This window comes from Physella acuta, unplaced genomic scaffold, assembly GCF_028476545.2.
Source record: "Physella acuta isolate Inbredline_101_S28 unplaced genomic scaffold, ASM2847654v3 ptg000245l, whole genome shotgun sequence".
Classification (NCBI taxonomy): Eukaryota; Metazoa; Mollusca; class Gastropoda; family Physidae; genus Physella; species Physella acuta.
In genome coordinates this window covers 9,815-81,903 of record NW_026731764.1, presented here as the reverse complement: position 1 = coordinate 81,903, position 72,089 = coordinate 9,815, and the positions used below count along the sequence as shown (strand labels likewise).

Sequence of the window (72,089 nt, the reverse complement as noted above, 5' to 3'; positions counted from 1 at the left end):
TTTTTGGAACAAGTACAATCCAACAACTTACGCACTCTCAGTAGTGCAAGGTCTTTAGGCTGAAGCAACCACTGAGTTCTCTACGTCATTTGCATACGAGATCATCAAAGACTTCAAGCTGCAGTTTCAGTAGCGGTTTTTTGACTTGGATTCAAAGGCAGAAAAAAGTGAAACTGTTTCAGAACCCATTTGAAGCAAATGTGGCCAGTTGCAAAGGTGAACTGCAGCTGGAGGTCATTAGAGACACTTTCAAAGAAGGGCGGGTGGGTTTTAATTAGTTTTTACAAAAGGAAGATTTTCCTAATATTAAAACTTTTGCATCAAAGTACCTTTCAAATTTTGGAACAAGATACATGTGTGAACAAATATTTTCAAGATCGAAATACGTGAAGAACATTTTGAGAGCAAACTTGGACCTCGAGTGTGATTTTGGCCACCGACAGTGTTTCTTTCAGACTTTTTCCTCCGGGGGAGGGGGAGACGATACTTGAAATTTGTATATATTCCTATATAAATTATATTTTGTTGAGGGGGGGGGAACGGTACACGTTCTAAAGGGAGGGGGGGGGGCGCTGCCACCCCGAAGAGATGTCTTGAAGAAACTCTGGCCCCCGAACTGATATTTGATTGTTAATGCGGCCCTCGGGCTGAAAAGTTTGGAGACCCCTGCTTTAATTCATATTTGTTATAGAATGTTTTTTTTTCTTTAAATGTATAACGTATCTTATAAATTTATGATCATAAGTTTCACAGTAACTGCAATATTTAATGAAATAAACATTGCAGTAAAAATAACTTCTAACACATTCTTTCTCTGTGACGAATTCATGTTTTTTTCAAATGTCAGTTAAAGTAGGATCACTTAAACTTGAGTCACACTTTAGTGACTCGAGCATTCGACTAAATCCAGGTCATAAAAATATTTGTCCACAAACACCCGTCGTCATTTCAGCTGTTGGCACGTGAAAGCCTTAACCGCCTAAAATTTACCTGCTAGCTACTTTTATTGCTGCACTACAAAACTTTTTAAAGTGCTCATGAATATTTAATTCATGAAGTCGATTACACAATTATATCATTGGGAGTATCGGGTAATGTTCTGGTAATCGAATATTGAACGGTCATATTTCTGTCGAGGAATTGATCAGAAATTTCAATACAAAATTTCTCTAATTCTACGCTATTGATTTCTGTGACGTCACGGGCACTCAAGTGTCATGTGACGTCACGCCATTCATAGATTTCACTCTGCCCACATTTTACAAGTGAATGGTTTTCTAAAAAGTCACACAAAGCAGGCATAGTGGGCGACGTGATGAGGGGGCGGGGTGGGGTGGGGTGGGGACTTTCTTGTCTGTCTTTCATCTTTCTGTGCTTTTGTCTGTCTTAGACCACTTCAAGCATGTTTTTCTCAGACGGTTTTCATGTTTTTGACAGCTTCAAGTTGTCTTTCTTGCATACCTCAAAGTTCGTGAAGTTTTTAAAATCGAACAGTTCGGTACAAAAGTGTGACATTTATCTTGTGTAGGTTTGAATGTCATTCCCTGAAATGATATATAACAAGGAAACTCTGGAATAGGCTACATTGTAATTTAATCTTACCATAAACTGGCTTACAACTACCAGTTTATTTAAAACATATCTAAACCATGACTCACACCATACACAATTGAATGTCAAATAAATACTTTAGTTTCTTAAATATTAGTTCCTGGCTAAGTGGCTTAGTTATATAAACAGGCATATATTTTCATATTTGTCATTACATTTTTATAAATAAAACGAAACATGCTATTAATTCGTCTTTAAATAGTTAAACTCTCTACTCCAATTACATTATTCAACCATCTCCTATCAAACACTCTTCTCTTGTTGAAGACACTCACTCCAGCATCTACGCTTCACCAAACATCTCTACTCCATCATCCTCTTTTGTTCACTCCATCATCTCTACCTCGACATTTCTACTCTAACATTTTCACTCCAACATTCCTCTTCCATACACTCTAACATCTTCAACCCAACATCTCTATGTAGATCACTCTATCACCTCCATACCCCACACCCCAACTGTCACACACCACCTTTCTGTTCACCCCTCTATTATACCCTCACATCCCCACACAATAGCCTATGTTGACCACTATCACCCCCACCTTCACACACCACCCTTATATTGACCACTCCATAACCCCCACACGCCCAACCAGCCCACTCACCTACTGACGTTTGTCTCTCCAGATTTTTTATAAGTCCACACAAAAAAACCCCACAACACTTAACATCCATACAAGCCTCAGACACATATCGGAAACCTCAACCACAACAAACAAACAAACAAACAAACAAACACACACACCCGCTCCTGAGATGACAGTAAGAGCCCAACATTAGCCAATTTTTTGCCCGACTTGCAAACACCACGTTTCGCCCACTTTGTTGAACTCCGGAACAATTTCCTGTCTCGTTTGGGCTTTTCCGTCTGACAATTCTCGCAGATAATGCCCCGTGTAACAAATGCCAGAGCGACGCAATTATAATTTAAAGCTGAGCAGTCCCCGCTGCACATTCTCCGGGCATCACGTGATCAAGTTGTTTGAAAAATTTGGATTATCGTGAACTCAGCAAGAGCATGAACGGAATAAAAAGTGTGTTTGTTTGTCTGTCGGTTCGCGTGTGGTTAAAACTCTAATTTGGTGAGTACAATGCGGTGTAGCCATGTGTTGGTAGTTCACGTGGTGTGAGATCGATTCGTGTGTGCATATGTTGCACCAGTTTACCATACATTATACGACTTTAAATAAAGTTGTTTACATACAATTAAAAAATATAGAACTTTACTAAGGTAGGGATCGTTAATATAGTGTCAAAAATCTTTAAGGGAGATATAGATCTATAATGTACTTATAAGATACAGAACTTTTAAGTGATTTTTTTATTAACATATTTTTTAAACGAAGACATATACAAGCATTCCCAAAAGGATGGAAAAGCTAGAAAACATCATAAAGAAAATATTTTTAAAAAAATGACAGTTTTTTTTAAATAATCCAAGTACCACAAATCTCCCCCATCCCAGAAAGACACGTCAGATAGAGAACATCCCCGTAAGGACGACGTTTAAATATTGACAGTTTATTTCATATCTCCAGTACCATAAATCTCTCCCCCCCTCCCCGGGGAGTGGACGCTGTATTATTGATGACGTAATGGCAGGGCACGTGGTGTAGTGGAGAAACCACAAAGCACCTTTAGTGACGTTAAACCTACAGGAATCGTCTGCTGGTGCAGCTTTTAAAAGCTGTTGACAAGAGATCCTGCTCACTAGGGGATGGCTTGCTTAGACCCAGATCTAACCATCGACGTGTGGACTATAATATTGTGGCACCATTATTTGTAGTAATACAGTTCTGTTAATTACTATTCTTACAATTACTAACAGAGATGTAATTACACATCGAATAGCCTTAGGCGACTTACATACTAGCTAAATGTATAAATATAAAGTTACAATTATAGAAAAAACTCAATGTCTCCGAGCTTATCTGTATTTATATAATGAAAATAATGGATGCTTAGAGAATTTAGCCCCATGCCTCCCAAGGTAGCTCATTACATTATATTACGTTATAAATTTTTCCCGTTACATTTTACACAGTAGTCTACACGTTATAAGGTAACCCAGTCCATTTTACTAGACAGTATATTACATTGTATAAGGTAGCCCAGTCCATTTTACTAGACAGTATATTACATTGTATAAGGTAGCTCAGTCCATTTTACTAGACAGTACATTACATTGTATAAGGTAGCCCAGTCCATTTTACTAGACAGTACATTACATTGTATAAGGTAGCTCAGTCCATTTTACTAGACAGTACATTACATTGTATAAGGTAGCTCAGTCCATTTTACTAGACAGTATATTACATTGTATAAGGTAGCTCAGTCCATTTTACTAGATAGCACAATACATCGTATAAGGTAGCCCAACCCATTACAGTACGGTACATTGTATAAGGTAGCTCAGTCCATTTTACTAGACAGTACATTACATTGTATAAGGTAGCCCAGTCCATTTTACTAGACAGTACATTACATTGTATAAGGTAGCCCAGTCCATTTTACTAGACAGTACATTACATTGTATAAGGTAGCTCAGTCCATTTTACTAGACAGTATATTACATTGTATAAGGTAGCTCAGTCCATTTTACTAGACAGTACATTACATTGTATAAGGTAGCCCAGTCCATTTTACTAGACAGTACATTACATTGTATAAGGTAGCCCAGTCCATTTTACTAGACAGTACGGTAGGCCTACATTGTATAAGGTAGCCCAGTACATGACAGTACATTGTATAAGGTAGCCAAGTCCAATACAGTACGGTACATTGTATAATGTAGCCCAGTACATGTTTTGTCCATCCACCTACCCACCAGCCTGACCCCTTGATGTACGCATCCGTCTCCGGCCAGGAATCTCGCACTACGAGATGAACACGAGAGATCCTGAGACCCCGCGAGTTTAGTAAGTGTCCAATCACAGCATCTAGTAACGAGACTGTCAGAGTAATTGATTACACTCTGCCCCGGGCTCCCCCCACGACTAAGATCTTTAGTACCCTTACACCATCCGGGTAACGATACACATCCCCCCCACCTCCTCTCTTTCTCCCACCCATAGACGCGTTAAAGAAAAAAAAATTGCAGCATCTTTCTCCATTTGTTGATTGGCCCAACCCCACTTATCTTTGTCAGTTCAAACAAATCACCCACGTGATGAAACCAATGGCGTCGTTGTCTCGACCACGCGAGATCACAACGAGAATATACCCCAGTAGCACCGATGTTATTGTCGCCATTTATATTCCAACTTTCTGTTTGAATCTACCCAATAATTTGATCTTGTGAGTAGATCTCTTTGGACTCGACTCGACTAGATTTATCTGAATAACATGTAATTAATTCTAGGTTAAGGTTTTTTTAAAGAAATCTAGGTCAATATTTCAAGGGAAGTAGGGCACGCAATCGAGCCCTATCTTTTGAAAAGCACAAAACCCAAGGTCTATTCATAAACCATTTGTAACGATCATGTTCAATATATCATTCTATAGTTCCGTATCATCCCATAGTTGCAGAGCTAGCTGATCGTCAGAACGAGACGAAAGAGATGGGATTGGAGATTACACATCAATTACATCCCATCCGAGTTTTTTAGATTTCTCGCCGATGCATTGAAGTGATGCTGGGACTTTTGGATTTGATAGTGATAATAAATCCTGCAATCTTGTCTATGAATCTATGAGTCGATAATGCTACAAGATTTTTATTCAGAATTATCATCATAAAAGCCTGTTTAATAATCATTTGCTATATAAACTTTGCAAATCTATTTCATTATAAAAGAAATAATCTAGATTTTTTTTTTGTATCAATGAAAACTATAAACTATCTCATATTACTAATTTAAAGTGGAATGTTGTGATAGAATTTCAATTTTTCAAAATTGAAATTATTATCTCAAAGAGTAAACATTTTGTCAGAAAAACAAAACAGGCAATTTCCGCTTCCGCTGTAGGTGCTCTGGAACTTATCAAACGGTTTTAGGAATTTAACGACTAGGTGGTATGGAAGTTGTCATAAAATAGTGTGAGTACTCAAGGAAATGAAAACTGACAAACTGTGAAGAACACATCAACTGACACGCCCCCATTGTGCGCGTGCTGATAGCACCTCCGTCAGTGACGCGGCAGGAATCCCGCGGGCAGATAACGGGTCCCGCTGCCGGCGGTACCCACTCCTTGACCCGCTGACGTACGGTAACTACAAGATAAATCCAGACAGTCTGCGGTACTTCAGACTACACCAGCTATCGCGTTACCAAACTTCACCACCTTCTCCCTTTAATCTCATCCACACTCTCAGCATGGTTTCGAACCTACAACCTACGACTTGTCTGTTTCACGTAAAGTTGTTTACTTACCCAGATAAGGACTGGGGTTTTGAAATAATTTATTATCCGTGTAGAACTTTAATGGATGGAATGCCGACAGATAGAGAGACAGTATCATGTTACTAATAGAACGCCGCTATTTCAAGTCTAGCTCGTAACATGACCACTGCGGATTACAATTCATAATTTCTTTTTGATCTGGTTTTAATCTTTATTGACTTCCGTGTTCAGTGTCTGGAGTCCAGTGAAGGCCAGTATCTTGTTTGGTAAAAGTACGCTTACTGTTGTTTGAAGATTTGAAGGGTATTTCCTTGTGTCCATTGGGCGATTGTCGCATTTGGGCAAGTGTTTATTTGGGCGTCTGTCGCATTAGGGAAAATGTCCATTTGGGAGTTTGTGGCATTCGGGTTAGTGTCCATTCGGGAAAATGACCTTCGGTGAAACGGCCTTTCGGGACTTTGTCTTAGATGACTACAACTTGCACTGCTGTAGTATATGATCTCATATGCATAATATTGTTGGATAACATATTTTATCTGTTTATTATCATCATGAAAACTATGAGCTGGGATATTATTTTTTGTTATATTCTATCCTTGTTACGCTGTACAACTGAGTAATTATTTATTATCCAATCCTGTATAATACTGTATATAATTAAAAGTAAGACTGAGATAGGTCTTTCTTCTATCAATATTATCGAAATAAACTTGCATAATCAATATTTTGTCTTACGTGTTTATTTTTAATTACTGTTGTGACATTATCGCGTATCACTAAACAATTAATATAAATACCGTACATTACATAATAAAACACTGACTTCTACATTCGTATTTTCATCTGTCACAGATCTTCTATCTAGTGGACTAGAACTTTAAAAAAAATTTATGCTATAGCGGTGTTACGCAATTACATCTAAGGAGTACGATTGTACTGATTTTTGATGTTTTAATTTTTTAGTATTTATATCGTAAAGATAACAATATTTTCTGTATTACAAAAAAAAAAAAAGAAAAAAAAAACTTTATTTATTTTTATATACCAGAGAGACGAAACGGAAAAGTTTTGTTTAGTTTATATATTGTTATTCCTTTGATGGCGACTATATATAATTTTTTAACTTAACCACTGAACCGTAACCCTCCAGTGGCCAATATTGTGTAGATGCCCACTGAACCTTAACCCTCCACTAGCCAATATGGTGTAGATGTCCACTGAACCTTAACTCTCCACTTGCCAATATTGTGTAGATGCCCACTGAACCTTAACCCTCCACTAGCCAATACTGTGCAGATGCCCACTGAACCCTAACCTTCCGCTAGCCAATACTGTGCAGATGCCCACTGAACCTTAACCCTCCACTTGCCAATATTGTGTAGATGCCCACTGAACCTTAACCCTCTACTTGCCAATATTGTGTAGATGCCCACTGAACCTTAACCCTCCACTAGCCAATATGGTGTAGATGTCCACTGAACCTTAACCCTCCACTTGCCAATATTGTGTAGATGCCCACTGAACCTTAACCCTCTACTTGCCAATATGGTGTAGATGTCCACTGAACCTTAACCCTCCACTAGCCAATATGGTGTAGATGCCCACTGAACCTTAACCCTTCCGCTGGCCAATTTTGTCTCGACACCCTCCCTGTAATAGCTACAGGCCAACATGGCGGCAGAAGATCAAACGCTTCATTACCCCAATCACCGGCTCGCCATCAACCGGAACTGCCCTACCCGCCCTTTTGATTTCCCCGCCATGGCCGGCTACCCGGCATGCCGTCTAATATCCTGTGATCACGTGTCCCTTGCCAGAAATGTACGAGAGCCCGGATGTCGCGGCAAGATGGCTGACACCACACTGACACGACTGGGTCATTAATTTGTAATTATCATTTAACTAGATAAATGGCCCGTTGAGGAAGGGTACAACGGGCGCTAGGCTGATAGTGCTGTCTCTTTTCTCTAAACTAAAACCAACCCACCCCCCACACACCACCCCCACCCCACCCCCCACCCCCACACACCACCCCCACCCCCCACCACACACCACCCCCACCCCAACCCCTCACCCCCACACACCACCCCCTCCACACACCGCCCCCCCACCCCCCACCCCCCCACCCCCCCAAAAAAACATGTCTACCGTCCCATTCAACGAAATATAATTATATACTTTTTCCAGTGTCCGCCCCCTCCCAGAATATTCTACCCCCGCCCCCGAAAATTTCAAGTACCCCCACCCCTCTCCGGGGAGGAAAAAGTCTGAAAGAAACACTGAAACCAACCCACCCCCCCCACACACCACCCCCCACCCCTACACACCACCCCCCCCCACCCCTCCACCCCTCCCCCCCCCAACCCCCCCCAAAAAAAACATGTCTACCTTCCCATTGCAAGAAAACCACTTTTTAGATTAGACACATTAATTAGGCTGTAATTTTATTATAGAGTATCGATGAGGAAATTTCTTTTGAGTTGGGGAGGGGGGGGGGGCTCAGACGTTCTTACGCGGGGGGTGGGGCTTCGCCCCTACCCGAAGAATTGTATGCAAGAAACTCTTCACGCAAACCATTTAGATTAGACAACATTTCCTTTTTTTCAATGTTTACGCGATAATCAATGACGTCATATTACTGTGTGCACTCTCTGGTTTGAGATTATGTTCTACTCTACGCTAAATGTGTCGACGTCATATTTCGTTTTTCGAATTACTGTGCATGTTTTTATTTTGCTTGTGTTTTCTCTAGAGCGTTCTTGTCAGACAGAGCGTTCTTGACAGACAGCGAAACTATTATTATAGACGAGAAAAATGGCCCGTTGAGGAAGGATACACCGGGCGCTAGCTTGATAGTGCTGTCTCTTTTCTCTAAACTAAAACCAACCCACCCCCCCCCACACACACCACCCCCACCCCACCCCACCCCACACACCACCCCCCACCCCCACCCCCCACCCCCCACACACACCACCCCCTCCACACACCGCCCCCCCCCCACACACACCACCCCCCCACCCCTCCACCCCCCCCCCCCCCCCAAAAAAAAACATGCCTACCGTCCCATTCAACGAAATATAATTATATACTTTTTCCAGTGTCCGCCCCTTCCCCGAAAATTCTACCCCCGCCCCCGAAAATTTCAAGTACCCCCACCCCTCTCTGGGGAGGAAAAAGTCTAAACTAAAACCACCCCACCCCCCACACACACCACCCCCCACCCCCACACACACCACCCCCCCACCCCCCCCCACCCCCCCCCCCCAAAAAAACATGTCTACCGTCCCATTCAACGAAATATAATTATATACTTTTTCCAGTGTCCGCCCCCTCCCCGAGGGGGGGGGGGCTCAGACGTTCTTACGCGGGGGGTGGGGCTTCGCCCCTACCCGAAGAATTGTATGCAAGAAACTCTTCACGCAAACCATTAAGATTAGACAACATTTCCTTTTTATTCAATGTTAACGCGAAAATCAATGACGTCATATAACTTTGAGCACTCTCTGGGTTTGAGATTATTTTCTACTCTGTGCGCTAAATGTGTCGACGTCATATTTCGTTTTTCGAATTACTGTGCATGTTTTTAAATTGCTTGTGTTTTCTCTAGAGCGTTCTTGTCAGACAGAGCGTTCTTGTCAGATAGACAGACAGCGAAACTATTATTATAGATTAAGCGGTTAGTTGATTGGCAAGGCGTTAGCGATGTTTTAAACCAAAGGGCGATCACTGATAAAATTTTCTCCACAACACAAAACGGCTTTTGTACCAACTTTTGAATTGGCCAATCAACAAAAATACACATGGCGTCTTGATGTTGGCCAGGGGTGGACGTGCTGCGTCCAAGAGACCCAGGAAATTATAAAAGCCCCCCCCCCCCCCCAATCCCATCTTGATTGAAATTTACGCGATAAATTATTTTTTAAATATCCCAGCAGTAATGATCCTTTAACAGTACCGTTCCTCACTGCCCACCGTGATTTTTATTACTCTGGAGCCCACCTGGATTTTTTACCTGGAGCCCACCTGGATTTTTTACCTGTAGCCCACCGGGATTTTTTTACCTGTAGCCCATCTGGATTTTTTACCTGTAGCCCACCTGGATTTTTTACCTGTAGCCCACCTGGATTTTTTACCTGGAGCCCACCTGGATTTTTTACCTGTAGCCCACCTGGATTTTTTACCTGTAGCCCACCTGGATTTTTTACCTGTAGCCCACCTGGATTTTTTACCTGGAGCCCACCTGTATTTTTTACCTGTAACTAAACCGGGATTTTTTACCTGGAGCCCACCGAGATTTTTCCCGGTACACCGGCGGGTCTGTCCACCCCTGATGTTGGCTGTTCAACAGAACCAAAGCTACTAGTGCAAATTAACTTTACAAAATATTTTAGCATGGTAGTGATAGGCCTATTTATAAATTTAAAGTTATACAAAATTACAACAACAAAAAAAAGTCCAGAAAATTTAGCTTCCATGTGTAGTCCTACATAGGCAATGTTAATTTTGTTCAAATTTTTGATAAGCTATCTTGAATATACGATTAAAATTTGACATACAATTCCATACAAATCTTGCACTGTAATCCTGCACCGTAAAACGAAAACGTCATAGCCTTTTGATGTCTCCCCTAAGAGCGCCATTTAATCGCAATTAATTAACGCTTCATCTTCTTAATTAAGTACCAGCTCTACAGCCGTAAAGTAAAATAACATAAGAAAAATAAACACATTTACATCAGGTAAAGTGAAGTAGTCTGCTTTAATACACATATTTGCTGGAGTGCCAGAAATTAATTAAAGTACATTTTACAAGTATTAATTATTTTGTTTTTATTTTACATCGTCATCAAACTATAAAAAATGGCCTTAAGAAAAATCAGTTTTTTTTATCAAGAATATTTTAATGAGCATAGAGTGAATTTAATTTTCGCTGTGTACTTGCATAAAAAATATAGCCGATATCAAAGAATCCAGTAATTAAAGATTGTTACATAATTATGATATTTAAAACGCAGTTTAAAGAGTACACAAGATGGAGTCTTTGATTCTCATAGCCACTTGCAGACTTCTTCACTTCCTTTGAACTTCGCTTAACGCATGCGTAGTAGGCCGCTTCCATTTCCCAGAACTCCAGAGCATATTTTCATCCAGCACTAGTCGAGAACTCTGGCTGACCCCATTCGTTATTTTGGTCCAAAGTTTCATCACTCACCAGTATCGGAATTTATTGGCCCTCGTTGAAAGGCCACGAGATAAAGGGTCAATACTTCTTTTTTTTAACCCCCCCCCCATCCCACCTTACTGTAAGGTGTTTGTGTGAATAGTCTCCCATTTGTCTCTGTATTAAAAGAAAACCGTTGTGTGAGGCATATGTTAAGCCGTGTTGTAAGAAAGTAGTGTGGGTCATATTTAATCAAACTGTCTAGTAAAGCAAGGCTAAGAATAAGAATTTAGGGATTAAAGTAGAAGTCATTTAATTCTACGACTACCAATCTAATTTTTCAGTACAACATTGCTCGCTTTCTCTCTTCCCCGTCATCACATTCTCTTTTCTACATGTCCAATGTCTTTCTTCAAGGTCACCAATCTCTCCTTCTTACGTCATCAATCTCTCCTTCTTACGTCATCAATCTCTCCTTCCTACGTCATCAATCTCTCCTTCATACGTACCGTATGCATCTGGTCCAGCGCAATGCCTCTTTAGCTTAACAAAATTCTAATAACACCTTACTAAATTCAACCCATATGTGCCTATATATATATATATATATATCTATATATCTATATATATATATATATATATATCTATCTATATATATATATATATATATATATATATATATATATATATATATATATATATATCTGTATATAGATCTATCTATCTATATCTATCTATCTATATATATATATATCTGTCTGTCTGTCTGTCTGTCTCTCTCTCTCTCCTTATATATATATATATATATATATATATATATATATATATATATATATATATATATATATATATATAAATATACACACATTCATATAAGCTTATACTTATGCTGCGCTGCACAATTCTGAGAAATTCGGAAATGTTGAAAATAAAAATAAATGACACAACTCTATCAAACTCTGTTTTTATCATGTTGCCTATGCGGTCAGTTTTTTTGGTTGTGTATAAACATCTCCCTCCAATGATGATGTTGTTCTTGCTGTTTCTTATAATTTTATCTACGGCTGACGGGGTTAAAACACCCGGCTATTTCTATGTTAAACAGCATGCCAAGATCCAACTCCCTCGGAAGACAAAAACGGTTTTGTTTTTGGATTTTGTTTTCAACTCTTGCGTTTCTAATTCCTAGCCCAATGCTGAAATAAAAACAGCTGGATGGCATACATCGTGCATAATACGAGCCATAACAATACTGGCAATTACCATACTAGCCATTACAATACTGGGCATATCAAAAATAGCCATCAGGAGACGAATCTAGATCTTCAGCATTAGTTTCAGTGCAGGCTGAATAATTCATTCACTCACCGGGAAATCACGTGATAAGTTCTGCCGAGACTTGTCAACGTAACACCTGTCAGTCACGTGACTACCGTACACTTGACAAAACTGGCCGTTAGACAAGTTTGCCGTCATGTCTGTACAGGTACTAAGGTAAATGTGTACAGGTGCTAAGGTAAATGTGTACAGGTACTAAGGTAAATGTGTACAGGTACTAAGGTAAATGTGTACAGGTACTAAGGTAAATGTGTACAGGTACTAAGGTAAATGTGTACAGGTGCTAAGGTAAATGTGTACAGGTACTAAGGTAAATGTGTACAGGTACTAAGGTAAATGTGTACAGGTACTAAATTAAATGTATACATGTACTAAGGTAAATGTGTACAGGTACTGAGGTAAATGTGTACGGGTACTAAAGTAAATGTGTGCAGGTACTAGGGTAAATGTGTACAGTTACTAAGGTAAATGTGTACATGTACTAGGGTAAATGTGTACAAGTACTAAGGTAAATCTGCACAGGCACTAGCATTAATCTGTACAGGTACTAAGGTAAAATAACTCTTGTAATTTAAAATGCATCATACATTCCAACTAGACAATCTACTATCAATGTTCTCAGCCCACATCATCACAACAATTCCAATGAATTAGGAAGAAATCAGAACAGCAGTCTTTAATCTCCACGACAACCTTAATAGCATCCATTTGCTTGCTATGCTGAAACCTCCACCCTTATCGAACGTCAAGTTCTTTCAAGTCTTCCACGAAATATCGGAAGACATTAGCAGAATAAACATTCAACTGATATTTAAAGTCAGCGATTGTTGGGGGTACTGATTTTTAACATCCTCGCCAACTTTTCGATGTTATAGAAATAAATAATCCCTATTACGATTTTTATCGACGCTATTAAATAAAGTTTAATATGTTGTTCTAAAAATAGGTTTTAATTTTTAAATGATAACAAAATGTGAAAGTTGTCTACATTTTATTTTCTCTTTAAATGCAATCAACTTACACAAGGGCAATAAATCTGATAACCAAATCAGATGTTCCCGTGATTTAAGTGCCTTTTATGAACCGTAACTCGTATACAATGATAGCTAAGGGAGGTAATCGTTTGTTTTATTAATGTTGTTGCGCTGGTTATTCGAATAAATTGTAAAAATCACTAAAATAAATAAATAAATAAATAAAACATAATATAGCATTACAAGTTATTTTACAACAGATTTTATACGTGAAAGGGTAATAACTCTCTCATAATAGACTAGAAACGATCGGCTTAAAATACAACATACAACTTGTCCTCATGTTGCAACTGTTTATGTAAAAGTACACCAGCCAACAACATACGATTAAAACTGTTTGGATACGTGTATTGAAGTGAACAAAGCAATAGTACACATGTTTTTCGTGTAAGTGATTGGATACTAATTGTGTTACATTGATGATACTGTGGATAGAGTGATTGGATACTAATTTTGTTACATTGATGATACTGTGGATAGAGGGATGTTAACAACTGCAAGACACTGACGTGTATCCACTTTTCACAACAGCAAGGCTACGTCACGCTAGCCACTGTTCAAAACAGCAAGCCGGCACCGTGTTATCGAATCTCTGTTGATTCCAATTGTTTTCTGTTATCGAGGGCCGACACATAACGGCTGGCCTTACCGGCAGGTCAATAAAAACCTGGCATAGCCCCGGTGACTGCGATACAGCTTCAATCCAGAGTTGTCCTCCTTAGTCTAGACTTGGCCCACAATTATGATATTTATAAAGCGATTGGGGATCGATTTTGGCAGGTTACCTGATTGAGGGGGGGTTCAAAGTGTGATGTTATCCCACCCTCCCCTACCCACCTCGATCTTTGAGTGTTGCACTGTTTTTACCAACATCTACAAAGGCCTGATCGAGATGGTGTGTTGTTCAATCCCACCCCACCCCAACATTGACCCCCCCTACCTCTATAAGGTATCAATCGTGCCATTTTGCCTTCACGCTTGAACGATCGACCTGATTCTCTCTCATTAGATCGTTGCGAGAAGCAGACGTCAACTAATAGCACCGTGGTGTGAAAAAAAAAGTAGCAGACGTAACGTTTCGTTTTGCCAACACGTTTGGTAAACCTCAAAATTCGTTTTGTCGGCCCTATTGACTAACTTCACATTTCGTTTATGTCAACGAGATTGCCAATCTTCACATTTTGCATTGTCCCCGTGATTGCAAATCTTCACATTTAGGATTGTCCCCTGATTGCCAATCTTCACATTTTGGATTGTCCCCCTGATTGTCAATCTTCACATTTTGGATTGTCCCTGTGATTGTCAATCTTCACATTTTGGATTGTCCCCGTGATTGCCAATCTTCACATTTTGGATTGTCTCGTGATTGCCAATCTGCACATTTAGGATTGTCCCTGTGATTGCCAATCTTCACATTTAGGATTGTCCCCTGATTGCCAATCTTCACATTTTGGATTGTCCCGTGATTGCCAATCTTCACCTTTTGGATTGTCTCGTGATTGCCAATCTTCACATTTTGCATTGTCCCCGTGATTGCAAATCTTCACATTTTGGATTGTCCCTGTGATTGCCAATCTTCACATTTTGGATTGTCCCCGTGATTGCCAATCTTCACATTTTGGATTGTCTCGTGATTGCCAATCTGCACATTTAGGATTGTCCCTGTGATTGCCAATCTTCACATTTTGGATTGTCCCCTGATTGCCAATCTTCACATTTAGGATTGTCCCCCCTGATTGCCAATCTTCACATTTTGGATTGTCCCCGTGATTGCCAATCTTCACATTTTGCATTGTCCCCCTGATTGCCAATCTTCACATTTTGGATTGCCCCCCCGTGATTGCCAATCTTCACATTTTGGATTGTCCCCGTGATGGATTGGCAAACCTAAAATTTCGTACCGTCAACGGCCTTGACATTCGTCATATTTCCTGTTTTGTCCAAAATTATCAGCCGTCCATTTTTCTGAAGTTATTTTGAGGAGCAGACGTCCCTGGCGTCACATAGCCAACGTGACCAGTTAAAGTAGGCGTCAACTTTAGTACCAGCCAATAGATTTTAGGGGTACGACATGGTCAAGCGGTAGCGCGCTAACTGTTAACACGAAGTTCAGTAGAACGTCTCTGAGTCCACCCAACGTTGATAGGGATCTAACTCACGTTAAGGAAAGTAAAGACAAAGAGTATAGTGCTGACCACACTGTCCCTTCATATGCCAAGGTCAAACAAACATGTGAACTCTACTTCATTTATCCCATGGCCCGTCAGGTTCTAAAAGGTAACCTTATAAATATTGAGCTTTCACCAACCGACTATCATGAACACAATATCAGGTGGCCTTTATGAAAAACCCGTATTACCATATAAGTAGCACACCCTGACAAGGCTTCACACCTAATTAAGATACTGAATTCGATTGTGGGCAATCAGACTTTCAGGTGATTGGCCTTTTATACTCCCAGACCGGGTCTCCTCAGGTGAGCTGTGATCCCAGGATTCTGTCGGCCATTTCTCTCTCAGGCTGCACCGGAAGTAACAAGTCGCCGCCATTTTGTCGCGAGAGTACGTTTTTTTGTTGCGGGGCGACAGAGCGACCGGCCCGGAGTAAATAAAATAATCAAAACCGTTTTTTAGTTCATTAAGTAACAATACGGTCGCACTAAGTGCATTGATTAATTATACATCAATAGGCTTGTTCGATTTTTTTCAGGAGAGGTTGCTTAGAGAGGCTTCAAAGAAGGCGCTTGAGAGAGGCGTCGGAGAGGCTTAGTGGGATAATTGAATAGAGTCAAACGTTTCTGGTTAATTAATTATCCTAGGTTATTCTAGCACTAAGACTCGAGGTTAATACGAAGAAATAAGTCTACAGTTAAAAACATAACCTCGAAACACATATTTAAAAAACAAGTGCTGAAAAATCGAGCTATCAATGAGAGATAGTGGTAGTCAATAGAACATCATGCAAACCGCAAGGAGATTAAAAGAGATTAGATTGAGGGGGGGGGGGGGCAAATTGAGAATTCAGGTGGTTCGATATTAAATAAAGATACTGAAAAAACGAAAAGCCCAAAAAATATTGAAAGCGGCACAAAAACGTAGAGATAGAAATAATTGAAATTTGTTTTACGACTAAAGCCTCGATTGATCGTAAATTACATCAAAGAAGGTGTGCATATTTTTACCTTGAAAACATGCTTTAGTTTTATTTTGTAAGTGTGCTGAGAAACTAATTAGCTGAGAAAGTAATTAGCGTGTGGACCACATAAATATTGAGCCGGGGAGATCCGGTTTCTGATCCTACAAACACGCATCGACCGGCATTCTGACCGGTTCCATTAAATCCCCGGCTAATTCCCTGTGACCGGTGGTGGACTTCTCATTGACCGGCAGAAAACTTGGTCTCATTGACCGGCTGGGAGCGTTTACCGGCTGTGTTCTTTACTTTGACCGGTTAAACACGTTGTGTTGACCAGCTCTATGTGTCTTGCTGCCGGTAGTCATATCCTTTAACCGGCTTAGTGCATTTCAATGATCGGTGAATGATATTTTATGTCATTGACTAAACTATTGTATTGACCGGCTTAGTGGTCGACTAGACCGGCTTAGTGGTCTACTTGACCGGCTTTGCAGCGTCCTACATGACTATTTCAGTAACCGGCAGTGCCGGCATCTTGTCCAGCAGTATATTTTAAGTATCGTTTATTTAAGGTTGTTATACTACTCTTGTACAACCAAAACTTCTATGCTAGCTACGAACTGGGCATTCGTATGTCTGTACAATTAAATTGTGTCAGCTAGCTAGAGAAATAGGCTAACTCTGCTTTACCTGCCATATAGCACGTCTGAGCCGAAAGTGTAAGCAAAAATATTAAAATATGGAATAAATTTTAAATGCTGAATAAAAACTCTCTTGCTATTTCTGTTGCTATTTCTTTTACGCTCTCTCTCTCTCTCTCTCTCTCTCTCTCTCGTACAGACATTACCTAACAAGCAATGACACAACACCAGGCAGCTTGCGCCAAGATGTCAAATCAAGCATTGCTCTCACCCGGTACCGATCACGTGACTTGCTAGTTAGCAACTTTCTTCAATCCCCCCCCCCTGTCTGTCTCTCCTTTTGTTGACGACGCCGTCCGACATGATGTAGACGGCCAAACTTGAGCTTCCTGTTTCATACCTCTCAGCTGTAAGATTATATATTCTCGTATACCAGCTATACATCCAAGCTATAAGCTCGCTTTCAGCTATAAGACTAAGCCATAATCTCCCAATCAGCCCTAAGACTTAGCCATGAGCGCCCTATACAACTAAGCCATGAGCGCCCTATCATCCACAAGACTAAGCCAAGAGCCCCCTATACAACTAAGCCATGAGCGCCCTATACAACTAAGCCATGAGCGCCCTATACAACTAAGCCATGAGCTGCCAATCAGCTATAAGACTATGCCAAGAGCGCCCTATCATCCACAAGACTAAGCCAAGAGCCCCCTATACAACTAAGCCATGAGCGCCCTATACAACTAAGCCATGAGCGCCCTATACAACTAAGCCATGAGCGCCCTATACAACTAAGCCATGAGCTCTCTAAGACAATGCCCCCCGCTACTATCGAGTACACGAGTAATGTTTACATACTGACCGTTGATTGATTGAAAACCCAACCTGTACCCCAACAAACACCCCCCCCCCGGCAGGCTCCGGACGACGGAAATCAATGACAGCCCGACTATTCATTACTAGTCAACCGTCTGCTCCGTCGTCATATTGACATACGCTGTGTAGGACCCTCTCCTGATGGACGCAAATGTCTTCAACAGCTCTGGAGAAGGTCTGGCACTGATGGACACTGGCTAGTTAGTATTGACCAGAAAGGGGGGGGGGGGAGGACAATACTGAGGAAGGTGGGGTGCGGCAAGTTCAAGGACTTGCTTTGGGATTTTTATCTAAGGAAGCTAACCTAGGTATTAAAAAAAAAGATCAATAAGGACAATGATGATTATAGCGATATCTTTTAAACTTGAATCTTCAATAAAACACCACGCAACTATTGCACTTACAAGGCTTACACATAGGCTGGCACTATACCAACAAGCAAGAAACGCAAATTCAAACAATTACGTGCGCATGCGTAGACAACATATTCCCACACAAGCGCACGCGAAAAAAAAAGCTTTATTTTTTATTGTTTTTCTTTTTTTATCAGTTTTAGGAAGAAAACCACACAAGAACATCGATAAAAATAAAAATAAATGTTCACTGTCCGCAGCAACTAGAAAGAACACAAAAATCTTTAAATAAAACAATAATAAAGATGGATTGGAACAATTTTCACACGATCTCTGCCTTCAAGGGGCACGCTCCGGAAACACAGGACAAGACACATTTTACACTTGATACAATAGATGCAATAAAACATGGGGGATTCCCCCCTCCCCACCCTCCCCCCCCCCCCCCCTCTTGGCCCAAGCGCGGGTCTTGGTTTCCCGATCGTGACGTCACCCACAACCCCCCCCCCATCCCCCTCGCCACCTCACAAAAAAAAATCAAACATAAAAATCAAACTACAACAGCTCCCTCGCCCCAGCAGGTGGGGTAAGATCAAAGCGTTTTCACAACTGTTTCAGCCAGCAGACACAGAAAAACAACTTTGTCTTATCGTACCTTGCGATCTGTTCCCCTCGCCTACGTCTGGAAATTATACAGCACCACAACATAAGGCCTGCACAGCTACCAGCTGCAAGTTGCAATTGTTTTTAATGGAGGAAAGAAAAAAAAAATTGGCGTAAATTTCGGGAGCTGAAGGTTTTGTGGTTTTTCTGTTTTTAAATAGACTGTGTAGGTTTGGTGTAGGTGGTATGGTGTTGGGATAAACGGTAAGGAATGCGATTATTAACCCGGCTGTAGTTGGAACAACACCGTATAGTAATGGCGAGGTTTTGTTGTAGGTAGTTTATATGGTTTTAAGTAGACTGGTAAATAATGCGAGTGATATCAGAAAGGTGTCTGTGTGAATCCCAGTAAAAAATGTGTTACATAATGGCGGTGTAATTGTGTAGTGGGATGGATGTTTACTATGGTTCGTGGTTGTGATGTGTAGTGTTGACTATGGTTCGTGGTTGTGTATTGGTATGTATGGTGTTTACTATAATTCGCCTACCTCTTGTGAGAGAAGCTGTAATGAGTTGTTTTTTTAAACCGAGGTTCGACACCCAGTCAGAAGCATATACTGTTTTTAAATATCTATCTGTAGCAAATACCTTGATGTGTTTGGAATTTCTAAACGATGACATCAATCGTCATATTTAGTACCCCCTTAACATGACATCGTTTCACAGAACTCCATTTACCCGAACTGATCAGCATGATGTTCATTATTATATTGAACGCATGTTATCTTGTGTACCGTATCCACACGTCTTCTACCGTGGTCAAACTCCCTATGGTCAAAGCACCTGCGGTTAAAGCACCTAGGACCCTAACTTTGAAATAATCCACAGGACGGCAGCTTCTAAAGTAACTTAACAATGACGTCCATTACTGTAAAGCTCTGCCAGGACGTCAGTAATGGCGCCGAGCATGCGCAGAAAAGTCTGTAACCACACAGCGCATGCGTCATGATAATAACTCCACTTCCAAAGGGCAGCTACATGTATTATTAATTGCCTCTATGGCGTCTATTACCGAACTTAGTTATTTCTAGATAACGAATATTTCCCTGAGGCCGTAGCCTGGCCCAGTTGTTATAAGCCACCATTGTCACCCATCGTTTTATTTATAGAACTTATGCTATATCCAGTTACCAGTAATCTCTCCAACAATATTATTGAGTCATTAGTATGCATTGACCCGCCATTAAGCCAGTACCTGATAGTGGTGGATTTATAATCCTTTCGATCCCGTGAGAATTGGGCGTGGTTCGAAGGGAAATATGGAAACTGGTTGTATTTCAAATAAACGGGTGATCCCCTGGGCTAATGGGTGGTGTTTCGGTGTAAATGGTGGGTTTTAAGTGAAAATAGTGGGCTCTATTGTAAATGATGGGCTCTAGTGTAAATGTTGGGTTTGTTTGTAAATGTTGGGCTTATGTGTAAGTGGTGGCCAGGACCTAAATGCTTCTCTTATCATCTCCTATGATCTTAGCACTTAAAGGATTATAGATAATCTCATACGATACCGGATGTCTACTCAATTACGTCTGTGGTTTCCCGACATTAAGCATTATTTGGAGGGTTTAATTTGGAGGGTTTCTCAGTTCAAATGATTGCATCTCTGTATGAACTAATACCCCCACGTAAAATACCTACCTCCCCACGTAAAATACCTACCACTCCACGTAAAATACCTACCGCCACACGTAAAACACCTACCTTCCCTTGTAAAAATTGTATTTTCCCACATAAAATGCAACATAAACTAACATCCACATAAATTCAATACTTAACCTCCATAATTCGCGATTTACCTACTCAAATCAATACGACCATCTTCTGATTAGTTTAGCGAGATTGACATCTTTATGTTCTTCCCACGATAAAAAAATTATTTTGGTCTCAGATTATCGACCTACCATCTCTACCTCATGACCTTTAATCTACATTTACTGAGATGGTCTTTTCGTGAATTACATGACTGTTAGTATATCTTTTACCGTACTAATAACCAAATCATTATACTCTATAATCTTGTTTATACCAAGTTTAGAACTGCAATGATACAACCTTCAACTAATTGCATTCAAACCACAAACAAGGTCACCGTATGTTGAGTACCTGCACGATACCACACTAAACTCCGCTGACAGTAAATGAAACCAGTGTGTCTCTTATCAACAGCCCGTCGGCTCCAACCCCCCTCTCCAGCTATAAACTGTGTACGCTAGTCCTAATACAAGACATAATGGTACCGTTATTCCAGCCTTGTGCCAAATTTACGATCCCATTTAGCCAGAATTAGGGGTAAGTTCCACACAACGGGGTACTCATCCCGCTGAGGACAATGCTCTAATTAAATGGAAACAATTATCTTAAGTTCCGGCAATCTCCAACGCGAAGGATTAACGCGGTATTTTAAAGCTAGGTTTTACTGTGGAGAAACTTTTTTTTTGGCAATTTGATAATGCATCTATTTTGAAATGAAGCAGTTTGTTTACTGTTTAAGAATGAAGGTCGTTTATTCATAAAAAAATTAAAGTTTTTCATTTTATTTAAGTAAAAGATTCCCACAATGCACTTTAAGTTTTTAAGATAACCTTTTGCGTGAGTTCATTATCCTTGCAGAACATCTAGTTATCCAGAAGCATTGCGTGGTTGAAATGTTGTAAGAATCTCAAATACAAAAAAAGAACTAAAGATGACCTTGAGATACCAGCAACATCAATTTTTAAAACTCAGATAATTACTTTTTTTTCAAAAACGTTTAAAAAAATAATTACCCTATTAACATATGTATAAGTAACCTGGTGAACTTGAACTTGGTTTTCTAATTTCATCTACTAGGCAGTGTGGTAAAATTAGATCCTAATGTATTTACGATTATACCCATCTTTCCTCGACGACCCCTCCCTACCCCCCCCCACCTACCGTAGACCTGATTTACGTTCTCCCAAATAGAAAAATTGCCGGGGTCAAGAAACCTTCCAAAGGTCATCGCAACATTTCTAAGACGTCCTCCCACAAATCCCACCCTCCGCCTCTCATGATTTAGATACTCCGATATCTCGTGTCGCCCTCCCCCACCCCCTGACGATAATGTACTCACCCCCTCGGGCTACATGCACCTCGCGAAATCTCCGGGGCGCAAACATTATGACAGCCTCCCAACTTGCGCGCGCCCAGGGGCCTGTACTCGCTGTAGCATTGATCGCAGCGTTTACCCATCGCCTCCCTTGCTGACCCGGAAGTCGCTGAGATAAAACCTGTTTCCCCGGGCCAATTCGGCCTGGATATAGATGGACCTATTAAACAGGTTTTACAGTAAATTCACATAATACATTGGATTATACTATAAAAAAAGTACAACACTAAAAAATAAGTCCATAGCTATTAAAATAAAAGTGAAACAACAGTAACGCAAACGGCGCTTTGTTATCGTGGCTATACCATCGTATAAATACAGCATTTTAGATGATCTCTTCAAATTAAGGATCGCCATTGTCTTAACGATTAACTGAACGGTACAATTTAAAGCAATGACTTGGAAAATTAAAATCTTATTATAGTATTGGTCGCTACAATACCCCTAGTCCTCAGAGTTTCTTCCAGGCATCTCTTCGGGGAGGCGAAGCCCCCTCCCACTGAAAAAATTCTACCGCCACGCCCCCCCCCCCCCGAACGAAATGAAATTTATATATATATTTATATATAGAAAATATATACTTTTAACAGTGTCCGCCCCCCCCCCCCCGCCCGAAGAAAGTCTACCGCCCCCCTGAAAATTTCAAGTGCCCCCCCCCGGAGAAAAAAGTCTGGAAGAAACACTGCTAGTCCTGGCATTTGTTTTAATCTTAAGCTTAAAACTAAACCAAAAGTGATACCGACAAAAATTATTATGAGACGATACTATATCACAATGCCGGTGAATTTATATGGGTCTGTCTGACTTACTGGTATACACATACAATCTGGCGTATATGTTCTTCCCAATTCCTGCAATATGTATACAACGCATATGTCAGTTAGCTAAAAATTTGGTTGTTATGTATCTAGTAATCCAGTACTGCTCATTCGTCTTAATAAACACGTAGTCTTTAAGATATATCTTTAAGACAGGCACCATAGCTACAAAAGACTTGATCTGTAATATTTATCTTCAAGTCTAGCACCATAACCCAAAGATATAAACCCAATTAATTTAATCCCCCGCCTTTGTGTTTACTGTGGCTTGTTGCTGAAGTTTATGGGAGAGGATAACTCACCCCTGTTGATGCGTGTTGTGCTCATACAATGTGAAATGACAGGAGTGAGCAATGTTTTGTTCATGAGGTAGACACATCTATAACTCTATCTGACGGCTGAGTTCTCTCAGCGTTCGTGTGTAGCCAAGGTTTTGTTGTGCTGTCCTGTTTTGTGATGTCTTGACTAGTCGGAGTTTTTTTTCCCACAATGCTAATCAGAGTCACTCAGTTGTAGAGGAAACATCAATACGTACAGGCTTCGGGTCTAGAGAATTGACAGCAAGCTATTAGGAAGTCTTTTCCGATGAGTAGCACTTTTGAAATGAATCTGGGTCTTATGAGAAATAATTAGTTAAACCTCAGACGTGTTTTTTGTTTTCATTTCATTGTCTCTCTAAATATTTCCAAGATAGACTCTAAAACGTTGTCTAATCGCCCATGACCTTATCTCACTGAGCTAAAATAATACGTGCATTTGGCAATGATTTTTTTTTGTAAGTATAAAAAGTTGAATGAAATTAAATTAGCTTGCCTAAAATATATCCCAGCTGCGTTGTATATTTAAACTAGACCGCATTGATTTTTGGAACGCTGCTTCATTTTGCTTTGGAATCCCAACCCCTGTTTCCTAGGTTTTCAATGCGCCTCACATTATCAATATTTCTTACCAATGTTCAATACTCCTCTGATTTTCTTCCCTCTGGTCTTATAGTATTGATATTCTACAACATACCAGACCTATCGTTAACCCTCAGATTTCATAAAAGCATGTACCTGGCATGAAGTAGCTAAAACATTAGACTGCTACTTATTCTAGTGTTGTATGGTCCCTCTAACAAAATTTCGTATTACGTGTCAACTTTTGATGCGCCGTTGACTCCGATTTCAGACTGCTTTCTTGTTGGATTTGCTTCCATAGCCTTTGTACAGCCAAGAACAAACTACAAGGCAGCAGTTGTTTGATTTTGGAGTTGTCTCTCGTAGAAGAGTGGCTGTCCCCAGATATCGAGCCTCATCTGCCCAGTGGTTCAACTGGGACTTTTTATGTTCATCAACCATGAGCTTCACCCACGCTGACCTCCATAAAAAATAGACTATATCTAATCTATGGGTAATCACGTGACTAAAATACACATTTAACCCCCACATTAGCAGCCATCCGTATAATTTATAATGTCCGAATTAATGACATCCACAATTATCTTAACTACACTAGCTATTACAACCATAAAATCTATGTCCTAAGTATCATTTAAAGTGTTTAATAATCATTATAGTTAAGCGACTGTTGACTTTAGCATTAATATCTTTGTTTGAACAACAGGCTAGCAGTTAATGTACTACAATGGCAATGTAACTGTTTATGCATGGCTAAGAAACATTGTCTATCAATGGCCAAGAAATATTGTTAGTCAGTGGCTGAGGAACATTATCTGTCAGTGGTCAAGGAACATTGCCAGTGGCCAAGGAACATTGTCTCTCTGTGGCCAAGAAATATTGTCTGTCAGTGGCCAAGGAACATTGCCAGTGGCCAAGGAACATTGTCTCTCTGTGGCCAAGAAATATTGTCTGTCAGCGGCCAAGACACAGTTTACTGGAATACGCTTCGAATAACACTGTCTGATGTTTTACAAACAATACTGACATTGACACCAAGCAGTACTGACTATTGCTTAAAAATAATAATACAAATGCCAACACAGCACATCAATTGCTGAACACACAGTGTCCAACAATCATGACACACCAACCTTGACCCTCGTCAACATATCTTCAATGTCCAACAACCAATACACACAGTTCAACATTGGTCAACAACATCCCCCCCCCCCACACCCAGCCTCCCCCTCCCCCATAACCGCTTGTCCCCAGACGACACTTATCGTCTGATCACCCACTGATTCCTCATTTTCTTTCAACTCTCCTGGCAATATTCACCCCCAGCCCCGGGGCCTGTCCCACTTTAGGTCCCCCAACTCGCCCGACCCTATCTGATTTTAGATGGTAGGGGTGGGGGGGGGGAGGGAAACGTGATTATTATTTTCACTCGTCTAGGTATTATTTTGTGGACTCTGGAAATCTTATGCTAATATCGAAAGGTTGGAGATTTTCTGGCATCCACTTAAGACTGAAGTCGGCGGTAATGAAGACTAAAAATAGCTCGGCCTTGAACTTTTCTAATTTCGTGGTGGCGATGAAAAGCGTAATGTTCGTTTTTGTTTTTGTACGGGAAGTTTTTGTTGTTACTACTGACGCCTTGTTTTACTTTACAGTTTTCCCTTATTCCGTCTCTCTCTCTCTCTCTCTCGCTCTCTATTTCTTAATAATATTATGTGATATTTCGATCACTCGCGCAGCTAGGGGGGGGGGGGGGGGGGGTTAGGATTCAATGTTAGTATATTGAATTAGTAATGTATATACACTTTTAGAAAATGTATTTTTCGTGTCTGGTTGTGTTATTGTTTATGACTAGACTATTGGTTATTGGTCTAGATTTGGAGACATCGGTCTAGGTTTTTCGTTGTGGTTCTTTATCTAGATTCGTATATATAGCTATTTGTTTTGGATTCTTTGTGGTCCTTTGTCTAGATTTTTGGTTCTTTGTATAGATTTGTGGTTCTTTGTCTAGATTTGTGGTTCTTTGTATAGATTAGTGGTTCTTTGTATAGAATAGTGGCTATAGCCTTTTGATTTTGATTTCTTATTGGGACTAGATTTGTTTTTCATTTTCTAGATTTGTGGTTCTTTAACTAGCTTTGTAGCTATAGCCATTAGTTTGGTTTCTACTTGGGTCTCGAGTTGTGGTTATCTTTCTTGGTATAGGTTTGTGGTTATCTTTCTTGGTCTAGGTTTGTGGTCTACCATTCATGTGACCCGGCTACAAAATAGGCTTCATTAATTAGATTAGTCATAAATATCTCATCCTGTAGGTATGAAAAGCCGCAGTGCTGACTGTGGGAATTAGCTGATCTTTATTAATTAGCATTGATTGCTCATGTAATCAGCCACCATGAGCGTTGAGCACCGCTGTGCGTGAGCAGCTAATTGTCGCGTGGGATGACGTACTCAACATTTACTCACACATTTTCATGTACTGTTTCTCCTATGAAATAGCTCCACCTAGTTATTTAGTGCTTGTTTAAACGCAGCAAGGCACTTCAAGAAAAAAAATTATAACTCGGGTAAAAGTTAACCTTCCTTAAACCTAAACCAGTGTTAGCAGTGGTGCAGTTCCCTAAATACGTCATCTAACCCAATCTATGTTTGGTTAAAATATCCAGGTCAACATCTGCAGCACATGCAAGCATTAAAATCTGCCTTTACCTGCACACATATTCCATTAATATCGTTTTTACAGGAAAATTGTTTTATAGCCGCTTAATTACTTGTGCAAATAATCTATTACATGCGTGCCTCCTTAAAACAATTACTTTCTTGTGTATACATTCAAGTACACCTAGGTCTTACTCTATGAGAGTTATTGCGTGTGTAAATATTATGGTAGGTATCTGAACTGTCTTCGAACAGCATTATTTATTTTTTGTGATAAATGTCCTAGTACACATACCGCCTATTAAATAGCTTTCTACTTGTTTAAATATTCTACTAAGTTCAATCCTTTCTATATTTTTTTAATTGTGCCAACCTTCTAGTAATACAATTTACTAAATCGAGGGGACAGTCTATTCAAGATTTGTTTTACCGAAAGTTTACCGATAAATAAATGTGCTAATACAATAACAGCACTAAACGTTTACAGATTTTTTTAAAAAAATGTGCTAATAATATCACGAAACGTTTAATGATTTTTAAAAAAATGTGCTAATAGAATACAGCACTAAACGTTTATTGTTTAAAAAATATGCTAATACAATAACAGCACTAAACGTTGATTGTTTAAAAAATGTGCAACCTCTGATGCCTTAGTTTGATGCACGTAAACCTACGTGGACTGTTCATCCTCAGGTGATCAAAGGATAATTAACCTCATTATGCCGTCTTCATTTAACCAAGTTAATTCTAAGGGGGACGGGGGGTAGTATGGAGGCGATACGGCGGCAAAGTTTGAATACCGGGAAATAAATACCGCAACAAAAATTAACATCGGGGGAAAAATTACCGGGGAAATATCCACAGCGTTTAACTCACCGGGACAAATTTACCAGAAATCATAACATGACACAACAATTAAAACATTGGTGAGAGTATATCGAAACAGTTCTGGGACCAGGAAATCAACGACATTTATTGACATTTTCTTTGGTGACAGTACGGTATACTATAACTAAAAAAAACATTTCACCATATACATTAACAGAAGCACAATTACTCACCTCATACTCTTGCACACTACCGCATATCACCACAAATAGTGCGAATACCACATACTAAATCATTTCGTTACACATACAAATCAATATACATTCACCGCATAGGCCTACAATCGCAATACAATATAGAAAACAAATCAATGCTTTTTCCCATCAACATTCAGGAAACCTCACAGATTCGCTTAAGATATATAAAACAATTTCCCCCACGTAAATACAATGTTTATTCTCCAAAAACAAAAAACAACAACCACATCTAACATTACATACGATAATCTCTCTTACAATGCTTAATGTCTAGGCTAATTAACCTGTTCTGCTAATTAATGTGTAGTTCCATGTAATTAAACCTACCTGTCTCTCTCCTCTCCAGGTAGCCATGCCAGGAGCCAAGCCCCCCTGGACATGCATTCCCCGCCCAAATTTTTACCTGGAAACAAAAACTACACCTATAAGGTGGGACAGGTCGCTGAACTCGAGTGCCCCGTCACAAACCTGGGCAATAAACAGGTAGGTCTTTTTAGGTCATTTTTTAGGTCATTTTTAGGTCATTTTTGGATAACAATACTTGTACATTGGATGTCAATTTTAGTTCAATTTATGGTCGATTTAATATCTTAACTGTGTTTTTGTTTGTAGGTTGATATCTGGCGCAGTGAAGGGGGGGGGGGGCGGGGGGGTTGATATCCGGGTACTCAAGTTTGAATAATTCCCGCACCTCACATTGAGGCATACACACAAGTACGTTAATGCCAAGGTCAAGACGATCACATGATCTCTGGGGCACTAAATAGCTAGGTATATCCTCGATATAAAGTAAATTTGCTTCCATGATATAAAGTATATCAATTCCCCTCATATAAAGTATATCCCCTTCCATGATATAAAGTATATCTACTCCCCTGATATAAAGTATATCTACTCCCCTAATATAAAGTCTATCTACTCCCCTATTCGTTGAAAGAGAACAGCTGAAAAACGTGAGCGATTAGTATTTTAATCAATTAACGAAATTAAAAAAAAGTGTTTTAATTAAAGGGTTGGTTATGTGGGTTATCAATAAAAATGATTAATTACAAAACATTACTTTTTTAGTGTAGCGAATAGACACTAATAGACCAGACACTTTAGTAGTTATACAAAGCTGTAGACACTCCATAAACATAATAACTGACACCTTAGTGGAGCTGATAAATACACCTGACATCAGCTAACTGTCACTCCAGAACAACTGACATCAGGCACTCCAATCACACTGACTACTGACACACATCACAATTAATAAACTTGTTGTCAGAATACGAAATACATTTTTTTTTTATTAAAGGACGAAGATTTGTATAAAAAGTTGAATTGTGTTTTAAATATATGAATAATTCATGCCTCATAAATCATTTTAGAGTTGTTGTGATAAATTGTAAAATAAATAATGTGCAATTATTTTGTTTTCATTTTTTATGAGAAAGATCCAACCTTCCTATTGTTCTGTGGTTGCCAGATAAATTTAATCAGCATCAGAAATCTAATGCTAGTTTAACAATTTTTAACAATTAACACATTTTTCGTTTTTGTTTGTTTAAACATCCGTTTGTTTCCTTAATAGTTTCTTTTTATCATCACATATTCATGTGTGACACATACAATACACATAAAACACTACTGCACGACAATGAACTATCGCATCTGACCTTTGATTTACTGCACCTGTTGACCTCTGACCGACTTCACATTTTTACCCCTGACCCACTAACCCTTTGAACTCTGACCACAACACTTGTTGCCTTTTGACCCTCTTCACACATATTAACATCTCACCCACTAACCTGTTAATATCTGACCCACTAACCTCTTTACCTCTGACCCACTAAACTATTGACCTCTTCTTCTTCTTCTTCGTTCTTAATTTTTTTGTGTTTGGAGGGATCGAGCCTTATCTGCCAGAGGGTTTGAACTCGAAACTTTTTTCGAATTTATTAACCATGAGCTTTGCTGACTCGACCATGCTTCCATCACAATTAAGGATTACGTGTCAACTGGTTATGCGCCATTGAGGCCATTGACTCCGATTTCAGCCTGCTTTTCTTTTTGGATTTGCTTGCATAGCCTTTGTCCAACCAAGAACAATCTACAAGGCAGCAGTTGCTGATTTTGGAGTTGTCTCTCCTAGAAGAGTGGTTTTCCCCAGCTAACGAGCCTCATCTGCCCGAGGGTTCGAACTCGAGACTTTTCGGTTTAGCAACCATGAGCTTTACCGACTCGACCACGCCGACCCCCTTATTGACCTCTGACTTACAACATCCTTTGACCTCTTACCCCGTGTCCCCAGGTCGTTTGGCGTTTAGCCTCCAACGATACCATCTTCACCATCGGCTACCAGAAGTTCCACGAGGACCCGCGCTATGAGGCCAAGATGAGCAACGGCGTGTGGGTGCTGGTCATTCACGACGTGCAGGTTAAGGACATGGGCATGTACGAGTGCCAGGTCAGCTCGGTGGAGAAACACCTGCGCTATTACGTCACACTCATTGTTACAGGTAAATGATTAGAATTATGTTGAGTACAGTTAAATTAGAGGTGTAGGCCCTATTTATACACACACACACACACACACACACACATATATATATATATATATATATATATATATATATATATATATATATATATATATATATATATATATATATGTGTGTGTGTGTGTGTGTGTGTGCGTTTTATATTTTATTCCTATTTCATGTTTAGTATAAATAAGAATACAAAAGTATTTTGGAAAGTAATTACAGTTGTTTTTTCACAATAAAACATAAGACAAGATGTTTGGGAGTTATAGGGTTAAAAATTAGAATAGTTTTGTTATAGTTCAGGTAGGTTGATATCTAATGTAGGTGTGTTATGGTACCGTTGAGTGCATTAACAATTTGTTATAGGTTTACATAATTAATTTTCAATAAAAATTACTTGATACAGTGACATTATTACGACTGAATTAAGAGTACGTCAAACTGTGATAGATGTTAGTGTAACTACGAAAAAAATAGCTATTTTAAAAATACCGTAACAATTACTTAAATAGGGACAGTTTCTAATGCAGTAACAAAACAGTGACATAGTTGCTAGTACAGTAACAATACGGACATATTAAAGAGAGAAGTAATTATACCACATAACTGCTGTTGTAGTTGTAGGAAACTAGCTATTTTCTAGTACATACATAATGCATTAAATGTCTAGTTCAGTAAAATAAAAGAACAAAATGATAACATTAATGCGTGCCGTAATAAAGCACATCAATTTGACAAAGTGTGAGCTGAAGTGTGCAACCAACCCTTTGAACTAACATTAATGATCTAGTTTTAATTAATGTAGTTTTAATTAGCTGCCGTCGTTTGATGTATTGTAGTACTGTCACGCTTAAAACAGCATAGGATGTCGTTATGTTACCAGTACTTAGGCATACCATAAAGGTTAGGTTACCAAAAGTGTATACACATTTCTGTAACATCAGAAAAATTATCTATAAATCCCATTTAGTTGACATTCGTAAAAGAAAAATAAAAAAAAAGAGTTTTAAAAGTGAATTTTGGACAATTTTTAGAGAACATTATTATATTTCACGTGGCTAATTATTTCCCTTGGGAAAATATTTTTTATCGGTGTTATTTCCCTTGATGAACTAATATAAAAAAATGTTCTAATTAGAATTAATTTATTCTACCTGCTCATGACTTCTTTGTTCTACAAATAAATAAACTGTCTTGTGAAGTCTGGACGGAAAAAAAAAATAAATGGGGCCAATGCATGGTGAAATAAACTAGGGTTTTTAAATCTTGTTTTCATGAAATCACATCAAATTCACATTAAAGCCAATAACCGACATATTTCCTCATATCCCATGGTTATATAATGTGGTTTTCAATACACGTATTCTAAATATATATTATGAAAATATTTTTTTCCGAAATCAGGTAACGTCTTTACCTGTCTAGGCTGGCTATCTAGTAACGTCCACACTAGCCCAAGAATAAACCACTTTTGGTTGGTTTGGTCTAGTCCAGCATTTATTTAGCCCCATCCCCCCCCTCCCCGCTCTTTGAATGATGCAATCAGATTGTCGTCAACTTGTCGTTTCTCTAATTAAAACTTCTAATTAAAATATTCTAACGCTTTTTAAATCTTGATTTTTAAGTTTCAGACCCTAAAATATTTGTAAAAAAAATCTGTAATTATATTTAGAATTAGAATATTGTAATTCTTTAGCTTCGATATTTCACAGTCCAGATACAATTTTAAAATAGGCAAATGAGATATTAATTACATATTAATTAGGACAGATATAGCCGTGGTTCAAACTAGTCAAGGGTACTTTAAAATCAACATAGAATTTGCATACATAATGTTTCGAATACACCCACAACAAGCAAGTTGTGATCCCCACTTCCACCCCCCCCCCCCCACACACACAGTCATGTTGCCAGCAATGTTTATAAATATAATTTCTGTTAAATTATTCTGTAACTCATCTCCCTATTGAAGGTATAGAACCATGGAATCCTATGCAATGTTTTCAAGGCCTACCAATATAGTTAGCTACTTTCAAATTTGGTTCATTGAGAATTATTATCTGATTCTTGTTTTTTCTAGATCTCTTGATATTTTGATTATATATATATATATATATATATATATATATATATATATATATATATATATATATATATATATATATATATATATATATAAGCGCTTCTGTCTGTTTGGCAGTATTGTAGTATTTTCACACTACTAATTTATCTGAATAAAAATAGAGATCGGCGCTACCTATGTTAACTTGAGTGATCTCCCCTCTATTCTTGGTAATGTGACACATCTTCCCTCTTGTTGGAAATTAATGTGATCTCCCCTCTATACTAGGTTACTTGGGTGATCTCCCCTCTGCACTTTGTAACGTGACACATCTTTTACGGTGATCTCCCCTCTATACTAGATCACGTAGGTAATCACCCTTCTATTCTAGGTAACTTGGGTGATCTCCCTTTGTACTTGGTAACGAGTGATCTTCCCTTTACCCTACGAACTCTATCACTTTTAGTGAAATGCGCACTGCCTACCTTGAATGAGCTGCACATTTTCTTCGTTATTGTGACGCATGTCAAGCCACCCCTCCCCCTCAATTCGTCCATTAGAAACAGCTATCGTATCTCCCTTAACAGACTGAGTCTACGGGTGAAATCCCGACAAGGGCAGGTCAGCCTTCTCTCACACAGCCTGTCAGCTTTTCTTAAAGATTTCCAGGTTATTATTCGAAATAAAAATAGCTTTGTTCGTTTTTGAAGACATTTCATGATTAAAATAAGGGGTTTTGTTTTTTTCTGCTTTTCGATGCTTCACTGCTGCTAAATCTTGTGCAAAACTTAAAAAAAAAAATTTGTTTTTTTGTTTTTTACATTTAATATCTACGTCGATGTATTAAACTTATAATTAGAACACCCCATTTACCTAGGTTAACCTTATTGCGCGTATGCTTTGTTCTGAGTTGAAAGAAATTTTAGTTTTAATCAGGTATGGTTAGGAAAATTGGGGGATGGGAGGGGGACTTGCATGGCATTGATTTCGCTAGGCGTGGGAGTAATTTGCGTGTTGAAAAGTAATTTAACGACCGCATTAAATTAGAAACTGTACACTCATTAATGTGTACACACTGTTTCAGAGGTTTTGTAATAAGCTGCTAGGAGAGTTTAGATGGGCGAGGTCATTAGTCAGTTATTTGTAGTTCAGATAGTTGAAGGTTAAAGAATATCGGACAAGGCCATTATAGCAGTTTGACAAATACCTTGGTCAGATACTTGTTGTTCATATAGTTGAAACTTAAAGATGTAGAATGTTGGAATAGGCCCATATAGCAGTTTGACGAATACATTTGTCAGTTACTTGTTGTTCAGATAGATAAAGCTGTAGAGTGTAGAACAATGCCGTTCGATCAGTAAAGCAATCGCTATCATTGAACTAGACAGAAAATCATTCGACATTACTACTTACATTTATCATTTTTTTAAAAATAAAATTTTAAAAAGTACAAATTGCCTAAAATCTATACTTCTAACCATGGTTTGACATATAATACTTTTGAATCATTTGAATACATGTTGTCAAAGAAATGTTGCTATATTTAAAACACCGGCAGTACAACGCGGTGAAGAATCAAACGTGTTTCACCTACTGTATTGCAAGAAGTTTTGATCAGGAGTGGGATTAGGCTTAGTGTCAGGATTAGATTAAATGACATGTAAGTTTAATCCCCGGATTATAGTTAGGGTAACAATATTAGTAAAACAATATTATGTGATTTAGTCGTTTCAGACAAAAATAAATACAGTATGCAGATTGTATCCCAACGTAGATACTAGCGTACGTTGCAAAATAGTAAATAAAAAAAAAATAAACAACACTTTAGTTAATAGAAGTACAATGATAATTTTAGAGTTATTCACGCTCTTTGTTTCTGGTGTTATGTTTGGCGTTATAAGTTAATACAGGAAAAGAAAATAAATTACAACTCGCATAAATAAAACGCCTAAAGTAAGCGATTTTCCGAATCGCACTCACGTGTAGGTCAAGGCCGTTGTAGGGCTGTGACAAGAGGCCAGTGAATATGATGAGATGGCATCATCGCATGCACCCAAATGTCAGTGTCATGTCATTTGCGAAGGTGACATTTGATCTGACATTTGGACAATGATATTCAGAAATGGCCCTTTCACAGAGACAATTAGCATTTCTATTTACCGGGAAGATGAAATAATGTAGAGCCTCTGGTGGGTTCGCTCTTCACAAACAACACAACGGCCGGGGTAAATAAATGTCTGATAGAATTCCGGCACCGGCCGTGCGGTCACGTGGTTTTTATGCCCCGGTGATCGGAATTGATGTGCCCTTTGTTCTAAGGGATTTACATTTTCTAGTTATCTAACGGAAAAAATAATTGGATAACTCGTTGCACTAGGAGTTCGATGACGTAGTTTCTGAGGTCAAAGTTGAAAAACTCTCGCACTGTTAAGTTAGTCTTACAACGCTGATGACGTCAATGTCGTAAGGGTCACTTAAATATATTAAACATGACGTCACTATCCTTAAAAGTGACATCACTATCTTAACATAACGTAAGATTAAATAAGTGACATGGACGTTTGTTTCTTGTAATTTGAAAAATTGTTTGAAGTAACTCCACAAAAAATGTCAAGTTACGTAATGATAAATATCATTAGTGTTAAGCTATTGGACCACATGAACACTTTTAGTAATGAACTCAATGGTTGTTTTCTAAATATAAGATGAAATTATATAAGATGATATAAGAAATAAGGGACGGCGTGGCCTAGTTAGTCCTTCCAACCCGAAAGTCTCGTGTTTAAATCCCGGTTAAAACAGTAATACGTCCCTGAATCAACCCAGTTATGATGGGTACCTAACTCAGGTTAGGGAATACAAAGGCAGTTGGGCATAGAGCTGACCCCACTATCTCTTCATAAGCCAAAATCCCTGAAACAGATGAGCTCTACTTTATCTGCTTCATGTGTCTTCAACACGAACGGGAAAAGATGATGATGAATAAATAACCTTCCTATACGTTTAAAATGCCGTATTTTTTCTTTTTGAAATGGAACGCTTTATATGTGCTAGAATATGCTAAATACTCTCGAACGAAAATGTTCTAGAACAAACTAAATGCTCTAAGCTATCCATGCACTTGACAGACAAGATGCACCACAAGATCAAATCAATCCAACTTCCGGTTATCAGACTAGAACTTTTTCTGGAATTTTAAAAATTAACCTCAATGAATATCACTAAAAGTTAAGGATAAAAATGTTTTCAAAATATTTTACTTCTATCAAATATCGAAAGGCAATTACGCATGGAGTAATGGAGGTAAGAAATGAGAGAATTAAACGTGATACGCATGGCTAAACAAGGCACTCAGCCGTACCAACAGACGGGGCTAATCACTCAAGCTAGAGTAAACATTCAGACGATAGATTGCTTGGAAATCCGGATTTGTTAAAACGGGCGAAATCCATTTCGAATACATCAGCTGTTTAGTCGTAATCGATACCGCCACCCCTGGCGCAGTCAGCTTTGTGCATTTTGTTTTAATTTATTTCAAGAGACCCGTAGGTCAGATTTAGGCTTAGGTTTAGGCTTAGGCTTAGGTTTAGGTAGTATTTTATGTAATCCTAACACTAACTTTTACCTTTATCCTAGGCGTTACTCTAACTCTAACACTAACCTGAACATCGCTAAATTTATAAGGCTAAACTTAGGTCGTTTACGACTACTAACCCGAAAGTCTTGAGTTTGAATCCCGGGCTTAAGTCCGTAGGATGTCCCTCAGTTCACCCAGCTCAGATGGGTACCTGTCTTATGTCAAAGAAATAAATGCAGCTAAGCATAGTGCTGGCCACACTATCCATCACATGCCGATGTTATTGAAACAGATGGACTCTACTTCATCAGCCTCTTGAGCAAAAAACGTATTTTCAACTTCCAATTATAACTTTGACCGAAACGATAATACAAATTAATCCAAACTCAAATATCGTCACAAAAACACTACTATTCCGTATCGTCTTACTTAGGTTTACATATTTTTAAAAACCCAATCGTTCATTTGTCTGTTTCAAGAAATCGACCACAAATTTCACAGAAAAAAAACGAATATAAATTCTCCCTAAACTGGGCGTTACCGCATCCAATTTCTCAAACTTTCTCCTATTCCCACCAGCATTATCAGCGTCCCTCCATATGGTGTTTGTACAGAATTAAGAAGTTCTGAAGGACGCGAACGGTGTGATGGATGAATCGGTTTCAAAGAGCACACATCCATCTACGTGCGCACTTCACAGCGAAACGGGAAAACCCGCTGGGGCCGAGATCTGAACAGCACACAAAAAATCGGATTTTTAAAAATTGCTCCAGTAAATTCAAACAATATTTACACTTGTTAATGAATCAAGTGTTCGCGGTTAGGGTTAGTGTTTGCGATTTAATTTTTTTTTAGTAACCTATAACGTCATATCCAATATGTTGTAGTTTTAATATTTGTTATGTTAAAATAACTAATTAATTAATCAATTGTTTTTCAAAATGTATCCGCTTATTTTTAAAAAATGGTACTTGTAAAGGTTGATAGGTCGATCATAGCTATTGTTTTGTTTCACTCCCATAATACCAATCATAACCTAAACCTTATCTAAGGTCCTAACACTTGACATATCATTAATTCTGAGTAAAGCCTATATCCTTGAACCTAATCTTAATTCAGACCCAAGTCCTTACTCTCCCGGAAACTAACGATTACCCTACACCTAAACCTAACCATAACTTTAACCAACGATACTGCCCCTAGTCCTTACCCTAAACCTGACTCAAACCTTATTTCCGACACCAGGACGCATTATAACCCTACACTATCCCTGCAACAAATATCGATACCAGGAATTAAAAACCCTCGATATTATTCTCGATTACCCTATCGAAATATCCGGAGGGCAAAAAGAAGACACGCCCCAAATCTCGCCTGTATTATCACACTTTATGTTCTCAATGGTTGGGCAGCTCTCGTCAAATCTCGCGCCACCTCATACTGCGAGATCTGATTTAATTAAACCAAAAACTATCACGGGTTATTAAACCTATTCGATAAGATAACCCAAACATGTCATACGTTAAGCCACTGGAAAATTATCCCAAGTAGGATGCGTTTTAGATTTTTTATGTAAGCATGCAAGCGCCTTAATTAACCATGTAGAAAAATATGGTAATCTCCCTTGCCGCGTTGATTTTTTATGTGATTTATCAAGGAGCTTAACCCATGATAAGCTCATGGTGTGTTTTTGTCAAAACAAGAGATGCCAAGTCGATCGAGTTATAATGCCCAATTTTCTAGTTATAGTGCCTAGTGTATAAAGTTAATACGCCTATTTCAACAACTTATAATGCCTAGTTTATCTAATTATAATGCACAGTGTTCCACATTCAGGTGCCAAGTTTTTCTAATTATAGTGCCCCGTTCTTAAAGTTATAATGCCCAGTGGCTCAAGTTAGGAAGCCCAAGGATGTATCAAGTTCTAGTGCCTGATTCATCAAATCGTAGTGCCAAGTTAACAGTGTTTCTTCCAGACTTTTTTCTCCGGGGTGTGTGGGGGGGGGGGGGGGGCACTTGATATTTTCGGGGGGGGGGGGGGCGGTCTTCGCCGAAGAGATGCCTAGAAGAAACTCTGCAAGTATACCCGGTTATAGTTCTAGTTTGTCCATGTATAATGCCCAATGAAGCGTGACAGTGGCCCATGTATGAACACAGAGTTCCAGCTGTTTAAGTTACAGTGCTGAGTTAAACAATAGGCATCGATTCATCTCTGCCTGTCATATCAATGTAGACACAATGTATCGATATAAAGTTTTTCAACGTATCGAAACATAGTCGCCCAGTGTATTGAGGGATACAAAACAGTATCTAGTCACGAAATTAGTATCGAGTCCGTTTTTCAGCATATCGAGTCAGATTTTCAGTACATTGAGACATGCTACTCCCAATGTTACGAGTTATACATAGTTATCGTTTTATACACACGGTATAGCCTCAGAGTTTCACGTGTATTGATTCAAAGGTTTCTAGAAAAATAACTACAGTGGTAAATGCATTTTCTTGACGATCAAATAGACTAGAGAATAACTGCGGATCGAGCACAATGATTTATTTTTTCTTTATTTCTGTTTTGTAATTTATATTTCTTATATATATATATATATATATATATATATATATATATATATATATATATATATATATATATATATATATATATAAAATAACCGATAAATGCTAGCACAGGCTGAACAAAGGTGTGGCTAGGAAGATAGGGCTTCCACCCCACCCCCTCCCCCACCCGAAAAATTACTTTGAAAACAAAATTATGGGAAACTGTAAGGCTATCAAAAGCTATCAAATTTTTTGCGTGTTTGTATGTAAGTTGTTGAGTTCTAAACATTTCTTACTGTATATTTGTATGGATATCGTCACATTGCCAGAAGAACGTGAAGGATTAGCCCATACAACATATATATTTATATGCATCTAGCCCACCCCTTCCCCCAAAACTGAAAAAAGAAAGGCTAAATACTTTCTACATCGTAGATATAGTTATTTAAGAAACAATTAGGCCAGCAAGTAGCATCGACGCTACGGTTTTTCTTGTATTGCTACCCTTAACCCTTGAACTAACTACATCTCTGACCTTCATGGTAAGCCTAGCCTTGACCTCAATGCTAATCCGTGTATCTATATTTGACCCTTTCCTTAATCCAAACCTTAACCCTGATATTAAACAGCATTGTTAGATGTAAATAAACACAGCCGTGTGGGGAGCCCTAACAGTATTTACATAAAAAACAGATAATAAACACATTTTGTTTCAAGCTCCCAAGAAATTGATTTTCCAAAAATATCCCATAATTAAGTCTTATCCGTGTGAAGAATGCAAACACGATTTCTTAAGAAAATATACACCTCCCCCCCCCCCCCCCGTCCATATAATTTGGGATGCTGTAACGGAACATGGTGCCATCTTTGTAAGACCACCAGGAATTCTGAGTGGGACTAGCGCTGCCTACACTCCTGTCTTTGATTAACTAGAAGTTCGTGGTGTTTTACGTCTAGACGGCTTCACGAGGTAAGCCTCAATACCATTGGTGCTTGAGGAAGTTAAGCAGCCAATCAGGGGACAGTTTACAACAGGCTTGAATGTGGACTAACACTCTTCTCTTATGAAGCTGGTTAAACCAGAAGCCAGTTAAATTAACTTCCTTGTCGTTATTTGTGAGGAATGCTAACACACTCAAATATAATGTCAATTTTGTCTTCCATGATGGAATAATTCGGAATAGAATTTACCAAATGTAATTATCTCAGAATAAACTTATCGAAAAAAAACAACTACCTAACTTAAAAAAAATAAATACAAACCACATTTGTTAGTCTCTTTGCGTCATTATGTCTTAGATAATTGTTTTTGGGTTGTGATGTGAAGTCGCCAGTCCTACTGACGTAATATAGCACAACTTACACTATAGAAACTAGATATAGCAGTAACCGAAACTTAAATTTTAAAATTCTACTTGGAATTAATTATCGTTGTTATAAAACTACTACCAGCTATAGTTGTAATTAACAATGTCTACTAATACCAGCTCTAGTTGTAATTAACAATGTCTAGACAACCCTACATCACTTAACGACCCGAATCGCCGAGGTAATTTGGACAAAAATGATATCAAGTTTCAGCCACCCTATAGTAGACCCGAAAAAAAATTAAATTAATTATCCTGTAGTTGTGATAATGAGCACTTGAATAAAGCACTAAGCCATAACTTAACTAGATCCACATACCAGGACCTCACGATCTAAAAGCTTTACCCTACTCAAGACGGGTCTTGAAAAATAAAAAGCTTTCTTCCATTGGCACGAGTTGCTTAAAAAACGGGAGTAGCTGCCCCTGAGGCCACCTTACATAATACTCTAGTCAAGATGGTTTGCTTGAGAGAGCGGCCATAACTCTTAGTTTGGCGAGGTGTTTTTTCAGCTTTTTAGTCGAGTCTAGCAGAGGATGAAACATCGTTAGCTGCCCATATATCTGTCCCGATAACTTTTTTTATTTCCCAGACTCATTTTTAAACCTAGAAATATATTTAGAGTAGTTCAACCATGAGCTGCTATAGGGAATCAAATTTTTTTTTAAAAAAAGCAGATTAGTTCCCTAATAATAAAAAAAATATTTTTGTATATAAAAGGTCACGAAAAATATGTCCACATGTCCAGAACTACTTTAACATATTTTTCTTCTTCTTGGCCTTTTCAATCCCAAAGCGGGGCAAAGGTAATTTAGCTAAAGATATTTTAAAATATCTAAGATATCTTGGTAATCCTTGTGTCTCCCATATGTCTTGTCTGGTAATCCTTGTGTCTCCCATATGTCTTGTCTGGTAATCCTTGTGTCTCCCATATGTCTTGTCTGGTAATCCTTGTGTCTCCCATATGTCTTGTCTGGTAATCCTTGTGTCTCCCATATGTCTTGTCTGGTAATCCTTGTGTATCCCATATGTCTTGTCTTGTAAAACTTGTGACCAGTGTCCTCAGCCTATGGTCTCCGCCATCTTTTCTCAATTTCCTGCTCCACCGGGGCTTGCTCTCTACCCCATCGGTCAAAGACGTGACGTCATGTAACAACTTGATGCAACAACAACCCTCATTGGTCAGCAATAACCAATGAGGTGTAATGACTCTCATTATTGCCTTGGAACCAGGAAGTGGACTTAACTATTTACATAATTATGTATATGTATACAAACAAAGGCTGGTTTGGTAGCTCATATATTCGTATATATGTGATGAGGGGACACGTGTACCGCTCCCATATTTATATGTGTATGTGATTAGAGGCCAAGTGTACCGCTCCCATATTTATATGTGTATGTGATGAGGAGTGTACCCCTCCTATATTTATATGTGTATGTGATGAGAAGTGTACTGCTCCCATATTTATATGTGTATATGATGGAGAGAAGTGTACCGCTCCCATATTTATATGTGCATATCATAATAACAGAAGTGTACCGCTCCCATATTTATATGTGTATGTGATGAGAAGTGTACCGCTCCCATATTTATATGTGTATGTGATGAGAAGTGTACCGCCCCCATATTTATATGTGTATGTGATAAGAACAGAAGTGTACCGCCCCCATATTTATATGTGTATGTGATTGAGAGAAGTGTACCGCCCCCATATTTATATGTGTATGTGATAAGAACAGAAGTGTACCGCCCCCATATTTATATGTGTATGTGATGAGAAGTGTACCGCCCCCATATTTATATGTGTATGTGATAAGAACAGAAGTGTACCGCCCCCATATTTATATGTGTATGTGATAAGAACAGAAGTGTACCGCCCCCATATTTATATGTGTATGTGATAAGAACAGAAGTGTACCGCCCCCATATTTATATGTGTATGTGATGAGAAGTGTACCGCCCCCATATTTATATGTGTATGTGATAAGAACAGAAGTGTACCGCTCCCATATTTATATGTGTATGTGATAAGAACAGAAGTGTACCGCCCCCATATTTATATGTGTATGTGATTGAGAGAAGTGTACCGCCCCCATATTTATATGTGTATGTGATAAGAACAGAAGTGTACCGCACCATATTTATATGTGTATGTGATAAGAACAGAAGTGTACCGCCCCCATATTTATATGTGTATGTGATGGAGAGAAGTGTACCGCCCCCATATTTATATGTGTATGTGATGAGAAGTGTACCGCCCCCATATTTATATGTGTATGTGATAAGAACAGAAGTGTACCGTTCCCATCTTTATATGTGTATGTGATGAGAAGTGTACCGCCCCCATATTTATATGTGTATGTGATTGAGAGAAGTGTACCGCCCCCATATTTATATGTGTATGTGATAAGAACAGAAGTGTACCGTTCCCATCTTTATATGTGTATGTGATGAGAAGTGTACCGCCCCCATATTTATATGTGTATGTGATAAGAACAGAAGTGTACCGCACCATATTTATATGTGTATGTGATTGAGAGAAGTGTACCGTTCCCATCTTTATATGTGTATGTGATTGAGAGAAGTGTACCGCCCCCATATTTATATGTGTATGTGATAAGAACAGAAGTGTACCGCCCCCATATTTATATGTGTATGTGATTGAGAGAAGTGTACCGCCCCCATATTTATATGTGTATGTGATGGAGAGAAGTGTACCGCTCCCATATTTGTATGTGTATGTGATGAGAAGTGTACCCCTCCTATATTTATATGTGTATGTGATGAGAAGTGTACCGCCCCCATATTTATATGTGTATGTGATTGAGAGAAGTGTACCGCCCCCATATTTATATGTGTATGTGATAAGAACAGAAGTGTACCGTTCCCATCTTTATATGTGTATGTGATGAGAAGTGTACCGCCCCCATATTTATATGTGTATGTGATAAGAACAGAAGTGTACCGCCCCCATATTTATATGTGTATGTGCAGAGGTGGACGCTTTTTCTGCTCTACTCAAACCACGTGATTAAAATCACGCCCACATTCCTAACCACTGCCAGGTAACATTGCGATACTCCCCCCCCCTCCCCACATCCCAAAGATTTGTGACGTCACACCATTATTAATCGTCTGACCACGCATGTTATCTCGACAGGACAATTTCTCTGACTTCTGCCACACACTCCCAGAAATTATTACCTTCTGAAAAGATTGTCTGTCGTTCATTTATTGTGTCAATATTAGCCTAGACAGTGTCAACACTTAGGAACCGGAAATATCAAGTTTGAACAAGAAACTCTTCCCATATCACATTGACCGTAATTCTGAAACTCAAAATCTAAAAAAAAAAACACTCGCCATACCCTCAAGAATTGAAATTTTCTGCGGATAGCGTCGCCTTATATATATTTCTTTCAACATTTTAGACGCATTAGCTTTGATGCAAAAATTTGGCTATTCTATTAGCCGAGAAAGCGTTTAAATAGAAAGTTAATTGAAGCTCAGATTTCTGCGATGATAAAGGAATAAGAAATTTAGAGAGGCTAACCTTTGGCTGGTGCTGTTGTGGTGGTGTGTATAGAGGTGGATATTTCTGGGGGGGGGGGGGAGGAGATTTGTTGCGCGTGCGTGTTGGTGTTTTATACATATACACGAGGTTTTAGTGTGCATAGGGTGAGTACAACTTACATTTGATTGGGTCGTGGTTTCATTAAAAGTCTTGTGGGGAGAGGATGTTCAATAGTTGCGTCAACTTCCGGGTCCCAAGATAGTGCAATTACATTGAGGTGGTCATTACTGACCAATGAGGTTTGTTGTTGAATCAAGTTGTTACATGACGTCACGTTCTTGACCAATGTGGTTCATGCTATTTTTATGGGGATATCGGTCAAATGTGGGTGGAAGGGGGTGGGGTGGTTATGTCACATTTCGAAGTGTCAGTGAGATTTGGGTGTCGGGTCATGGTCACTTTGTGGGGGGGGGGGGTCGAGGTTTTGCGATTTATAACAAAAATAATTTGATATGTCATGGAAGATGAAACACGTGCTCTATGAGTAATTAAATTTATGAATGTGTGTGAGTGCTATGTGGCACTTGTTCAACATTTCTTGACTTTACGATGGAAGCATGAGTTTATGCTCGTAATTTTGTGTTTTTAAACATCAAAGAGTTCAAACCTTTTGTATGAATTTAAAGCTAGACGCAAGTGTTTAAGTGTTGTTCGTTAATTCACAGAAATAAATATTTTAACAGGCACGTCATGCAGGTCTGAACATTCTATCTCAGCTCAGTAATTAAGTAAGAATAAAGTTAAAGGAACGTAATTGAGGCGTTTCTTGAAATTTATTTTAGCTCGTTTTTTCACTTCAGAAATAGAAATATTTATACTCGTAAACCAATTTTAAAACTGTATTTACCTTTTATTAAAATTTGATTCGATTATCAACAATCTTTTAAAACTTATGGATGTTTCACGGATCTGTTTTTGTCTTTTAAGTTATATCTCAGCCTTTTAGATGTTAAACATTTTCAGCATAGTTTGTCTGAAAATTGTCTTTTAGAGACTTACATGTCACGGTAACCTGGGCGTTCTGGGATAAATAAAAAAGGTTGCGCCAACTGAAACGAAATATTTTGTTAAGGTAGCGGAGATTATGTGGAGTGGGCGTACACTCTCGGGGTCAGAGTTCACAGCAGACAGAATTCAGAAATCTGTAAACAAATATTTATTATGTTTGTTGACTTGACTGAAAATCGAAAATATGGCAAACGTTGAGTTAAACACACAAACACTCGAATTAGTCCACTGAAGTAAACACTTGAGTTATTAAACCAAACTGAAACATTCGAATTATTCCACCAAACAAAACTAAACTTTGGTTTATATTCACATTTTTTTCTGAGATTCTTATTTGGTTTAGATTTTCACTTTTGAGATTCTGTTTTGGTTTAGATTATCATTGTGTTTAGAATCTCAGTTGATTAAGAAAATGCTTTCGTAAATATTCTCATGTGGTTAAGATCACCTCTTGGTTTGAGTCAGTATTGTGGTGTAGAAGCTATATACGCATTTTCTTGGCTTCGTTTTTAGTTGAACTGCTATTTTTAGACAGTGGCAACTCAGTTGAAGCCCCACATGTTCGACAATTGTACTGTCGAGGTGAGTGCTATATGACTCAGTTTATATGGGGTACAAAATACCACTTTAAATTATAGAAAAGAATAAAGTTTGCTTTAACTGTGGTGCTTGAAAATATGCCGCCCTTGAAAAACATAAATGCCGCCATTGAAAGCATAAAATGACGCCTGTTGCTAAAAATTCTTTTTTAAATTACCGCCCTTGAAAAATAATAGCCGCCCTTTGAAAAGTTGGCGCTTTACATTACATTTCAGAATTTACGGTCTAAAGCGCTGAGGAAGTAGAGTTTATGTATAACCTAGGTAATTAAAATATATTTTGGGCAGCAGTCTGTTGTCAGAAATAATGCTATGCTTCCTTTAAGTTCCCCAACCTAGGCCGGTACACATTTTAGCTGAGTCGACTCGTGGACTCCCTTAGATCTGGCTACTTTCTATACACTCAACCACTCAACCACGTCACCGTACAATATTGACAGTTGCTCCTAAGACCGATGTCTATGTAACCTTCCACCAGAGTATGTGGACATATGCTTTTCCATTCATCAACATAATATACAGGGTGTTGAGTTACTTTATAACTATGTTTACTTAGGCATGCTCTATGTACCTTCTGCTTCAAGCTTTAAACTCATATGTTAGCTGATGTATCGTACGAAGACTAATTTTAAAATTGTCATTAGTTAAGATCACAGGGACATGAAAGCATAATTATTGGAAGTTTACGTGTGCATGGTATAATTTTCTTGATCGAACTGCAGGTCGTTCAGTAAATAGCACACCATCAATATTCGTTAATTAATCAGATTTTTTAAAAAATCCGCACGCTTTTTTCTGGTTGAGGTTTTTTTTTTATTACAATGTAGGTGGACGTGATCAACGTGATCCTCGAAGTAGACTTGATTTTTTACCATGTATGCCGTGATCCTAATTCCAAACGTGATTTTTATAAAGTGCCATCTGATCTAGATTTCGATATACATTCTACAATGCAATACGTGATCCCACATCTAAACGTAATTTTACAATATATCACCTGATTATAAGTCTTGAAATGATCTTTACAATGTACCATGTGATCCTAGGTCTAAACAAATTTAAAAAAAAATGTGGTTAGGTGTGTTCCCAGATCTAAACGTGATTTTTACAATGTAATTAGGTGTGATCCTATGTCTAAACGTGATTTTTATTATGTAGCTAAGCGTGATCATAGATCTAAACGTGATTGTACCTTGTAGGAAGGCGTGATCCTAGTCGGCCATCGTGTGAATATACGGGCTATTTCGGCCGGAAGGAGTCAATTATTCATTTGCGCATTCAGCTTAAGTCGAAGATGAAATCGAAGTGATGTCCCCTGGGCCTATTTGCGTGGAGAAATCAATGAGTACCAAAGATAAAGCGGGGGCCGGATATGAGGGTTTCACCCAAAGATGGACAAACAACTAATTTATCTTGGGTGCTGGTAGGTTGTGGTCACGTGGTCGGTGCAGCTGGGGAGGTTGTGGTCGTGTGGTTAAGTTGGGGTGGTTGTGGTCATGTGGTCAGTTAAACTGGGGAGGTTGTGGTCGTGTGATCAGTTAAACTAGGGAGGTTGTGGTCATGTGGTCAGTTAAACTGGGGAGGTTGTGGTCATGTGGTCAGTTAAACTGGGGAGGTTGTGGTCATGTGGTCAGTTAAACTGGGGAGGTTGTGGTCATGTGGTCAGTTAAACTGGGGAGGTTGTGGTCATGTGGTCAGTTAAACTGGGGAGGTTGTGGTCATGTGGTCAGTTAAACTGGGGAGGTTGTGGTCACGTGGTCAGTTAAACTAGTGAGGTTGTGGTCATGTGGTCGATGCAGCTGGGGAGGTTGTGGTCGTGTGGTTAAGTTGGGGTGGTTGTGGTCATGTGGTTAATTTAGCCGGGGAGGTTGTGGTCATGTGGTCAGTTAAACTAGTGAGGTTGTGGTCATGTGGTCAGTTAAACTGGGGAGGTTGTGGTCATGTGGTCAGTTAAACTGGGGAGGTTGTGGTCATGTGGTCAGTTAAACTAGGGAGGTTGTGGTCATTTTGTTAAACTGGGGAGGTTGTGGTCATGTGGTCAGTTAAACTGGGGAGGTTGTGGTCATGTGGTCAGTAGGACTAGTGAGGTTGTGGTCATGAGGTCAGTAGGACTAGGGAGGTTGTGGTCATGTGGTCAGTTAAACTGGGGAGGTTGTGGTCATGTGGTCAGTAGGACTAGGGAGGTTGTGGTCATGTGGTCAGTTAAACTGGGGAGGTTGTGGTCATGTGGTCAGTTAAACTGGGGAGGTTGTGGTCATGTGGTCAGTAGGACTAGGGAGGTTGTGGTCATGTGGTCAGTTAAACTGGGGAGGTTGTGGTCATGTGGTCAGTAGGACTAGGGAGGTTGTGGTCATGTGGTCAGTTAAACTGGGGAGGTTGTTGTCATGTGGTCAGTTATACTGGGGAGGTTGTGATCATGTGGTCAGTTAAATTTAGTAGTTTGTGGTCATGTGGTCATCCAGTAAACGCCAGTAACATTATGTGTATGTGTTCGCTTGGTTCCCTGGATTACCTACCAGCTTTTACTATTACCAGACTCAAAAACTGGGATAGTTATGGCGTCTGGCATAGCGCAGTCCACACAATCTCTCCACTTGATGATGTCATAAACTGATCAACTCTACTTCACCTGCATTAAGATCCTTCTCGTCTTAAACTGAACTTTATTCCTTTTCAAGCACTATGACTTTAAGGCTCACACCCCAAACCTAAAACATTACTTTTTTAAAGATTATTCCTACTTGGTTTTCCCCCTGAAAAATGTACAAAGCGCTGAAATATTGCCAATATGTTGAGATGTCTCTATTGAAACTAAAACCATATTTATGGTGGATAGCTAGGATTATTTTAACGGACGGCTTATCTGGTTACGTAACAAGAGCTTTAATCCCCGCTGTTGTGAAGACGGCTACAATGTTTCAGCTGTAAGAACATGAATCGATGGCGTTAATTGTATCAAATATCTAGTGTTACACGTATCAAATATCAAGTTTTACATAAAGTGATACACATGTATCGGATTACTGGTCTTTTATGTTTGTGGGTGGTAAAATGTGATGTTTGTGAGGTATATCGTCAGTTTTGTATGTAGTTTGTATGTGATTTGTATTTTATATTTGTATGTCGCGTTTGTATGCTATTCATGTATGTGATATTTAAATCAAATGGTTTCTATGTGATGTTTATATGTCCAATTTGTATGACGTTTATATATTTTGTATGTGCTATTGCACTCAATGGATTATGATATTTGAGTCTAAAACACTAGGCAATCCCCTTTTATAAATATATACAATGTATTCTCTTCCAACAGAAATACGATTAGCCTGCGTTATACATATGCATGTATTTTTATCCCCCCCCCCTCCCCGAGCGGGATGAATTACAAAGACTATACATATTTTTACATGTATCCAACAAAGACGGAAGATTAAGTTTATGTAGGAAACATTACGTGAACAGAATGTATTGTTTTATTCTCATGCTTTAGCTCACATTTTCTGAAGGTCATTGCCTAACTAGTCACTCGTATGACGTCATGTTGTTCCTTATTGTGGGACAGTCCGGCTATAATTAGAGCGACATTTTTGTATCTAATATGGTTCTGGTAGTGGGATACTTAAAAGGAGGGGTTGTAATGGTCGTAATACAGCAGTAGGTGTGGTGGTAAGGTTATGGTGTGGTTGATGTGGTGTCGTAGCTGTTCTATGAAGGTTGTGGTGTTAGGATGTTGTTTTAGTTATGGTATAATAGGTGTGGTGTTATGGGTGTGTTGTGTTGTTTTTGTTATGGTGTGACATTTGTGGTGTTATGGACGTGGTGCTTTGGTTATGGTGTCATGGTTGCGGTGTTATGGGTGTGTTGTTTCAGTTATATCTTCATATGTCACCTTATGGATGTGTTGTTATGGATATGCTGTTTTAGTTATGGTGTTATAGTTGTGATGTTATAGACGTAGTGCTCTGGTTATGGTGTCATTGTTGTGGTGTTAAAAGTGTGTTGTTTCAGTTATATCGTCATATGTGTCATCATGTTGATGTGTTGTTATGGATATGGTGTTTTAGTTCTTGTCTGTTGTTTGCAATATCGTGTACAAATGTTTCAAACTTCATACAAAAAAATCAACAGCAAATATTATCTCCATTCAAACTTCCAGCGAACAGATAAGTTTATCATCGAAACATAACGACGAGGAGACGTGCACTAAAGGAAAAAACAAGTATACCACTGATTAAAATAGTTACCGGCAGTTGAATAAACTTGAAACTTATCAAAGTCGGGCTACGTTAAGACGAACAGCTGCTTACGCTGTACAGTGCTAGGATAGCAAGCAAAGCAAGCGGAGAAAAAAAAAAAGTCACCGGAAAAAAATAAAACGCGTGGGAGAAATCTCATGAAAATATCTTAAGAAAACAGACACACACAAAAAAGAAACGTTTTAAAAAAATTAACTTGTATTAATGCTTAAATAAGCATACGTGTATCACACGATGATGTATTAGATGCTGAAGAAATAAGTATATATGTATAAACAGTATAAGGCATTCCATCACGTAGTTATGGTTATATCTACGTACATTTCAACAAACATATTAGTCATAAGTTTATGTTGTGTGGTTTGGTCTTTCCTCATCAATATTCTATATATTGCCTATATACCTTTCGTATTACCAATCCACAATTCTTACTGTCCATCCACAAAGCCCCCCCCCCCCCCGAAAAGATGCCTGGAAGAAACTCTGGTAGGGCGCTAGACTGCAAACCCGAAAGCGTCAAGTATATCAGGGTTCAAGTCTGTCGTTATGGGTACCCAACTCACGTTATGGAAAATTAAGAAGGCTGGGCTTAGTGCTTACCACGCTATCCCTTCATATGTCGAGGTCAATGAAACTAATGAAATCTACTTCAACTGCCCCATGTGACTTTGGCACGAACAACGCGACAAGCTCATTCTGTAAATGATTCTTTATTTATTGATATAAAGACAAGATCTTTAATAAAACTTACATATACAGTTTTTGAAAAAGGTAGCTGATTAAATAGTATATAATGTAAAGAAAAGAACAGATACAATTATTAATATGAGACAACAACATACACTAATTAGATTATCAATACAACAGAGAGATTTAAGCATTAATTATAATTAAATATAGTTAATACAGCAAATTGATACAAGCATCAATTCAACAAATTGATACAATTATTAATTTAACAAATTGATACAATCATTAATTCAACACATCGATACAAGCATTATTCAACACATTAATACAAGAATGAATACAACACATTAATACAAGCATTGATAAAATATACAGATACAACAATAGACAAATCCATCAGAAACCAACACACAAATCATGGATTGTTTTGTAATCCGACAATTACAACTTTAAAGCTGCTAAAAATTTAACAATTTTGCTTAGAAAAACTGAACCCATCCCATTTGCATATTATTTACATTTTTATGGACACAAAAATATTCCTTTTAGAATTCAGCGGGTAAAAAGTTGAAGTTGAATTTTAGAGATGGACATGGCCGATTTTGAACAATCAGAAATATTGATTTTTAGTCTTCATCTCATCTGTCATCAACTTTCCCAAAAATATAAAACAATTTGAAATATTAAATAATTTAAATTTTAAATCATTAATTTTTAATATAATGATAGTTTTCAAACAATCATCAATCTTTATCTAATATATAAACCTGGGACAATCATCGAGTGACAAGATCAACGTGAATAAATAAGCAAACAAGACTGTTCGATATTTTGTTTTTAATAGCATCGTTGATGTAACTTTATGGGAATCTTGAATTTCATCTTTGTGACCATTATATGGGCTTTAAAATATCATATTTGTGACAGTTTTATGGATATCAAAATATATATTCTGGCAACTATACTATGCACATCTTGAATTTCCACATTTTGATCTTGGCAACTATAGGCACATCTTGAATATCATGTTTGTGATATTGGCGACTATGGGCACAACTTGAATATCATATTTGTGAAATTATGCACATATCAATGTCGTGTGAATATCGACACAGTTAGGTGTATTAACCAACTGGTTCAATTTAATCAGCTTAGATACTCAATAATTAGCTTGCAGAGACAGATCGATAAACCTATTTATAGGCTTTGATAAGTAGAATACAATTAATATAGTTTGGTATGTAGAATTCAGTTTATAGACTTTGGTATGTAGAATACAGCTTATAGGCCTACACTTTGATAAGTAGAATACAGTCGATAGACTTTAATATGTCGAATAAAGTTTATAGACTTTGGTATAGTATATAGATTCTAGCTTGTAGAAACAGAATCGATCATAGCCAAAGACTGATCGTTGCAAAAAAGTCTAGACGATGTAACGATTCAAAGTTTGACAGATGAGAGAGAATTTATGGACTATCTACTGATATTTGCATACTTCACCAAAACTAATCCGGTGCCAAGTTTAGTGCCAAACTATTTGCATTTTAGCGTTGGCTCCAGAATTCTAATCAAACGATCTTTAAAATAACATTCGGATACCTAGCCAGGAAATAGTTGTGTTTTTTTGTGTGCGTGGTAAAATTGTGTGTATGTGTGTTTATGTGCGGTCTATAAAACCACATGAATAATACATCTGTGTATGTGTGCGCTCTATAAGACCTTATGAATATTACATTCGTATAGACAATACGGGCGAGTAGATTTCAGCAGTCTGAATTCATTGAGTCCTAGCTGATCTACCCGCTTGCCCTTGTTGTCAAACCCTTGTCGAGATGGCCATTTCATATGACGGCCGCCCGTTGGTGTGAGTTCTCTTGGCCCGGGTAACTCTTTCCTACAGCGATGCATAATTTAGGAGTTATCTCCTCCTGGCTGTGTTGAGAGTTCAACCATCATCAGATTTACTCGGGACAACTCCGGTGACAGGGTTTTTGTCCGCGCCGCTTTTGATAAATGCTAAATACGAGATGGCTAGTCGGTATCGCCTATCAATTTAAAGGTCGTCTGTTATGATATGGCGAACCCCATTATATATTTATATTTTCAGCGTCAGTGCATTTACAATATAAGCATTAATAATAGGGAGAGGGGGGGTTATACTGTTGAGCACACAGTTCGTGGACTGAAGGCAATAGTCCACCCAGCTCTGATGGTCCGCCCAGTACAAATGGGTCCCTGACTCTAGTCCACCCAGTTCAAATGGGTACCTGACTAGTCCACCCAGCTCTGATGGGTACCTGACTCATTCGATAAAAGTAAAACTAGTTGGCTATGAGCTTCTCACATAATCTCTGTACTCGCTAACTTAGCATGAACAGTAGAAACCTAATTAATCAGGGTTTAACTAGAATGGTATGCTATTTTTGTTTAACGCTGTGCAGATTTCCTCAAAAATGTTAATTTAGCATACCAACTTATGCTGCTTGAATCACCCATAGAGTCTGATTTATTTGGTTCTTTGTTCGTTGTTTGTGTATAAAATCTCCTGCCATTTTAGTTTTAGAATAGCTGGCATTATCATGCATCATATTTTATTTTAATTCCTTGAGAAGAGCTGCTATAACTCACTTAAAATTTAAGCGCACTATTATTAGCTCTTTTATTTTAACGACTAAACGTAAACCTTAATGCATTAGCTTCCCCTTGATGTTGATCCTACTACTTGAAGTACTTTAACTGTACAAGTAGAGAACAACTCCAGCATTGAGTTAATTAAAAGTTGATGTCATTAAAAGCTTAGCTAAGATTTAATTAAGATTCACCGCACTTGACTTTATCTACATTCTTGTCGTTCTATATAAACTTGACATTTCGTAGCTACAGTTAACTCATACTGCCAAGGTTCACTATATCGTCTAATGATTGTCTTGTTTACTGCAGACATCCACCCTTGTCCTACACGACATTTGAGTCAACAATCAAATAGGTTTAAATTGGGATGCAACAAACTTCATTACTCTTGACTGACTGTGTGGGTTAAAGGTCGCAATGCTAGGTTTCGATCTGATGGAAAAATTTCAAAAAGTCATCTGGCTCTTTACAGCCACTTGAGAGTGTCTGTCGTCTGCTTGTGTTCCATCCATCGTCTGCTGTGTTCCTCTCATTGTCTGCTTGTTTCTGCTCAAACTGAAGAGCCTGTTTGGTCTTAAAATAATTGTTTTGAAATCTTGATCTAAAAATATATTCAGTGAGGTCATAGGTTGTCATCGGCGATAGGTCAGTGCTGGGACTGTCAGTGTTTGTAGTGGCCATCTGACGTGGTTAGATGACGTCAGTTGATCCCCTTGGTCGTCTGCGAGTGTGATGTGACAACTTTTATTGGTCGTCTGCCAGTGTTATAAGATAGATTTCTTGGCCCATCTGAAGATATGGACCTGAGTATAGTTTAGTATAGTATGAAATCAGTTACATCATTGGAACCCATTTACTATTGCCTTTCAATATATATATATATATATATATATATATATATATATATATATATATATATATATATATATATATATATATATAAACTTATATTATAAGCAACGGGGACACTAACCTCGATATTGTCCCACTTGAACCAGCCGTCCTTGACTACATTTAAAAAAATCATATAAACCCACATAGAGAGTACATCTAGAAAACCAACCACCACTCGCCTGACTTTATTTCCCCAGCTACCACTAGACTACCACAAAATATTGTCCCCAAAATCAATAAGCATAAAAAAAAGAATTTCATTTCATTTATTTTCTCACAACTTGTTGAATAAAAAAGGTGGAAAGAGTGTGCGAGAAAGGGGGTGAAGCGAGAAATATATTTAAAAACAAAAAAAAAATTCCAGATGTCTTATCACATAGAAGGCAACGAGAATCCTAAATTAGATCAAATAAAAAGAATTATTTTCAGCCGGCGTAACGTTTTTTTGTAAATGAAGAGTTAAATGAATTATGATACCATCTTTACTGGCTTTTTATTCTGGTAGGATTTTTTCCAACCCTCACAATTTACATCGCAGTTGTTTGGACTGTTTCATTTACATCAACACTTCCTGTTTTTAATTTTAAGTGTTAATATTTTTATTTTTTATTTTTCGTAATGGCGTCATCAAAATTACGTCATACAGATGGTTTAGTAATTTGTTGACGTCATAATGGAAGTTATACGTCACAGAACAGAGGCTTTGAATGCCAAACAAGCAAACGTGAAGTGCATGTTAACAATCGTGCTGCATGATGCTAGAAATTTTAGCTAGAAAGTACAGTTACTTTGTTGTCGTCTGCAGTAGTTTAGTTGTGTTAGCTAACATGTTAGATAGATTTTCAGTAGGCCTACAACAGATAGTTTAGTTAGCTAAAACAATAGATAGATTTTTAGTACAACAGATAGTTTTTGTTAGATAACATTAGATAGACTTTAGTTAGACAGATTTTGTTAGTTAAAACATAGATATATTTTGCTCCTTAAACGTTAGGTAGATTTTGTTAGTTACATAAAACGTTCTTCCAATTTTGAGTTAAAATTACAGTTGGAATTTAAGATACATTCTGCAAGTCGAAACATTATGTATATTGTCTTAGTTGTTTTAAACTTGTTTGCTAAACATTTGCTAGGTCATTTTTAAAACAGAATTTTAAATTTTTTAATTAAACTATGGTTGATCTGTGTATACGATCTTTGTTTAGCAAAACACTGATACAAATTTAAAGATTTTATATAGATAAAACTATTGCTACATTTGTTAATAGTAATAGGTAAAGTTATAACGAGAATTGTTAGTTAAGATTTTATATTAGATTTTTTTGTCCTTTTTGCTCTGTATAAAATATTGAAGATTTTAAATGTGTATGATAAAATGTTTAGTTGCAGTAGAGTTCAGCAACTGTAGATGTAACTATAACTCGTTTTAATGGCCACTAAATTTACAAAGACTCTATAAACCCAAACCAGTTTGTCAAGGAAAATCTAACACTGGTCTTTATTAAAAAGTAAAAGTAAATCTAAAAATAGAGTTCGAAAATATCATAGAATAATATTCTAATGGGTAGTTGTTGACATTATGACATTACTGGTTACATTAGTTGACATTCCTTGACATCAGTGGACATTATTGGTATTAATTTACTTTAGTTGACATAATGGACATTAAGCTGATTGAAGTCGACATACGTTTATATACGCTGCTCTAAGTTGAAATTAGGTACATGAATTGACATTAGTGGTTAATAGTTTACATTAGAAGGTTAATCGGCATAAGTTGATAATAGTTTACCTTAGTTGACATACGTTGACATAAATTGACATTAGTTGACAATAGTTGACATAAGTTGACCTGAGTTGACCTAAGTTGACCTAAGTTGACCTAAGTTGACCTCAGTTAACATTAGTGCATGTTACTCAGCCTCCAGCTGTAGTCTATGTTGCTTCACGTGTTTGTATTTATCCTTCTCGCTCGTACCTTTGTAACACCGTCACACACCATTGACCTCCCCTCTACCTGACAATCTACCTACCATGTTTACCTGTCTGTCTAGCACATCAGCCTGCCAATTGTCTGTCTAAATCTGTCTGAATAGTCCTCAAGCGTGTCTGTCTAATGTCTTACTGTGACAACTCAATCTGTAACACTTGCACCAGTAGGACCTCTACCTGTCTGATACCTAATTCCAAATAGTGTGTTGTATAGCACCTCTAGATTCCACTACCTGCCTGACAAGTCTACTAGCCTGACTCCACAACATGCCTGACTCCTCTACTTGCCTGACTCATCTATTTGCCTGACTTCTCTACTTGCTCGACTCCTCTACCTTCCTGACTCCTCTACTTGCCAGACTCCTCTACTTGTCTGACTCCTCTACTTGCCTGACAAGTCTACTTGCCTGACTCCACAACATGCATGACTCCTCTACTTGCCTGACTCCTCTACTTGCCTGACATCTATCTACCCGAGTCACCTACATGTCTGACTCCTCTAGCTGCCTGATACACCTACCTGTCTAACTCCCTGACTCCTCTCCTTCCTGACACCCTACCGGCCTGACACCTGCACTTGCCTGACTCCTCTATCTGCTTGACACTTGTGACTATCATTGTGACCTCTCCCCCTGTGTGATCCCTCCACATGTGTGACGCCTCTAGCTTGTTACATAACACCTCCCACTATAATTTCAAGCCCCTTCACCCTCCCCTTATAATTTTAATCTTTGTCAACTATTATTTTCCTATACATCTATCTACCTGACACATTTGACCTAACACCTGTACCTGTGTGACTCCTCTTCCAATATGACACCTCTAATTTTCTAACACCTGTACCTGTGAGACTCCTCTTCCAATATGACACCTCTAATTCTCTAACACCTATACCTGTGTGACACCTCTAATTCTCTGTCTACCTAACACCTCCCCTATACACGTCTAAACCCTTCACCTTATAATTTTAACCAAATTTTTTTTTTGCCTTCTTCACCCAGAGCCTCCGGTGGTCCAGAAACCCAGTAAGTATATTTTATCTTGATTGGATTCGAACCTCTGCCACGTAGCTTCCAAGTCATGTACACTAACACTAACCCGTTAGCATTAGCCAATAACTTACAATCTAACATGTTAAATATAATACTTACACCTATTAACCTTTGAGTGCATTCCCATCAATACGACTAGAACTCATTAGAGTTCTATTATCAGCACCGAATTTTGGAAAATATACCAATTTTTTTTTTACAAAAATGTCCCCCCCCCCCCCTCTTTCGTTATAATTACGTGTATCATCCACCCACTATATAATAACCCTCCCCAACCCACCCATACCCATCCAGTGATTAGTTTAGCATATGAGAAGATAAGTGCATACGCTTCATATTTTTTTTTGTTTTGTTTACCATCTGGTTTTGACATGCATGTATGTAAATTTACTTGCTTGTAAAAAAATTACCCATCTTCCAAGATATTTTAGTTATCAGACGTGTAAGAATTTAAGAGTTATCATTCTTGCAAGAGATTTAGTATGTTACTTTTGCGGTAAAAATGTAAGGTCTTAATCAATTTTTTTATGGCGATAAATGTCAAAAGTGTTGATTGTTGTGAGTATGCACTCAATGGCGTCCGTTGTCTTGATATGTTTATAGGTGTTATAAGGAGCAAATAATATTTTTATGTAATAAACAATGAGCGAGTTCTTAGTAAACTCAAGAACAATTTAACGCGAATTTCAGTTTTAGACTTCACCGTAATCAGAATGTGAAAACTTTAGCGTCACAGATTTTCTGCACACACCATCTAAGTAGATTAGTTGATTGATACTCGACATAGTAAAGACAAGCGCGTTAATATGAAAAACAGTTGTTGTAAAATATGTTAGTTTAAGCCTATATGTTCTAGAGATACGAAGTACATTAACATTAACCTCATATCTCATACTCTGAGTGCGGGGAGTGGAAGCGTGGCATTTTAGCGTGGAGGTGAGTCAACGGACTCTGGTGCTGAAGAAAGTCTGAAAAGTTCCTTTTTGTTTTATTTTTGGTAATTTAAAATCTACAGCCTGTCGTTAAATTAGGTGGTTTGATAACGAAGTTTAAAGAATCTACACCCTGCCGTTAGCTTAGGTGATTTGATAACGAAGTTCAAATTTTTTGTATCGCTAGATTGCTGGCACATCGAACCAACCAAAAAATTATAAATGTGGTGAAGTAATTAATTAATTAATTAAGCAAAATTTTAACACCCCACCCTCACCACAAGTCGGTCCAAACTCACCTCCACCCAACCACCTCGCTTCCCACCTCTCTCTATGTCGTCTAACCCCCACACCACCTCCCCCGCCCCACACTTCATGAGGTTGATCAAATTCCCCTATCCATTGTCCACAGATATCCAAATCTCGGGCACGTCTTTTGTCAACGAGAACGAGAAGATCCGGCTGGTCTGCAACGCTACAGGTGTGGGGTACACACCTGAGGAGATCGACTGGTTCAGGTAAGGTTTGATTACATCCCCAGCTTGCACCTATTAACCCCAATCAGGCCGTTCACCTACCAGCAGTGGAGCGGTGATCAGCTTATGAAAACAGCATTGCTTCCCTTTGCTCGTGTCATCGGATCACCGGCTTGCTACCTCATCAGTTCGTGTTAACCAATCAACGCGCTTGATTATAAGAAAACCACCAATAGAACGTGAGGTAACAAAAATGATTAAAAATAAATACGTGCACGATCTGACAATATATGTGAAGAGGAACTTCTACTACAGGGTTCAATACGTACTACGTCAGAGATTTGTGACGTAGCCAGTACTACGTCACAGTTGTTGTAAAGTAAATATAACTAAGTCACTGTTGCTGTGACGTATGTATCACTATGGTAACGACTACATCAAAAACTTGGTTACAGCCGTCATAATGAATTACGTCACATATATGGTAAAGTAATTTGTTCAACGTCACGAGCTTCGAATTACGTCACCTATTTCGTTAATTATTTCAACCATTTTGAAAAAAATTGGCACTTGATTGAAAATTTCTACAGTTATAATTATTTTTCAATTTTATTTCCGAAATGTTATACACTTATTATAATTTCCCATTGTATAAAATATATCCCGTTGCCAAGTAGTATACAATTATTCAAATTTATTTTTGAAATTATGATTATCACAGCAGTATGTAACAATTTAAATGCAGTTTTAGTTTTTTAAATATATAATTGTCAATAATTAAGCTGACCATAAAAATAAATTCCTATTTTATTTTTGAGTGGACTCCAAAAATATTTAATTAAATGTTTCATTCGTTGTGTTCTCATGGAGTTTTTTTTAAAATATATCATAATATTATGTAATAGCTATCCTTTAAACCAAACTTTGGACTTTCATTTTAATATTTACAGCTATAAAATTGAAATAACTCTCAAAAATGCGAAATGAAATGCCTCCGATTCGGATGTATTATCCATCATAAGTAAAAAAAAATTGCCAGTCGACTTGGCAACAAGTCTATGTCATTAAGTTTAAAATTCGTCTGCAGGCGTCCCCTGGGATCCCATGAAGTGCTAGCAGACGATTCTGGTAGAGAAATGCCAGAACAGGAAGTGTTGCAGATTCCATCGTGTCTAGCAGGCGATCACGTTTAATAATTTGTTTTTGATATCTCGAACCGTATGAAATTTTTGTGTCTGCAAAAACATTCGCACAGAAATAGTAACCAGATCGTTATTTTGGTTTAAATGACTGCTATTTATAAAGTCATTAACTTTGTAAGATGTCTTCACTTTAAGCCTAAACAACTGTTATAAAAAGCCTTATGGTTCGTCCAAGCATGACGTCACACTCCTGGGTAGAGAAGGGGGGGGGGGGGGGTCGGACGTTTGTTAAGATGAGTAGCCAGAGGGGTATGAGTTAATAAAGTGTGCAATGTTATAATTAAAAATTTAAAAAATAACAATTAAAATTGTCCTTTTGCGAATTTTTACTAAAAAAATTGATAAATTGTACTTCACCTATTTTGATCGGGCCCTATTTATATTTTAGTAAAACATTCTATGATTCTATATTTTAAAAAAAACATTACAATTTGGAGGTGAGGTAGGCTAAAGTGCTTCGTCAGTTTGGGTGGAATGAGGGTTATCAAACATTCTGTGGCGTCTGTGATGAGGGTGAGTAGGTGGGTGCAAAACTCATTTTAAAAAATCTTGATTTAAATATTCCATTGCCAACCGTTTACATAAAGTATGCAATAAAACGAACATTCTTTATGCGTACAAAACCTTCGTATTCGCGGTAATTAATGTACAGGGACGAGGAAGCGAAACGTTTAGGTACAAGAATACCAGAGTTCAAGATTGTAACAAGTTGACATCTACCGGGTCACGATTCTCCAGCATTTAGACGCTGCCATTTCTGGAAATTATCTGTCTGTAACTACACGCTGTCATTTATGTTTATCGACATAAATTTTGGAAGCTGCTGGTTGGTGAACTGTCGTGTGCCGCTGTTTGGTATACTGCTGGTTTCTACCTGTACCGTCGTTGCTGACGGCTGCTGTACAGCCTTCTGCTGCTTGCTGCTGTAGTTTCGTCTTCTGCTGGCTGATGTACTGCCGTGTGCTGCTGGTTGCTGTACTGCCGTCTGCTATTGGCTACTGTAGTGTCGTCTGCTAATGATGTCTCAATCTAGAACTAAATTCTTTGTGGTTTAACATTGATAACACTTTGCCGGGAAACCAATTGTTTATCTAATTTAACTGGTAAAAATAAAAATCGTGTTAATTAATTAATTAACTAAGCGTTCTCGGGTTAAAGATAACATAGGCATTTAAAATTCAACTGATCTGATTTTTCTGACAATTTTTTTTCAACATTTACTAACCATATTTTCACTTTAATTCAACAAAAACAAGCTTTTATTTTCTTTCTGAAGCAATTGTGTACTACAGTAAAACTGAAAGGATTAACACATTTATTTTTAAGTGTTTTTTAGCCAAAGAGATTAAATATATTTTGACATCGAACCTCAGCGGAATCCATAAATAGATTATTTTAAAATCTGAAAAGATGAATATGTTAATTATCATCATCATCTCTCAAAGCCCATCGGCGCAAGAGGCTTCAACAGCCCATTGAAACTTTCTTTATTGATCTTCTCCATGGTGCTTCTGGTGCTTCTTTGTCCTCTCTCTTCTCTTACCTTACGTTGTTCATCAAAGAGCCGTCTAGCCAATGTAGATATTTGAGTGATGACATTATAGCTGAAGCCTCTCAGTCAAGCCTCTACCCAGGGTGTGACAGCATATTTGTATCTAAGGCTTCTCTTCATGGCCAGTGATGTTTGGCTGGTCAAGCCCCTACCCAGGGTGTGACAGCATATTTGTATCTAAGGTTTCTCATCATGGCCAGCGATGTTTGGCTGGTCAAACCTCTACCCTGGGTGTGACAGCCTATTTGTATCTAAGGCTTCTTGTCATGGCCAGTGATGTTTGTCTGGTCAAGCTAACGGGGAACGGCTAACTGGAAACGGTAGACAGTAATAATTAAGTTAATTGGTCGATGTTTAATCAGGAACTTCGTAAGATTTCATTAACATCAACATTGTGACCGTGGAATAATGTTGAACTCGGTGTCTAAACAAAGCCGTCAAAAACGTATGAAGGTCATTTCACTTGACCTGTTCAAAAAGGTCATGTTTTAGACAATGTTAAGTCTTCCTTGACCTTTTACACGTAGATGCATAAATATTTTCGTTTCATATTTCTCATAGACCTTTTACTTTCTCCCTTAACATTTCAACACAAAAACTTTGAACTATCATGTCGGCTTACAAGTCCAACAACTCTGTTTGTATCGACAGGGACGGCAACTCTCTCCAAACCGACGAGAGCCAGGGCCTGTATATTGTGAAGAGTGTGGAGATAGGGCTAGCCAGGATCCACAGTACACTGGAGATTAAGCAGGCCAAGATGAAGGACATGGGTGTGTATGTCTGTAGGACCAGTAACCTGGACGTCACCAGCATACACGTCAACGTCCTCAATGGTAATTTTGTTTTTGTTTACCTTAACGTCTTTAGGACTAGACATCCCGGACTTGACGTCTCAAATACTACACATCTCACACATCTCAGCTTTTAGAAATTTATAGCACTAGACGTCCCAGATACTAGAGTCCCTAGCATTTCCATTAAAGTGCTAAATAATAATGTATATACATTTTGTCATACATGTATGCTACATAATCCAGTATAAAGATAATGCATGAATGCATGAATGCATGAATATGTTGTTAAATAGTTCAGGGTTGTTTAAAGAAGAATTATGTTCAGTGGTACCAGATGTTCAATGTGGATTCACATGTTGACCTACGTAGATATAGCTTAGATATAGTTAAAAAGTTGTGGCTTGTTTGTAAAGTTAAAATATTTATCTGCACAATCTAAATGACATTTCAAACAGGAGTATCATGCAATCAGAAGTTTAAAGACTAAGTCATTAAACTTAACCCTGACCCAAACCTAATCACAAGATAATAAAAACTTGAAAACACGATTTTCTAGAGTTAAAATTACCACCAATACTAGAAAAAAACGAAAATAACCATTGGCCAATTATATTTCAAGAGGTCCAGAAATTAATATCAAATATTTCACTAATGGATGTTTCTTACATTATGCTTACATGTACCTTACAGTGTGTTTTTCCCCCTTCCATCTAGTTTATCATTACACGTTAATCTTCTCAATGAAAATCGTATTTTTAATAGTGATAATCCGCTAATCTCTCTAATTTTATAATCCACTAATCACTCTACCCCACCTACATCCCCAGTCAACCTTTGCCCCTAAAACAAGACCCAGGGCTCGAGATTTTGTCGATTAGCTCGTCCTGTGAACGTCGTTACTCCCATTACATTTAAAAAGCAATGTATTCTTTTAATGAGAACAACATTTGTGCGCATTCCCCGCTATTTGCCCAATGAGAAACGTATCAGACTGCTGATAATGTCGTGCTGAGGATGTAGTTCCTACTGCCCGCGACGGCTACACTTAACGTCACGCACATTTAACTCAGTTTTCTGTTGACTTAATTGTTGAATGACGTGTTCGCTTTTCTAGAACGGTTCTCATACTATACCGGCTAGTCTATTTTATGTCACTAGTCCCTGGGGCGTATGTTGGTGGGTTGGGGGGGAGGGGGGAGGGAGAATGTCCTGAATTAACTTCATGCATGCAAAAAATACATATTGTTTCAATTCCCGTAAATTATGAAAGTACTGTATATTTGATTGAACTGAAAATTAGATACGTTTAAATACAAATGTATAGCGAATCGAAAGCTTTAGGTTCTACATTTTAAAAAGATGTCTTTTCATAAGGTTGCTTGGCCAAAATGTACTTTTTAATGTGTAACTGTTTATATGGTTTGAGAACTCCTTATGGGAGAGACGGATATTCGGTTATCGATAAACAAAATGTAGTTAATAGTAGGTCGGGTATAGAATAAACATTTAATTACAGTAGACTGACGCTGCCATAGGTCGGATAAGGGTGGATGGAGGTGGAACAGTAATTACATTTCTTACTTACAGTGTACTGATACGGCGTAGGGGTGGATGGGGGGATGTGTAATTACAATGTAGGTTTATTGATGTCAGAGAAGGCAAGTATTCTATACTTGTAGTAACGTAGTGATGTGTTGTTATATATTTTATTGATGGGTTGCTTGAAGAAGATTATAGTTTAGCTGGTTTTGTGTGTCGTGGTGATACTTAGATCTAGTAGTTACCGCCAGATCTTCGTGACCCGTGAGTGGGATTAAACTGTGAGTTCAGTGTCTCTTCGAGATGGGGAGAAGTAGTGTGGTATAGCAGCACAATAGTGGTGTTTATCTGACGACAGCGACACGGTATACGTTTTTTTGTCGTTCTGTTGTCAACACCACAAGAAACACCACAAGAAACACCACAAGAAACACCACAAGAAACACCACAAGAAACACCACAAGAAACACCACAAGAAACACCACAAGAAACACCACAACGTACCTGGCGACTCATACCTATCTGCCTGCTGTAGTTGTGACACTTTAGGATACATATTGGTGTAGTTATGACACAACACCAGACCTGTTTCTGTAACTATGACTTAACACAGTACACCACAGAAGCTATGACTTAACACAGTACACCACAGTAGCTATGACACACCAGCGCACCATCTGATACGACACTCCTTTAATGTTTCGTGTGTAGGTATGACACAACAGCGTGTGTAGTGGTATCGCTGCCATATAGTAGCATACCTTCTAATTGCAGACACGAACTCTTGCTCAGTTACCTTGAAGGAACTACAGACGACCTCTCACCCCACCACTCGCCGTGTTAGCTTAAATTACCCCTCTTGTTTTAGTTTCCCACTAGTGCTTGTCTGCCCATGCGTCTCTTTCGCTTTTACTTAGCAATTAGCAAAATGGTGTTGATTAAATATTATTTTTATTTTGTGCACATTCCCTTATTGAATAATCTTTGCAACTTAACATTATATCTATTCCAAGATTACATGTTAATTTTTGATCATTCAAAAAAATAAATAAAAAAATCCGAGGTTAATCATATAGTTATGTATAAATATATAGTTAACACTGTCATTAATTTTGCAGGTTTCATTCATTTACCTATCGCGAGTACATTCAGTTTTATAATAATACCAGAGTCCAGAAAAAAATTGTATATTTTCACAATATAACATCAACCTTACTTAAGATCAGTACGAAAACAAAATGTCTCTATAATCAGACTCTTCATCAACCTCATGTGCCAATGCTTTAAAAATTAGAGGAGTTTTTGGTATTAAAAACTCACCGTGTCACAAATGTCTAGTTTTTATTGGTATAAGTTACTGCTTATGGTCCTAGAAATACATCTTTTGAATAGAATTTAAGTCATTCTAGGTTCAATATACTATTCGATGGCGTATGTCATAAGTTCCTTTTCAAACCTGACGGTCTATAGGGCAAGTGAAGTAGGGTTCACTTGTTTCTGTGACCTCGGCATATGAAGAGATAGTGTGGTCAGCACTATGCCCAGCCGCCTTTACTTTCCCTAACGTGAGTTAGGTACCCATCAGAGTTGGGTGGACTCAGGGACGGTCTACTGACTTGAACCCGGATTCGAACTCGAGACATACGGGTTAGCAGACCGGCTCTCTACCGCTAGACCACTCCGTCCCCTATGTCATAAGTTACCACTTAAATAAGGTGTTACCACTTCCTGTTCTAACAACTGCCTACTCGACCTTGCCCAATCTACACGTGCGCTCCTCTGGAAGTGAGTAACATGCCAGTGGTTAAGCTAAGGATGACATAGCAAATAGATTAAGCTACAGCCCACGCATTGTTTAGCTGTGGGTCTCGTATTTTGGTTTAAGGAAATAGATTGTATCCCAGTTTACCTAGCGACCCCGAGGGGTGAGGAATTTGACATTCAGGGACCCCGTCCCAGGCGGATCGACCTACGCTGCTCGATTTATTTGCTGTGAAAACAGACCAAGGTTCAAATTCCGCTAAAGCCAGGATTTTGTCAGCGCTTATGTGTCCATGCCCGACTGCATCATTGAACTGACTCATATGATAGGCCCATATGTCCGCGTCAGCTCATATGTAAGGTCCATATGTCCTCGTCAGCTCATATGTAAGGACCATATGTCCGCGTCAGCTCATATGTAAGGCCCATATGTCCTCGTAAGCTCATATGTAAGGCCCATATGTCCTCGTAAGCTCATATGTAAGGCCCATATGTCCTCGTAAGCTCATATGTAAGGCCCATATGTCCTCGTCAGCTCATATGTAAGGCCCATATGTCCACGTCAGCTCATATGTAAGGACCATATGTCCGCGTCAGCTCATATGTAAGGACCATATGTCCGCGTCAGCTCATATGTAAGGCCCATATGTCCTCGTAAGCTCATATGTAAGGCCCATATGTCCTCGTAAGCTCATATGTAAGGCCCATATGTCCTCGTAAGCTCATATTTAAGGCCCATATGTCCTCGTCAGCTCATATGTAAAGCCCATATGTCCTCGTAAGCTCATATTTAAGGCCCATATGTCCTCGTCAGCTCATATGTAAGGCCCATATGTCCTCGTAAGCTCATATGTAAGGCCCATATGTCCTCGTAAGCTCATATGTAAGGCCCATATGTCCTCGTCAGCTCATATGTAAGGCCCATATGTCCTCGTAAGCTCATATGTAAGGCCCATATGTCCTCGTAAGCTCATATGTAAGGCCCATATGTCCTGGTCAGCTCATATGTAAGGCCCATATGTCCTGGTCAGCTCATATGTAAGGCCCATATGTCCTCGTAAGCTCATATGTAAGGCCCATATGTCCTCGTAAGCTCATATGTAAGGCCCATATGTCCTGGTCAGCTCATATGTAAGGCCCATATGTCCTCGTAAGCTCATATGTAAGGCCCATATGTCCTGGTCAGCTCATATGTAAGGCCCATATGTCCTGGTCAGCTCATATGTAAGGCCCATATGTCCTCGTAAGCTCATATGTAAGGCCCATATGTCCTGGTCAGCTCATATGTAAGGCCCATATGTCCTGGTCAGCTCATATGTAAGGCCCATATGTCCTCGTAAGCTCATATGTAAGGCCCATATGTCCTGGTCAGCTCATATGTAAGGCCCATATGTCCTGGTCAGCTCATATGTAAGGCCCATATGTCCTGGTCAGCTCATATGTAAGGCCCATATGTCCTGGTCAGCTCATATGTAAGGCCCATATGTCCTGGTCAGCTCATATGTAAGGCCCATATGTCCTCGTAAGCTCATATGTAAGGCCCATATGTCCTCGTAAGCTCATATGTAAGGCCCATATGTCCTGGTCAGCTCATATGTAAGGCCCATATGTCCTGGTCAGCTCATATGTAAGGCCCATATGTCCTCGTAAGCTCATATGTAAGGCCCATATGTCCGCGTCAGCTCATATGTAAGGTCCATATGTCCTCGTCAGCTCATATGTAAGGACCATATGTCCGCGTCAGCTCATATGTAAGGCCCATATGTCCTCGTAAGCTCATATGTAAGGCCCATATGTCCTCGTAAGCTCAAATGTAAGGCCCATATGTCCTCGTAAGCTCATATGTAAGGCCCATATGTCCTCGTCAGCTCATATGTAAGGCCCATATGTCCACGTCAGCTCATATGTAAGGACCATATGTCCGCGTCAGCTCATATGTAAGGACCATATGTCCGCGTCAGCTCATATGTAAGGCCCATATGTCCTCGTAAGCTCATATGTAAGGCCCATATGTCCTCGTAAGCTCATATGTAAGGCCCATATGTCCTCGTAAGCTCATATTTAAGGCCCATATGTCCTCGTCAGCTCATATGTAAAGCCCATATGTCCTCGTCAGCTCATATTTAAGGCCCATATGTCCTCGTCAGCTCATATGTAAGGCCCATATGTCCTCGTAAGCTCATATGTAAGGCCCATATGTCCTCGTAAGCTCATATGTAAGGCCCATATGTCCTCGTCAGCTCATATGTAAGGCCCATATGTCCTCGTAAGCTCATATGTAAGGCCCATATGTCCTCGTAAGCTCATATGTAAGGCCCATATGTCCTGGTCAGCTCATATGTAAGGCCCATATGTCCTGGTCAGCTCATATGTAAGGCCCATATGTCCTCGTAAGCTCATATGTAAGGCCCATATGTCCTGGTCAGCTCATATGTAAGGCCCATATGTCCTGGTCAGCTCATATGTAAGGCCCATATGTCCTCGTAAGCTCATATGTAAGGCCCATATGTCCTGGTCAGCTCATATGTAAGGCCCATATGTCCTGGTCAGCTCATATGTAAGGCCCATATGTCCTGGTCAGCTCATATGTAAGGCCCATATGTCCTGGTCAGCTCATATGTAAGGCCCATATGTCCTGGTCAGCTCATATGTAAGGCCCATATGTCCTCGTAAGCTCATATGTAAGGCCCATATGTCCTCGTAAGCTCATATGTAAGGCCCATATGTCCTGGTCAGCTCATATGTAAGGCCCATATGTCCTGGTCAGCTCATATTTAAGGCCCATATGTCCTCGTAAGCTCATATGTAAGGCCCATATGTCCTCGTAAGCTCATATGTAAGGCCCATATGTCCTGGTCAGCTCATATGTAAGGCCCATATGTCCTGGTCAGCTCATATGTAAGGCCCATATGTCTTCGTAAGCTCATATGTAAGGCCCATATGTCCTCGTAAGCTCATATGTAAGGCCCATATGTCCTGGTCAGCTCATATTTAAGGCCCATATGTCCTGGTCAGCTCATATGTAAGGCCCATATGTCCGCGTCAGCTCATATAGAAACATATTCACGATTGTTTTTCAATGAACAAAAAAATAATAAAGATTGTGAACATTAATTTATTAACATGTAGATATATATTTGTTTTCAAACGTGAATTAATAAATGCACCGTCCTTTAATCACATTGTTATAATAAATAGATGTCCTTTAATACGCCGTGCTAATGCAATAAACTTGTATAAAAGTGCCATTTATACTCCTTCTTCTTTATGAGAATCATTGAATGATTTTTATATCACGTCTAAACTAAGTGCAGTAACTCTCACAGTTTTTAAATATAGATGCTCAATCAAATAAAGATAGTGTTGGGAAATTGAATTTATTTAGAAAAGTTTTTTTTTAATTCGTAGATAATTTTTTTGCTGAAAATATGTGTGGTATATGCTTAAAATAGGTATGGGTGTATGTGGGTATTTATGATTCATGTCTATGTGCATTGTGGGGGAATATCAGTGGGGTTTGTGTGGGTTGTGTGTGGCATATATGTGGGAGTTGATGAACGTATAAGAAGGGGAGAAAAATATGCTGTTTCTGGCTGACATACGATACATATATGTTTTAGATGTTGAAGGCTAAGGCAAAAATATTTTGAAAATGAAATCCGATATTTTGTGTGGGGGAAAAAAAGAACGAAACGAAAAAAAATGTAAAGCACGTTTTATATGAAAAAAAATCTCACTTTAAAAAACACAACAAGACACATCGAGCTTTCCGTGTTTCTTTAAGGAATGTTTCGTCATTTCTCGGCAGTGGGGTCAAAAGTGTGTATATTGCGGGGGTGAAGGGAAAGGGGTGGGTGAAGGTGGTAGGGGGTGTGCGGGTGTTGCTGCACATGTTTATTCAGCTTAGTCCAATATTGAGCATTCCTGATAAACAAGAAATATGCGTTAGTATAAAAATTGGTTGTTTCTGATGAAGTAAATTTGTAAATAAATCACTTTGACACCTGGCTTAGCCAGCATGGATGTCTGACATTTAAACGTGGCAGTTCATACCACAAGTTGTTGTGGGAGACCTACATTCAACGGGGACTATGTTTTAAATCTATCAACACTTTCCTGTGTGGCCTGCGCTGTTGTTAGGTTGTATAACGGCGTTATGCAGTATCGTGTCGTTAGCTCTTTCTTTAAGACTGCGTCGCTCGTCGGCTCATCTATACATGGCGTCATTGGCCCTTACTTTACCTCACCAGACGCGGAGTCAATGGCTAGTACCAATACGCCTGGGGGCGTCATTAGATTTTACTTTTCGACGTGGTGACATGTGGGTGCGTCATATAAAGATACAGACTCGGCGTCAGTAGCTTTATCCTTCATTCCACTCGACGCGGCGTCACAAGTATACAACATACTCTCCCTAGATGCTGCGTCATCATCATCTCCTTTTACAACGTCACAAACTCTCCCTCTCCCTCCCCTCTTCATGTTGTAACAAGCTTCCTCCTCCCCTCCCCTTTTCATGCCCCCCCCCACTTGTCCCAAACTCCCCACCCCCTATGTCCACCACACCACAGTATTGAGAAGAAAAACAAACATATTTTTAACTCGATGCCCCTAGCTCACGTTTTAAGGCTAAAAAATCCCACGATTTCTTTGAAATCACCTCTGATCCTTTCTGCTCAACAATTCTGAAATGATGTCCCGAGGGAAGTTTTGCCGGAGACCCGCGAATATCACACCATTTGCTGGGGACACGGCCATCACGAGCGTAAACTCCTTATAAGCCCGCACTCCCTGGTGCTCGCAAGTGATACAAAAACAAGCTTTTCAGAGAGAGCTTCACATCAGGATAAAATCATTTCAAATTTCTATTTTTAAAATACATTTTCTTGTCTGTTCAATTGGAATATTAGCAAATAGGCGTCGAACTGTGCAGGGAAGGTGGGGTGGGGAGGGTGGTTGAGGGGCGGGTACTACCCTAAAATAAACGACTAAATCAACACAATTAATGGTTAACTTTGTTAAACAAGCGGTTATGAAATATAAAAAAAAAAACAACACCTAAATTTAGCCCTACCCTGTCCTCGTTCCCTAGTTTTAATTAGCTTATTACTTTTTAACGACTCACTTTTTAAAAAAATTCTCTGTAAAATGTTAGGAGTTTTGTCTTGAGAATTTTCTTAACGATTTGCAAGGCGATTGGAATGTACTTACACATTCATTGCCACATGTCTACTGTGCGTGATGCGGTGTTGTCGGCTCTAGCTAAATAGTTGTTAAAATAAAATGTGCTAACTTATTTTATTCTAAAATTTTTTTAGTTTAAATTACTTTTGTAGACTTAAAAATACTGTCTCCTAATAGATGCATAACTTAAGGAATAAATTTTTAATTAACTTGACGTTCTTTCAGCATATTTTTTTTTAAATCTCATTTTTAAAGCAATTACTTAAAAGCAAAAAAACATAGACAAAAACAATATTTTAAACAATGGAGTTTAATAAAACAGTCAGAACAAAAAACAGCAAAAATGCTAATCTTTTTTCAAACATTTGAGTCGAAGAACAGGAAACGGTCCATCAGAATATAATGTAATCGTCTTTTTGCCGGTAAAATTAAAAAATAACTAGTGACATGTGTACGGATACCACGTGACAAGATATGATTGCACTTATATTCCAGCACAATAATTAATTAATTAATGAAACGTACTCAGGTTGAAAGCACATTTTCGACACAGTTTCTACGTGTAAAATCGAATGTAGATACAGTTTAATGACGGACACAAGCAAGGGAAGGATTTCAAATCAGCAGTCCATCTTGTTTTAGATGCGTACCATTGTTGCCGTGGATGGTATCTTCCCCTCCTATTGTTGGATGTACCATTGTTGCCGTGGATGGTATCTTCCCCTCCTAATGTTGGATGTACCATTGTTGCCGTGGATGGTATCTTCCCCTCCTATTGTTGGATGTACCATTGTTGCCGTGGATGGTATCTTCCCCTCCTAATGTTGGATGTACCATTGTTGCCGTGGATGGTATCTTCCCCTCCTATTGTTGGATGTACCATTGTTGCCGTGGATGGTATCTTCCCCTCCTATTGTTGGATGTACCATTGTTGCCGTGGATGGTATCTTCCCCTCCTAATGTTGGATGTACCATTGTTGCCGTGGATGGTATCTTCCCCTCCTAATGTTGGATGTACCATTGTTGCCGTGGATGGTATCTTCCCCTCCTAATGTTGGATGTACCATTGTTGCCGTGGATGGTATCTTCCCCTCCTAATGTTGGATGTACCATTGTTGCCGTGGATGGTATCTTCCCCTCCTAATGTTGGATGTACCATTGTTGCCGTGGATGGTATCTTCCCCTCCTAATGTTGGATGTACCATTGTTGCCGTGGATGGTATCTTCCCCTCCTAATGTTGGATGTACCATTGTTGCCGTGGATGGTATCTTCCCCTCCTAATGTTGGATGTACCATTGTTGCCGTGGATGGTATCTTCCCCTCCTAATGTTGGATGTACCATTGTTGCCGTGGATGGTATCTTCCCCTCCCATCGTGGCTCTGATCAACCAGTTACCTGACCCGACATCACACTCGTCTCTCCATACAACACCTGGTGTAGGCTCATTAGGAGCTAATTAGCCGTCACATCAAACAATACGAGACAACGTATATATCAAGAATGGCCTCATGTATGTATCGGTAGAATTGAAACCTACTTTTACTTCGCAAAATTCAGAGTGATGCAGTTCTTATCTAAACAACATGTGACTAGTTTATTAACTAAATATATGTGTCTTGCCCTATGTGTAAATACCTGCAATTAAATCCTATAGGAAAGCTTATTTAGGCTACCATTTTCAATGCAGTCGATGGGGGTCAGTGGAGAAACATAGGATGGGGACTGGTGAAGTAAACTGTATAAATTTTGCGAAAGCTGCTTTAACGAATTATGTGGTCAAAATACTGACCACAAACATTGATGTTTTGGAATCGTACTATCAATAGCTCGTGAAGGACGATTATCCTCTCCCTCCTTCCTCCTCCACCCCCTGCTATGCATCATCCGCCCGGGGTTCGAACTCGGGAGCTTTGGGTTAGCAACCATAAGCTTCACCACGACGACCCTGACTTTGGAGAATCTGAGGTCATTCAGTACACCTTAGAACACACAAGAAATTATTTTTAACATTTGCGACCAACATTTAACATTTTATTTAGCGACCACAACTGTTGTTAAAGTGTTAGAAATTGTTATCTCACGTACCAGCCTCTCTCCTAACATAACC

General features: G+C 38.7%; 1 protein-coding gene across 1 annotated transcript; it reads left to right on the top strand.

The window, feature by feature from the left end:
- Positions 1-28,460: 28,460 nt before the first annotated feature.
- Positions 28,461-59,138, top strand: LOC131938481 (protein amalgam-like). Its single transcript, XM_059296537.1, has 6 exons — positions 28,461-28,468; positions 28,676-28,691; positions 30,038-30,245; positions 56,487-56,510; positions 57,882-57,987; positions 59,033-59,138. Exons 1-6 carry the CDS (start codon positions 28,461-28,463, stop codon positions 59,136-59,138), a joined length of 468 nt encoding a protein of 155 aa, XP_059152520.1.
- The last annotated feature ends 12,951 nt before the right edge of the window (positions 59,139-72,089 follow it).

Coding starts and splice junctions, on each gene's coding strand:
- LOC131938481 (XM_059296537.1), top strand. Junction 30,246..56,486: donor CGTCACACTCATTGTTACAG/GTAAATGATTAG, acceptor TTCTTCACCCAG/AGCCTCCGGTGGTCCAGAAA. Junction 56,511..57,881: donor TCCGGTGGTCCAGAAACCCA/GTAAGTATATTT, acceptor CATTGTCCACAG/ATATCCAAATCTCGGGCACG.